Below are 72,089 nucleotides of genomic sequence, written 5' to 3'. Positions count from 1 at the left end.
AATAGAAATTCAATTTGACCCATGTTTAGCTGCCCTGTGTATTTGCTAAAGCACTGAGAAAACCAAATTATGGTGATACATAAATATCCGTGTTTATTGCAGTGGTATTCCCAATGGCTAAATTATGGAACTGTTCCATCAACAAGTGAATGGACAAAGAAAATGTGGCATATATATGCACAGTGGAATACCACTCAATCATAAATCAGGATGGGTTTGAGTCCTTTTAAAAGAAAAGTGGTAGATTTTGACACCATAATGTTAAGCAAGATAAATCAGACATAAAGGATCAAATATTTCATGGTTTTTTATATGCAAAACTGGAAATCTGATTAATTTAAAGAGGAAATGAGGATTGAAATGGTAAGAAGCAGAAAGATGTATCCTTTTTGGAGATTATAATAGATTTCAGGGAAGTTTCAGTATGTATATAACAAGGAGTAAAAATGAAGTTGCTATATACAGATATACGACTTTCCTATGACAAATGAAACACTATCAAAGGTATATAATGACAAAAATTGTTAAAAATAAGTGAAGTTGGGGCTGGGGATTTAGCTCAGCAGCATAAGCACCTGCCTTGCAAGCAGGCAGTCGTGGGTTCGATCCCCAGTACCGATAAAAAGGAAAAAGACAAAAAAACAAAAATAAGTGAAGTTTCCAATATATATATTTACAGGTGAATTGTTTATAAAATTAAAGAATAGATATGTACTGTGACTGGAATTGTCAAAAACAATATGAAAACAAAAAAAAAATTTTTAAATGAAATGAAAATGAGCATGTTGGGCCAAGGATGTATCTCAGGGCCACAGTGCCTTCCTGGCAAGCATGAGGTCAGAGTTTGATTCCTGGTACTGAATGAACAAATAAATAAAACAAAATTAATCTGTTGTAAATACAAGAAAATAAACAAAAAATTCATCCTAAGTAGGCTATTAAAATGTTGATAGTTTTTGCAAAAAAAATTTTATTTTCAAGAGATTAAGATAAAAGAGGACATAACAAAGCAGATCAGAATAGAAAAATTTAAGCAACATAGTATTTCTTTTTTTTATTTAAGAGGAAAAAGAGAAAAACACAAAACAAAACAAAGCGGTGTAAGGGTACACATAATACAGAAATACAAAAAAAAAAAAAAAAAAAAACCATAACAGTAAGAAATCACCTGTTAGTAGATTACATATTATCATCTTGAAAATAGTTGCTCAAATCACAGTATCAAAGAATACAAGGTGGACATTCAAACAGGGAGACTGCAAACAGCTGTGTTCAATGATCCAAAAACATTGATATAGTCAGCTATTTAACACCCCTAAACACACTTGCTGTTATATCCGTTAGAGCTCTTTTTCTTTTTCTTTTTTTCTTTTTTTTCCCTCTCTTTTTTACAACAAAATTTACACATTTTGGATTTTATTACTCCTTAGTGCTTATTACTTTTTTTTGGGGGGGGGGAGAGAATACAGTCAAATATGGCAAAACAAAGCTGTCAGTCAAAACCAAGGATAGACATAGCACATGGTGTAGAACAGAGTACAAGGTTATCAACAATGTTATCAACGTTGTCTCTTGTTTCCTTAAAAAGAATTATCTATCTCATTAGATATTATAAAGTTGGACAAAACAGTAGAGAACAAGACCAATAAAACTTAGGCATTGTAAACATTACAGGACTTCCAAAGAAGACAATAGTCAAACCAGAATGGGTATCTTAGTGAATCTTATTGCCTTCAAAGTAGTTGCCTATGTCTTCAAACTTGATACTATCATATAGAATGGAACAGAGTCTAATCAGTCAAAACAAGATCGTGGGAGTATTACAGGACTTCAAAACAAGTTAATAGGAAATCAAAAAGAGTTACTATTTATATAAATAATTTTATATACTATTTATATACTAATTTTTTAAATTTTTCTTTAATTAAGACAAACATAAGAAATGACTAAATAATTTTTTTAAAGAATAAGGGGGAGATTGAGATAAAACAGGACATAACAATATAACAATAGAGGTCAAAGCATGACTGTTTCAGCAACCTAGTACTTCACCACCATATAACCCGACTTAATAGTAGTTACCATAGTGTCTGTCTTTTTCCTTGAAATATTTGGATAAAACTTCATATACTCTAGCTTCAAATATTTCCATATCAAGAAGCCCAGAATAAAGCCTTTCTAATTAATGAGTGAAAACTTTATAAGGCTTCAAGGCCACATAATGGGGAATCATGATTACCACATATTTTTATATATTTGAATCATTACTTACATTAGGGAAACTTCGGTATTCACACATGCGAGATTGATTTATTTCACTTATGAGTATGGTCTCAAGCTGTGCCCATTTATTGATAAATATCTCAATGTGATCCTTCTTTATAGCTGAATAATACTCCATTGTATAGAAATACCACTTTTTTATCCATTCCTCAGTTGATGGACACTTGGGTTGTTTCCAAGATCTGGCGATTACAAATTGTGCTGCTATAAACATAGGTGCACATATATCCCTGTGGTATGATGCTTTCAGTTCTTCTGGGAATATGCCTAGAAGTGGAATAGCTGGAATAAATGGGATTTCCAATCCCAACTTTTTGAGAAATCTCCAGACAGATCTCCACAAAGGCAGTACCAGTCTACACTCCCACCAGCAGTGCAGGAGAGTTCCTTTTTCCCCACAGCCTCTCCAGCATTTGTTGTTGGTTTTCTTGATCCTGGCCATTCTTTCAGGAGTGAGATGGTATCTCAGTGTGGTTTTAATTTGCATTTCTCTAATGACCAATGATGATGAGCATTTTTTCATGTATTTATTTGCCATTTGCATTTCTTCATCTGAGAATTGCGTATTCATCTCAGATGCCCATTTTTGGATTGGATCTTTGAATTTTGGAGGTCTGAGTTTCTTTAATTCTTTATATGTTTTAGACAAGAGGCCCTTGTCTGAGAGAGAGTTCACTAAAATCTTTTCCCAGTTTGTGGGTTTTCTTTTCACTAAGCTGGAGATTTCTTTTGACATGCAGAAACTTTTTAATAAGAAGTGGTCCCAGTTATTGATTCTGGGAAGTATTTCCCGTGTGGCTTGAGTCCTGTTCATGAATTCTTTACCTACTCCTATGTCTCCAAGGTTTCTACCTAATTTGTCTTTCAATAGATTTAGTGTTTCTGTTTTAATATTCAGATCTTTGACCCATTTAGATTTTAATTTAGTACATGGTGATAGACATGGGTCTAGCTTTAGTTTTCGGCAAATGGAGAGCCAGTTTTTCCAGCACCATGCAACATAGTATTTCACCACAAGAGAACCTGATATAATAGTAGCTAACATAATGTCTCTCTCCTTGAAATAGTTGAGCATACCTTCATCCACAATAGTATCAAACATAACAAAATAATATAAAACCATTAAAGAGAATGAACGTATTATGGGGCATTCAGAACCAAATAAGAGAAAATGAACAATGTTTACTATGATATCTCATTGTCCATAAAAATTTTGTTTATACTACCACACATGATAAAATCCAATAAGTTACTACATGATAGAATCAATGAAAACAGAGGAACAAAAATATGGAAGGACTTCAAATCAAGATGATATTGAATCCACACTGGTTATTATAATGTCTTGTTTTCTTCAAAATAGCTGTTCATACCATCACAGATGAATGTTGCAAGTTTTCAATGTACCCAAAACCCTGCAAGGAGAAAAACTGTACATGCAATACTTGATAACTCAGCACCCACTGATTTTAATATACTAGGTTATCAGAAATGATTTCTTCATATTACTTCTTGAGTGTAATTACAACAAAATTTTTGTCCATCTTCATTCATGTGGAGACATGTGAGTGCTGGTGTGTTAATTTGTTAATATAGATGTATATAGTACCACATTCCATTATGTCACCTAATATTATATGTGGCTGACAATGATGAAATTAAGAAAACAAAACTCAAGTAAAAAGCAATACCCATTAAAACCCTAGGCACTAAATCAATTATAATAAGTTTTTGTAAATGGCTAGCATGGAAGCTCACCCACCATCCAGAGGCCACTTTCACAGGCAACTGCTTCCTCAACCCTGCTTACAAAGTTGTTAAGAATACCATAAACACTCTATCAATACATTTTGACCATTAAAAAATGAAGCCACAGTAGTCTCCACATCAGGAAAATTCCTGCAAAACAGAGAAATAGAAAATACTTTTGTTAGCTTCAGAATTGCTTACTATTTTTCTTGAGTTCCTAAGCCATGGCATACATTTATGACTATATGTCAGAAGAAAAATACTGGGGAGATTACATTAGTATCTTGTTTATCTGAGCAACTCTGCCACCCCAATAAAACATAATCAATATCAATAAAGTACAACAGCCAGGTGCCATAGTTACTTTCATCACTGGTGGGAAAAAATACCTAACTTCATCAAGTTAAAAGAGGCCAGGTTTATTGTAGCTCACAATTTGTAGATGTTTCAGTTCATAGTTAATTGGCTCTAAGACAGGGTGGCACGGCAGAGGGGCATTGCAGAGGACAAACCATTCTTGGCACAGAAGGCAGAAGGCAAGAGACAGCAAAAGTATCCAGCAGCAAGCAACTACAGGAGCACACTACTTGTCCTTTTTATTTCAACCAGGCTACACACCCATAGACTAGGTACAACTCACACCAGTAATCCTAGCACCACACCCTGAATTTCACCATCCCACAATTTATATCCAGTTACCTCTGAAAGTCTCATGACTGCATACCATTTGGGAGAACATCTAGACAAATCACAGCATCAGGAAAATAATAAATATTACCTTTAAAAGCACCCAATCTTAAAATAAGTGTCATGGAGAAAATGTACTATAGGAATAGGTACTGCACAAGGAAACTCATGTAGGCTTTGTAACATAATCTGTACCCCAGGATTATGATTCCTCCAGTTTTGATCTTGTTGCTCAGAATTGATTTGGTGATTGTCCACTTCTTTGGGTTCCACTGACATTTTAACATTTTTTTTCCATTTCTGTGAAAATGTTGCTGGTATTTTGATTGGCATTCTGTTAAATCTATTTATTATTTTTTTAAATTTTATTTAAAAAGAAAGAAACAAAAAATACATGGAGAAAAAAGGGTACAAATAATACAGAATTACAGAAAAACAAATGGTAAGAAGTCACCAGTAGATAAGTTACATATTGTTATCTTAGAAATAGTTGTTCAGGTTACAAAACCAAAGTATGTAAAGTGACACTCAAATAGTGACACTGCCAACAGTTCTGCTCAATGATCTAACAAAAAACTAGCAATATGGTTATCAATCTTACACACTTGTTTTTTATTGTAAAGAGGGCAAGATTAAATGTATCAAAATGGTTCAAAAAGAAGCAATTTAAAGAAATACAGATTTCAAAGCAAGTCCACTGGAGATCTTCACTGTTTATCTAATTGTCTCTAGTTTCTTACCAAATAATTGTCCCCATCTTCATACACATTAAATACATACTGCACATTCTAGAACTAATCAAATAATTACAGGATGATGAAGGCTTTTTAGGTCTTCAAGATTTAATATCGGGGAAGACAATAATAACTACCATAGTGTCTCTCATTCTCTTCGTAGTAGCTGTCCTTATCTTTCCATATGCTGAAATTGAACCCAAGATACTAGACTAATATCACTCTGAACAGTGAATAATAGTGTTACTAGATTTTATGTCATAATGCTACAGAATTAGCATTGGGTTTCTTAGTGTCTCTTCTTCTTCAGAGTATCTGTTCATTACATCTTGCATTATATAATCTGTTCCCGCAAGTAGTTTAACAAATCTTACCATGTATAAATTTCTAAATGCATATCTATCCTCTCTGTATTATAGGGAAAAACAAGACAGCAAAACAAATTCCTAAAAAAACATGCAATGAAAAAGACACATAAGACCACAATATTAGGTGATCTACTGTAGTTATTATTCCTTCTCTTGATATTTTCAACAGACTTGTCCATATCATTGGGCTTAATATAGTTAAGCATAGTATTACATACTATTTTTATAAAAACACAAATTTGAAAACATTGTAGGACTTGAGAGCTGTTAATAATCAAAACTGGTATGGATATCTTTTATATCTGGTCATCTTCAGAGTAGTTGCCTCTACTTTTAGGGTTGATACTATCAAGCATACTATTTTCAAATGAAATCAGCCAAGGCAAAACTGCAGTCTAATGAATTGGATTCAAATAAGAGCAGTCATACTAAGATGATGTAAGTAATACAGGGTTTCAGTTTAAGTTAATAGGAAATTAAAGATAGTTACCATGGTATAATCTGCTATTTTTGGGTCAGATGTCTGTGCTCTCAAATCTGATATGAGTGGATAGACTGGAACAAATTAAATTCAAACTAAACATAGCAATAAGACTACTGTGACTTTTAAATCCTGATACACTACTAACAATGACCTTTGCTTTTTTTATATAGTGTATCAAAGCTATCTATACTAAAGATTATAGCTTACCGTCTGTGCCTCATGTCTGCTACTCCACTTTACTGCTATAATTTGTCCACCTTACTCCCTCAATCCACTGTCGGCCCTGTTCATTGTCGGCTCTCTGTCACTGTTGCTGTAATCCTGGTATCCCTTCCTCTTTCTCTCTGGAATGTCCTTCAGCACTCTCTGTAAGGTTGGGTTGTGGCCATGAATTCCTACAGTTCCTCCTTGTCTTGGAAACATTTTATTTATCCATTAATTTTGAGAGAGAGTTTTTCTGGGTATATCAGTCTTGGTTGCAAATTGTTTTCTTTCAGGGCTTGGAATATTTCTCCTCAGGAGCCTTCTCAATTTGAGAGTTTGTGTTGATAAGTCTGTTGTTATTTTGATAATTTTCCCATTGTAGGTTATCTACTTCTTTTCCCTGGCTGCTTTTAGTATTCTGTTCTTTTGGTGGATTTCTAGAATCTTGATGATTATATGTCTGGGTGTAGATCTCTTTTGGTTGTAGGTAACTGGAGATCTGTATGCCTCATTTATCTGGATATCGTTTTTTTTCCTATACTTGGGAAGTTTTCCTTTACTATATCTGTGAATAATCTTTGTATTTCATTTTTGGTTGCTCCTGCTTCCTTGCTCACATGTTTTATTCTTAAGTTATGTATTCTTTTGTCATCTTCTATCCTTTGAATTGTTTCTTTCTGGTTCCTCAATATTTTTAAGAGGTCTTTTCTTTCATGATCATGTATCATAAATCTCTCTTCAAGTTTCAAAAGGCTAACTCTAGTTCCTGTCAAGGCATTTTGCCAGTGTCAATGGAGTTTTCAGTTTCCTGATAATCTCTTTTGATCTGTTTTCTAGGTTTATGTTTAAATTCTTCAGAAGTTTCTCTTTCTTTTCTGATTTCCTCCATTCTTCCATCTGTGTTCTCTTGGGTGGGGCTTATCATTTCTTTAATTAATCTCTTTATATCTTGCCTCACTTTTATCAGAAGTACAGTTTTAAATTCATCTATGAGGTCATGAAGGCATTTCTTTAATTCAGTTGATGCTGTGTCTAGTATTGGATGGTTACTGTGCTGGTTCTCCTCTGCGTTTACTTATCTTGGGCTTATTTTCTCACATTTGGCTGTTGGAGATTTTTTATTTCTATCTCTTTTCATATTTCTGGTTTCTTTCAGACTGGATTGTTCTGGGGGTCTCTGGCCCTCTCCATATTGCTTAGGGCCTTTCTGACATGTGCTGACTTGAGTTTTTGCTGCCCTCCTCAATTTGCTGTTATCTGAGGTAAACAGGGATAGAGGGATGGTGCAGGCTAGCCTCCAGCCTGTGTTCCAGTCTTTTCAAAAGTTAGGCTGTACTTTGTGTACATCACAGAGTCGTGACTATTTTGTATCTGCTTATTGTGTCCCAACCAGAGGCATGGTTCAGCCCCAGCAGATCCTGCCAGCTCTCTCTGTGCCAGAAGTAGCTAACTAATGTCACCATGGCACAGGGCTCTGCCTAGATCCCAGCTGACCTCTACAAGACCTGTCTGCACCAGGAGCAACTGTCTGATGTCCCTGTGGAACTGGGTCTGCCCAATTCCAAGATGTCCTCCCCCAGTCCTGTCTGTATTGCTGATGCCATCATGGTACTGGGCCCTGCCAATTTCTTTCTTTTTTTTTTAATTTAAAGAGAAAGAAGAAAGGACATAAAAAACAAAGCAGTAAAAGGGTACAAGTAATACAGAATTTCAAGAAAAAAATACAATAAGAAATCACTAGTTAATAGGCTACACGTTTTCATCTTAGAAACAGTTGTTCAAATTATATAATTAAAGCATATAAAGTAGACATTCATACAGTGAGACTGCAGACAGTTCCATTCAATGATCCAACAAAAGCTCAGTAATATGGTTTTCCATCCTACCCACTCAAACATACCTGAGGTCATATCCCTCAGTCCACCTTCCTTTCCTCTCTTTTTTACAATAACAGTTACACATTTTGGGTTTTATTACTCCCACAGTTCTTATTATTTTTTTTGAAGAGAATAAAACCAAATGTGACTAAGAAAAACAGAGTCAGTTAGAACAGAAAAGTGAGCATAGTACATGATGCAAAAATAGAATAGCAGGTGGTCGAAAGTGGTTACCATTGTGCCTCTTGCTATTTTTAAATTGAGTTGCCTATATCATCAGGTATAATAGAATTGATCAAAAAAGTACAGAACAAGACCAATAAAACCTACACTGCAGACCTTACAGGACTTCAAAAATATAATAGTCAAGCCATAATGGGCATTGCAGTATATATTGTTGCCTTCGAAGTGGTTGCCTATACCCTCAAACTTGATATTATCAAACAAAATAGAATATAGAATAACCAGATAGAACAAGATGGGGAGAGCAATACTGGGGTTCAAATCAGGTTAACAGGAAAAAATGTTACTATAATATGTCCCACTATTTTTTAATGTAGTTTTCCCTTAATTAAAAAAATGAGAGAAAATAGGTTAATTTTTTAAAAGTGGGGAGATTGAGATAATATAGGAGATTGTAACAGAATAACACAGGTCAGAACCGAACAATTTAAGCATCATTGTGTTTCACCACCAGATAATATAACATCATAGCAGTCTCCATAGTGCCTCTTTCCTTGAATTATTTGAGTGTAACTTCGTATGCTATAGCATCAAGCATATCAAGACAGTGTGAAGCCATTCAAAAGAATGAAAGAATTACGGGGTATTTAGAACCAGCTAATACAAAATGAATAATGGCTTCTATATTATCTCTTTGCCTATAAAAATTTTTGTTTATACTATCGCATATAGTAAAATATAGTAAATACAACATGTCAAAGCCAGTTGAAACAGTTGTACCACAGCTTGATGGGACTTCAAAACATGATATTAAATCAGCACTAGCTTTTATGTTGTGTTGTTTTCTTCAAAATAGCTATTCATAGTACCACGTATACTAAAGTCGAACAATGCAGGTTAAAACCCTTGCAATTAATGGGTGAAAACATTATATGGCTTCAAACCAATATGATTGGGAATCATGATTACAACATACTTTTATGTATTCTTATCATTTCTTACAAAAGGGAAACTATTTGGTATTTATACATGTGAGTTTGATTCATTTCACTTATGAGTATTGTCTCAAGAGGCATCCACTTATTTATAAATGTCTCAATGTGATCATTCTTTATAGCTGATTAGTACTCCGTTGTATAAAAATACCACAACATTTTATCCATTCTTCAGTTGATGAACACTTAGGTTGTTTCCAGAATCTGGCTATTACAAATTGTGCTGCTATAAACATGGGTGCACATACATCATGATGCTTTCAGTTCTTCTGGGAATATGCCTAGAAGTGGAATAGCTGGAATAAATGGGATTTCCAATCCCAACTTTTTGAGAAATCTCCAGACAGATCTCCACAAAGGCTGTACCAGTCTACACTCCCACCAACAGTGCAGGAGAGTTCCTTTTCCCCCACAGCCTCTCCAGCATTTGTTGTTGGTTTTCTTGATCCTGGCCACACTTTCAGGAGTGAGATGGTATCTCATTGTGGTTTTAATTTGCATTTCTCTAATGACCAATGATGATGAGCATTTTTTTCATGTATTTATTTGCCATTTGCATTTTTTCATCTGAGAATTGCGTATTCATCTCAGATGCCCATTTTTGGATTGGATCTTTGAATTTTGGAGGTCTGAGTTTTTAAAATTCTTTATATGTTTTAGACAAGAGTCCCTTGTCTGAGAGAGTTCACTAAAATCTTTTCCCAGTTTGTGGGTTTTATTTTCACTATGCTGGAGATTTCTTTTGACATGCAGAAACTTTTTAATAAGAAGTGCTCCCAGTTATTGATTCTGGGAAGTATTTCCTGTGCGGTTTTTGTCCTGTTCATGAATTCTTTACCTACTCCTATGTCTCCAAGGTTTCTACCCAATTTGTCTTCCAATAGATTTAGTGTTTCTGTTTTAATATTCAGATCTTTGAGCCATTTAGATTTTAATTTAGTACATGGTGATAGACATGGGTCTAGCTTTAGTTTTCGGCAAATGGAGAGCCAGTTTTTCCAGCACCATTTATTAAAGAGACTGTCGTTCTTCCAGTGAACCTGCTTGGCTCCTTTATCAAAGATAAGGTGGTTGAGTGTGTTTGTAGTTGTGGTTGTATCTTCTAATCTATTCCATTGATCTTCGGTTCTGTTTTGATTCCAATACCATGTTGATTTTACTACTGTTGCTTTGTAGTATAACTTCAAGTCAGGGATTGTGATGCCTCCTGCTTTGTCTTTGCTGCTTAGAATTGCCTTTGCTATTCTAGGTCTCTTCTGGTTCCAGATGAAATTTAGGAGTGATTTCTCTAGATCTATAAGGTATGTTGATGGTATTTCTATTGGGATTGCATTGAATCTGTATAACAGTTTTGGGAGAATGGCCATCTTCACAATGTTTGTTCTTCCTATCCATGAGCAAGGGATGTCTTTCCATTATCTGAGATCATCTTCAATTTCTTTTTTCAGTGTATTATAGTTTTCACTGTATAAGTCTTTCACTTCTTTCATAAGAGTAATTCCTAAATATTTCATTTTTTTGCTTGCTAATGTGAATAGTCCAGTTTCTCTTATTTCCCTCTCTGTGATTTTTCTGTTAGTGTATAGGAATGCTATTGATTTCTGAGTATTGATTTTGTATCCAGCCACATTACTGAATTTATTTATTGTATCTAAGAGTCTTTCAATGGATTTTAGGGGATCTTCTATGTAGAGTATCATGTCATCTGCAAACAATGATAATTTAACTTCTTCTTTTCCTATCTTTATCCCTTTTATTTCTCTTTTTTGCCTAATTGCTCTTGCTAGTACTTCCAGTACTATATTAAATAGGAGTGGTGATAAAGGACATCCTTGTCTTGTGCCCGATTTTAAAGTAAAGGCTTTCAATTTTTGGCCATTTAGTATGATGCTGGCTGTTGGTTTGTCATAAATGCCCTTTATTATATTGAGGTAAAGACCATTTATTCCAATTTTCTATAAAGTTCTTATCATGAATAAATGTTGGACCTTATCGAATGCTTTTTCTGCATCTATAGAAATGATCATGTGATTCTTATTTTTGGCTTTATTGATATGGTGGATTACATTTATTGATTTGCGTATGTTGAACCATCTTTGCATTCCTGGGATGAATCCCACTTGGTCATGGTGTATGATCTTCTTGATGATTTGCTGGATCCTATTTGCCAATATTTTATTAAGGATTTTTGCATCTGTGTTCATTAGGGAGATCGGTCTACAGTTCTCTTTTTTAGTTGGGTCTTTCTCAGGTTTTGGTACTAGAGTAATATTTGCTTCCAGGAATGACTTAGGAAGGATTGCTTCCCTTTCAATTTCATTGAATAGTTTGAGGAGTGTCGGCATTAGGTCTTCTTTGTACTTCTTGTAGAATTCTGCAGTGAATCTGTCTGGGCCTGGGCTCTTCTTGGTGGGTAAGGACTTAATTACGTTTTCAATTTCATTAGCAGAGATTGGGTTATTCAACAGTTTTACATCCTCTTGATCTAGCTTTGGTACTTCATATGCTTCTAAGAATCTGTCTATTTCTTCTGTGTTATCAAACTTTTGAGAGTAGAGGTTTTCGAAATAGGTGTTGATGATCTTCTGTATTTCTATTGGGTCTGTAGTGATTTCTCCTTTTTCATTTCTTATTGCATGAATTTGAGCTTTGTCTTCCCCTTTTTAAATAAGGTTGGCTAGGGGCTTATCGATTTTATTTATTCTTTCAGAGAACCAACTCTTTGATTCGTTGATTCTTTGGATTGTTTTCTTAGTCTCTATTGCATTGATTTCTGCTCTGATTTTTATAATTTCTCTCTTCTTTTGGCTTTGGGCTTGACTTGCTCTTCTTTTTCCAGCTGTTTGAGGTATAGCATCAAGTTATTTATTTGTATTCATTCTGTTTTCCTGATGTGGGAACTCAGTGCAATAAATTTTCCTCTCAGGACGGCTTTCATTGCATCCCACAGATTCCGGTAAGTTGTATCTGCATTTTCATTTTCTTTTAGGTATTGTTTAATTTGTTCTTTAATTTCTTCTATGACCCACTGATTACTCAAGAGTGTGTTATTCAGTTTCCATGTGTTTGCGGGATTTTTGCCTTATCTTTTATCATTAATTTCTAATTTCAGAGCGCTATGATCTGATAACTTGCAAGGGATGATTTCAAGTCTTTTGCATTTGTTTAAATATGTTCTGTGAAGTAATATATGGTCTATTTTAGAAAATGATCCATGTACTGCTGATAAGAATGTGTATTCTGATGTTGTTGGGTGGAACATTCTGTATATGTCTATCAAACCCATTTGTTCACAGGTGTGATTCAGTTCTGTTATTTCTTTGCTCCTTTTCTGTCTGGTTGATCTGTCCCTTGGTGTCAGTGGTGTATTAAGGTCTCCTGTTACAATTGTGTTACTGATAATTTGAGTTTTCATTTCTGTTAATAATTGTTTTATATAACTGGGTGCTCTGGAGTTTGGTGTGTATATATTTAAGATAGTTATCTCTTCCTCTTGGAGTTTTTCCCTTACGAGTATGTAATGACCTTCTTTGTGCTTTATGGTCATTGTTGGTTTAAAGTTCACGTTGTCTGCAAACAGAATGGCTACTCCTGCCTTTTTTTGGATTCCTGCTGCATGAAGAATTGTTTTCCATCCTTTGAGTTTCAGTCTGTGAGTATCCTTCTGGGTTAGATGGGTTTCCTGTAAACAGCATATGGTTGGATTTTGTTTCTTGATCCATTCTGCTAGTCTGTTTCTTTTGATTGGTGCATTGAGACCATTTACATTAATGGTTATTACTGTTAAATGCTGGTTAATTGTAGGAATGTTATCTCTCTGCTGTTGCATTTTTATCTTTCTGTTCTGTTTAATCATTTGCTTTGCTTAGTGGTTTTTTTCTTTGTGTATCTAAACTGTCTTTCAATATTTTTTGCAGGGTTGGTTTGGTGTTCATGAAGTTCTTCAGCTGTTCTTTGTCATGGAAGTATCGTATTTTACCATCTATTTTGATTTATAGTTTTGCAGGTTATATCAGTCTAGGTTGGAAATCATTTTGCTTTAGGATCTGGAATACTTCACTCCATGCTCTTCTTGATTTTATTGTTTGTGCTGAGAAGTCTGCTGTGTTTCTGATAGGTTTTCCTTTATAAGTGATCTGTCTTTTCTCTCTGACAGCTTTCAATAATGTATTCTTGTGTTGGATTTCTGGGATGGTGATTATTATATGTCTGGGTGTAGTTTTATTTTGGTTATGACTATTTGGAGTTCTATATGCTTCACTGCTCCTGATGTCAGTTTCTGATCTGATGCTTGGGAAATTTTCAGCTATTACTTCCCTAAATATCCTCCTGACATCCTTCATGTCGTCTCCCTCTCTTTCATTAATCCCTATCATTCTTATGTTATTCTTGTTTGCATCGTCTTGCAGTTGTTGAATTGTTGTTTCCTGATTCCTTGTTATTTTCAAAAGATCTTTTCTTTTCCTGTTCACTGTCTGCAATCCTGTCTTCAAGGTCTGAAATTCTATCTTCACTTTCATTAAGGCGGTTTTTACAACTTTCAGTGGAGTTTTTTATTTCCTGTATATCTCTGTGCATCTGCATTATGTATTCTGTTTGTTTCTTATATTGCTCGTCTAGGGATTCTATCTTTTGTTTAGTTCCTCCAATATTTTTATCTGTGTTTTCTTTAGATATGTTTAGAATCTCTTTTATTTCTTTTATCATTTCTTCTTTTATCTGGGAGATTATTTCGAGTTTGAATTTCTTTAAAGCTTCCTGGAGTTGCTTGTCAATTTCAATAGCTATTGTGTCCGATATATGAGGTGGATGGGATATATTTTCTTCTATATACATTGCTCCTAGGGTTTCTTGAGATGGGCTGGAGGTTTGAGGTTGTAATTTGGTCTTTAGTTTTGTCATTTTCCTATATTTCTGTGTTTCAAGTGTTATTTGAACGCTTCCTCAGGATCTGTTCAAAATCCCCTTCTATGTTTGCAGCTACTGAGACTCTGGCACCACGCTACCCCAAGCCATTGGGCCTACAGAACCAGTGGCCCTCCTCTGCCTGCTCAGAACTTGGCAGCTCCAGACAAGCTGGGCCTCAGGGATACTGTGAGCCCACCTGCCCCTTGGAAGCTCCACAGCTCTTCAATCGCAGCCGGGTTAGGGTACTCACCACAGGCCGCAGTGCCTCAGGAACCTGTGATCCCTCCCTGCTTGCAGAGATATCCACAGTCCTCCAGACACACGGAGAGGCCGATGCAGGCACCCCAGATCCGTCCAGCTCCTCCTCTGTACACTGATAGATAGGCGTGGCAGCAAAACAGGCTGGGCTCCGGGGACAGTGTGGGCCCGCCCACCCGTTGGGAGCTCAGCAGTTCTCCAAGTGCAACTGGGATGGGGAGGCGGATGTAGAGGCCTCAAACCCACCTCTCCCCTTCACTGCACCTGGGATCCTGGAGGGACTCCAACAGTCTGGGCCGAGATATCCACAGTCCTCTAGACACACAGAGAGGCTGATGAAGGCACCCCAGATCTCAGTGTGGTTTCTTGTTTCACTGGTAGACAAATGTGGAGACACAGTCCCAATCCCCATTGATCTATCAAGCAAACCAGAGTATCTTTTTGACATGGTAGTGGATAATCTCAGCAATCCTGCACTTTCTGACTGAGACAAGGCTAACTGCAACTTCTGCTTGTTTGAGCCCAACTCTGAGCCCCTAGATGGAGCCAGCAACACTTTGAGTTCTAATCTCAGCCAGCTATTCTCCAAAAATGGCTCCAGATCAATTGAACTCTACTTAGGAAGTACTCAGCACTCCACTGTCAGTGCCATCCATGGCAGGTCTTCACATCCACTGCTCCTCTTTGCTGCCTTGTCTCTCAATGGTGGCCTCTGGGGTCAACAGCTATCATGCCATGTCCAGAAGTATGAGCACCTCATCTTGTGCAGTAAGTCCCATCTCTGGTAGAGGGTGCTGCCAGCTATTTCCTTCTTTTTCATTGAAGTTTGTCTCTTCACTGTCTCCATGAGTGTAAGTCACAGTTGAGATTCAGGGAACCCATATCCCTCCTTCTTGATTTCCTCATGTTGCTATATTCTAGCACCTAAACAGCAACTCTGAAAGAGACTCTTTCTCTGCTGCTTTCTGCTCTGCCATCTTGATCTTCCTTTCCATGACCTGATCTTGGCTCTCTTTGTTTTTAACTCTTATCTTCCTCCTTGTCCAAATAGCTCACATGATGGATCCCATCAGCCTGTTTCCAGGCAAAGAATTCTCACATATTATACCAATGTCTAGAGATACAACTATCCCTCAATCATATACCACAATTTTAAAAGAATTTTCATCCACTTTCTAAATCCCTTTACAAACTGAACTATGTGGGTAGCTATAGTAAGACTGGATTTTGTGGGACAAGGAATGAAAAAGAAAGAGAAAAGGAAGAAACACAGAGGGGGAAGGGTAATTAGGAATTCAACAATATGGTGAAAAGACTACTGTGATATAAGAGCCATCTGGCTTTTCTTCCAAACCCACTGAAACTGGTTTGGCAGAGAGTCTTCAAAACCAAGGCAATTGCTGACTACACTTAGAAAAGCAGTGCTACAAACAAAGAAATCATATCCCTATCTTGAGTATTTCCTTATTTTTTCCCTTCTTAATGGATTGAAATTTGTGCCAATAATATATCCTGTGTTTTGTGTCTTATAGTAATGTTTTGACTTAAAAATGTATTTTTCTCCTGGTGCTATCATTATTGACCATGGATTTTTTTGGTCACAACTTGAATAGACTATCATTTTTCATACTTTCCAGTCCCACACTTTTTGCCTTTGGATTTTAGGTGAGTCTCTGGCAGACAGCATATAATTGGATCAAGATTTGAGTTCTCCCAACTCCCATTGAGTTCTTCTATGTGTCAGAAGCAGAGGCAAAGATGACCTCTGTTTTAAGGGTAGAGTTAGAATTACAGCTCCAGTAACTACTGATAAGGAAGGGCTTATAGCTGTCATATTGCAGTATACTTTTCATGTATTTTGCACAATTACATCATTGCATGTGTTGCTGTCTTGTTAGCTTTATGTAGATGGTGTTGTTAAATATTTGAATTCCTTTCTCATCCCTTGCATATGTTTCATGTATACTTTCGTTTTGGGTATACTTGAGATTGCACTTAAAATCCTACAGATAATATCTGTCTATATTAGCTTGTGCTGGCTAAATTTATTGTACAAATTTTTGTCTCCATGCAGGTCCAACCACATCCCTTTCAGTTATGGAGAACACAAAATTTCATGATTGAGCACATTGTGCCTGAAATAGCAACTAATATTTGATGCTTTTTAATACACGAGTGTCTTGCATCAGGCAGAAAACCAAAACTGTCCTGGCTGTTCTAACTGCTCATGTACTAACTTTCATGAGAATTCTTTGTCTTCACACAGCTATGAGTTCCTGTCTAATGCCCTTTTCTTTCAGCATTAAGGTACCCCTTTATGTAAGGGAGATCTAGAGGTAGAAAAATTCACCTACATTTGTAAGTGGGAATGTCTTAAATTTCCAGTCACTTTAATTTTAATACAATTTTTAAATTAAGTTTATTTGTATAATTTATATACACATATTAAAACATTCATTATAAGAAATCTCTGCTTATGCATATCTTGGTAGCACTTTATTTCCCATTCCTCTCTGTTCCTTTCCACTCTTCTTCCTTTCCTTACTTACTAGAATTTGTTCCCATTTTATCTTGGTTTTCTCACTTTAATTCTTTTACCTTCCTTCATCCCTCCTGTTAAATCCTTTCCTTTTGCACAATTGATTCATATTTCACAATGTCTGTTAGACATTTTGGTTCATCCTTACAATTTCAGTTTCTCACTCCAGAGAGAAACATGTAGCCTCCAGAGCCATTTATATATCTATAAGTGACTCAGGTTCATCATATTTTTGATTGACTAGTATCGTTTTGTATTAAAAACACATCTTTATATCCATTCATTTGTCAATGGACATGTGGGTTGTTTCCGAGAATTAGTTACTAGAAACTGTACAACTATCAACATGGTTGTTCATATGCTGAGGAAGCAGTTGTGACTCCATTTTATTTTTGGTGTCCAGTTTAGCTTATATAGTTGGACTTTAGGCAATGTCACTCCAGAAAAACCCCTCACATCTAGTTAACCATAAATTACTTAAAATATAACCTGGCAGTTAGATAAGGAACAGTTTTAGTACACATTGGTTACCATTACTCATATGCTGTGTGATAAATTGGCTAAATGTAGAGGAAAGTGGTGTGGAAGGGTTCCCAGACATTCCAACAAAGAGATATGGTGCAATGTGTTTATTATGTTAACAAAGGAACTTGTGACCACATAAGACAGTATGAAAATTCAGGCAAACAAAGACTCATTTTCGAAAGTTCAGCCCCTTCTAGTTGCTCTGTCATCCTCTACCTTCAACAGTCTAGTATGTTTCTGGACCTCTTAGCCTCCTGTGAGCATTTCTCACTATCTATCAATGACATTTTCTGGAGGCCCCAGTGAGACATCTCATGGGGTAGTCCTCAGTTGGTGGCCCTGTGCCTCATTGGTTAACAGTCTGCCTTCAGGTAACAGAGTCCTGGTTCACTTAAGATGGCCTCTTGCAGATTACTATGAGATAGGACACCATAGCTATGATATATAAACAACCAAGCCCTGACTCCCAAGCAAGGTAAGCCTTTGGAAAACTTGATTTTGTTTTGCATTGGGACTCAACCATGGACTTGGTTTTTGAATTAGCATTTGTTTGGATCTGTGGGAACCTAGACAATTGCCATTTTGTATTAAGTCTCAGTGTCCTTGAGCATTTTGTCAGAGCTTTGTCGCTGAATTCATTCCAAATTTCTTGTCAAGACAGTGATCGTTTCCCAGGATTATCTGTCTTTTTGTGTGTCTGTGCTATCTCCCTGAATAATCTTGTACTCGAGTTTCCAAGTCACTGTTGAGTCCACCATCCTGCTGGAAAAGATGGTGTCTGCCTTGGTCCATTTCCTGAGACTTGCAGTTCTGTGCCTAGAAAGTCTGAGAGATCCAGCTTGACTGCAACAACACACTACAGAAATCACCATCTTGTTGAACTTTGCTGGAACTGGACTTTTGTTTGTATTTCTGGTTGAATGGACAAGGGAGGACTTGCCAAGATAAATCATTGCTTTGTGGTTTTGTTTGAAATCTGGTGACAATGGGCTCTCTGGTAGCAAGCCAACTGTTCTGGAATGCATGCTGAAACTATTGCTAAGTTTAAAAGGGATTATGGCATTAAAATGAAAAAGGGGAAGCTTCACACCCTGTGTGAATTAGAGTGCCCCACTTACAATGCTGGATGGCTGGTGGAGGGGTCACTCAATCACCAAATAGTTAGCAGCCCATGCAGTGCTGTCACCAGCACCCCAGGACATCCAGATCAACTTCTGTGTGTTGATTCCTGGCTTTGTGTGGTTTGACTGCCATCTCTATGGCTCAAAATGTGTGTTTGAGGATTTCCTGAGTGAGTATTTATGATTCATGGGCAACCTTGTGACGTAAAACCCCTATGTTACTCCTAGCATCTGAGAAAGATGACCTCCTAGTCCCTTTGTGGGAAGCCCTGTAATTGGCTGCCACCTGAACATTTTCAGGCTGCTCCACCTTAAATGCCCTCTAGAAGTTAGGTTTGGTAATTAAGCAGCATCTTGCATAACTTGTTTAGCCTGTACCATTATTCAGGGATTATGCTTATTGAGCCCCAATGCAGTAAATTTGAACTGACCTATAAAACCTTGGTCTTGCCACTGTTGCAAAGTTACCTGCTGATGTCTCAGCACCCAAATCCCTCCTCCCCAATATTCTATATATTTGCTACTCCTTCCGTGAATAAACGAGACTTGATTGGAATTCCTCAACTTGTCTCCCCTCTTCGTGTCTCTTGTTCCCTTCTTCATCCCCACTCCCCCTCTAGGGTCTCTGTGGACTTATCCGTGGGCAGGGTCATCCCCTCAGTTCCTCCTCCACTCTATCGTGCACCTCTTGGTCATTCCCACCAGCAAGCAATCCTCTCTGGAGCTGAAGATAGACTCATTTCCCAAGGGGATGGGCCTTCTCCCCAGAGGCCAATACTATTGCATGGTGAAACACTGCATGGTACCACAGCCCATGGGAGGAGGTCTTTACTCGACTAGGGCATGTCTTCCTCAGCTCCTGTCCCTGTTTTGCCTTGCTGGCAGGTAACTGTCTAGGCAGGGAGCTATGATCCACTCTATTTTCGTCTATGTTCCATTTAGTACTAGTGACATATGTAACTAGAAGTCTCAAACCCCTCCACCCTTTTCAGAGCAACCTCCAGCTCTGATTAATCTTTTGGAATCAGTGTTCAAGACACATTATCCCTAGAAGGACAATTGTCCGCAGTACATACTCACCATTTTCCTCAGAGGACAGAGATTGGATGTCAAAAGCTGCTGAGGATCATGGAAGATCAGAAGCCAGGAGAACTGAGAAAGAACAGAGAAGGTATATCTAGCATTACTGTAAAATATTCTATAACTAATATTTAGATGTATACAAAATACATACATAAGATATAGGTATGTAGATGTATAGTTATGAGTCATATCAATAAAGGAAGATTAAGTATAAAAATATAAATATTTAACCACACTGATAGAAAGCCTTCACTACAGTGCAATATCTAGTTATCCCTTTAATGAACACACATTCAATTCATTGTTATTTTTAATTTGGGAGTATTTATTATAGTATATGGCCAGACAAACATAGAAATGCAATAGCCACATGAGAGAAAGGATTTCTTTTGTGAATACTGAAGAGTGAGGGGAAGTATGCTCAACTAGTTATCAAAATATACTATAGTTATATGGAAGTCTTCACATTAAGAAGTAGTAAAATGATTGAAAAATCAATCAAGTATTCATAACAAAACAGTGGAAACAGCCACTGTAAACACAATTCCAAATGTGGTCTGCTGGAAGATGAAGGTGGCTGTGTTGGGATGGCCAATGAAGAGAAAGGAGCAGAGGAAAGAGAAGGTGCAGGAGATGAGCAGAATATAACTGAGAGTGTGGTTGTTGGCTTTGACTATGGGAGTGTTTCGGTACTTCACATAGAGCCCAAAATTCAGGTATTCTTCACGTTATGATCTACTTGTTAAGTAACTGTTCAGTCTTACAACACAGGTGCACTGCTTGAACTTATGACTCATCTTTTATTTGCTTGTACATTCATGTATATCTTATTTGTAGCCTCATGTCTTTTATGTACAGTAAACTTTGTTTATACAGTAGTGAGGTTTCTACTGATTATATTGTATGGTACTATGCTGTAGTCTTCTATTCTATTCTATGTTACAGTACTATAGGTAACCATTATGCTAATATAAGCAAAGTCATCAAATTAGATTTCCTGTGGCCATGTCTTTGTTCTGAATATTGCAATGTACATACTATATATACTCCTCATAGAGTGGGCAAGCATTTAATGACCTAGTCACAAAAGTGATACTAGGTCATTGAAGAGGCATGCCTGTAAATTAAATTTAAGCACAAATGACAGGATCATCTGCAAATTTAATGAGAGGAACAAAAATCCATATGAAATTATAATTGAAATATGACTGATTTTAATGTTCATGAATATTACTTAGAAAAAGAAGTGAGAGTCAGTTGTTCAGTGAAATAAATTCCACATTGCAGTCTAACAACTGACAGTCAAAATTGTGAAGCATTCCCTCAGATATTCCATGTATTTTAAGCAAAATCTTAAGAAGATTCTTTCTTATCGTATGTGTTTTCTTTCTGATTGTACATAGGGAATTCCTATCTGGTCTTAACAAAATAATGTAGCATTTAGGGGCAAAGATGCAGCTTAGCAGCCGTGCACTGGAGGCCAAGATGGAGAAGACCTCCATGGCCACCATGACCTTCCCCTTGATGCTGTATTATACAGGGAGGAAGGTGATCCAGACACTGAAGAACACCAGCATGCTGAATGTCAGGAACTTGGCTTCATTGAAGGTGTCAGGCAGGTTACTGGCCAGGAAAGCCACAGAGAACTCACTATGGCCAGGGAGCCCAAGTATCCCAGGACACAGTAGAAGGCAATGGTTGAGCCCTTATTGCAAATGATGATGATGTGTCCCTATTCAGAGTGTGTGTCTGTGTCAATAAAGGGTGGATTTGGTCCCACTGAGATTCCACAGAGTGTGATCTGGGTTAAGGAACAGACAAGGATGATGTAGTTTGGTGCCCTTGATGTCAACTGCTGCCTCATCCCTTTTCCTGGAGCAATGACATGAAAGAACAAAACCACAGTAATAGTTTTGAGCAAAACAGTGGAAACAGCCACTGTAAACACAATTCCAAATGTGGTCTGCTGGAAGATGAAGGTGGCTGTGTTGGGATGGCCAATGAAGAGAAAGGAGCAGAGGAAAGAGAAGGTGCAGGAGATGAGCAGAATATAACTGAGAGTGTGGTTGTTGGCTTTGACTATGGGAGTGTTTCGGTACTTCACATAGAGCTCAAGGACAAAAGCTGTGAGAATAGCAAGACTCAGGGCTGTGAAAGTCAGAGCTTTCCCCAAAGAATCTTCATAGGCCAGAAAAGTGACAGATTTTTGGAGACAGGAGTTTCTCTGAGTGTTGGCATACTGATGATCTGGACACTTCATGCATTGTTGCATATCTAGTAAAAGGAAATAGTATTGTCCTCCTTTAATTTCATTATTTCATTCATAGTCACAGACCCCACCCCAGAAACTGAATTGATAGAACCAAATTGCTGTGATCTCTCTCTCTTTCTCTCTCTGTCTCTGTCTCTGTCTCTCTCTCTGTTCTATCTCCATTTCTGTCTGTCTGTTTGTCTTTCTTTTCCAACATTGGGGAAGCGAACTCATGGACTTTCACTGAGATATAAGCTAAAGCTGTATAATTCTTTATTTTGAGACAGGGTTTCTTTAGTTCACTATATTGATCAGGCTGAACTTTTACTTAAAGTTTTCCTATTCATCATTTCAGGGTGCAGAATTGCAATCATGCATCATCAACCATGTGTTTTTCTTTTATTCTAGACACACATAAAGGTGAATTATGTGGAACATAACTCTTAACACTACTTACTTCTTGTGATTTATTGAACCACATTATTTTTTTATTTTTCTACTTAATATGGTATATTTATGAAAGCATATTATTCTTTTCACAAAACAATAAAGATGTACCTATCAAATAAAACCTGAATAAAGCAGGCTCTGGGTATTCATTCAATAAACAATCAGGTATGGGGAAATAAACATAACTTGTTAAGTTCTGGGAGAAAATTTATGAAGCATTTAATTCAAGGTAGATTAAGAGCCTCCAGTTATAAATATTGTAGTTTTCCTCACAAAATATAGTGAAATGTTTATTACAATTGAACTCAGTTAGTAGATCAAATTGGAAAAGACTAACCTTTCCATTATTCAGCCTTTCTATCTAGGATTGGGCTTTCTGGGACAATTTATTTAATGTTTCCTTTCCAAAATTGTTTTTCAGAACAGAACAATTTAAGCAACACAGTATTTCACAACAGGACAAACTGATATTACAGTAACAACCATAATGTCTCTTTCTTCAAATAGTTAAGCATACCTTCATCCACAGTAGTATCAAACATAACAAAATAGTATAAAACCATTAAAGAGTATGAACGTGTTATGGCTCATTCAGAGCCAAATAAGAGAAAATGAACAATGTTTACTATGATATCTCATTGTCCATAAAAATTTTGTTTATACTACCGCACATGATAAAATCCAATAAGATACTACATGATAGAACCAATGGAAACAGAAGAACAAAAGTATGGTAGGACTTCAAATCAAGATAATATTAAATCAGCACTTACTATTACAATGTCCTGTTTTCTTCAATATAGCTGTTCATATTATCACAGATAATATAATCAAAGAAACCAGGATAAAATCATTCCAACTAATGAATGGAAAAATTATAAGGCTTCAAAGCAATGTAATGGGAAATCATGATTACCATAGACTTTTATGTATACTTACCATTTCTTACACTAAGTAGACTATACAGTATTTATATATGTGAGTTTGATTTATTTTGCTTATGGGTATGGTCTCAAGTTTTATTCATTTATTATAAGTATCTCAATGTGATCATTCTTTATAGTATTCCATTGCATAAAAACACCGCAACTTATTTATCCATTCCTCAGTTATTGGAAATATAGGTTATTTCCAAGATCCGGCTATTACAAATTGTGCTGAATTAAACATGGATGCACATATATCACTGTGGTATGATGCTTTCAGTTCTTCTTGGAATATACCTAGAAGCAGAATAGCTGGATCAAATGGGACTTCCAATTCCAGCCTTTTGAGAAATATTGAGATTGACTTCCAGAATGGTTGTGCCAGTCTACACTCCCACCACAAGTGCAGGAGAGTTCATTTTTCCCCACAACCTCTCAGCATTTGTTGTTGGGAGTTATTGTGTTCCTCACCCTTCGTTTTGGAGTGAGATGGAATCTCAGTGTGGCTTTGATTTGCATTTCTCTAATGAGTAATGAGATGTTCACTTGTTAAAATATTTATTTGCCATTTGTATTTCTTCATCTGAGAACTGTGAATTCATCTCTGATGCCCATTTTTGGATAGGGTCTTTGAATTTCAGGAGTCTGATTTTTTAAAATTCTTTATATGTTTTAAACAGAAGTCCTTTGTCCGTGAGACTGCTCACTAAGATTTTTTCCCAGTTTGTGGGTTTTCTTTTCAGTATGCTGGAGATTTCTATTCACATGCAAAATCTTTTTAATAAGATGTGATCCCAGTTATTGATTCTGGGAAGTATTTCCTGTGCAATTTGATTCCTGCTCATGAATTCTCTGCCTACCCCTATATCTTCCAGATTTTTACCCAATTTGTCTTCCAATGGAGTTTTGGGGGTCTTCTATGTAGAGTATCATGTCATTTGCAAATAATGATAATTTAACTTCCTGTTTTCCTATCTTTAGTACTTTTATTTCTCTCTCTTGTCTAATGGCTCTGGCTAATATTTCTAGTCCTATATTGAATAGGGGTGGTGAAAAGGAACATTCTTGTCTTGTGCCTAATTTTAAGGTAAAGGCCTTCAGTTTTTGGCCATGTAATATGATGCTGGTTGTTGGTTTGTTATAGATTGCCTTTATCATATTGAGGTAAAGACCATTTATTCCAAATTTCTGTAAAGTTCTTAACATGAATGAAAGTTGCAACTTATGAAAAGCTTTTTCTACATCTATAGAAATGATCATGTTTCTTATTTTTGGCTTTGTTGATATGGTGGATTACCTTTATTGATTTATGTATGTTGAACCATTACTGCATGCCTGTGATGAATCATACTTGGTCATGGTGTATAATCTTCTTGATGATTTGCTGCATCCTGTTTGCTAATATTTTATTGAGGATTTTTGTATCTGTGTTCATTAAGGACATGTGCCTGTAGCTCTCTTTTTTAGTTGGTCTTTCTCAGGTTTGGGTACTAGAGCAATATTTGCTTCCAGAAATGACTTAGGAAGAATTGTCTCCCTTTCAATTTCATTGAAGATTTTGAGGAGTATTAGTGTTGTCTTCTTTGTATTTCTTGTAGAATTCCACAGTGAATCCCTCTGGGCCTGGGCTCTTCTTTGTAGGTAAGGAGTTAATTACATTTTCAATTTCATTAATAGAAATTGGGTTACTCAGCAGTTTTATATCTTCTTGACCCATCTTTTGTACTTCATATGTTTCAAGGAATCTATCCATTTCTTCTGTGTTATCAATCCTATGAAAGTAGAGGATTTTGAAACAGGCGTTTATGATCTTCTATATTTCCACAGAGTCTGTAGTGATTTCACCTTCTTCATTCCTTATTGCATGAATTGGAGCTTTTTCCTTCCTTTTATTCATCAGGTTAGATAGGGGCTTATCAATTTTATTTATTATTTCAAAGAACCAACTCTTTGATTCAATAATTCTTTGGACTGTTTTCTTAGTCTCTATTGAATTAATCGCTGCTCTGATTTTTATAATTTCCTCCCTTCTTTTGGTTTTGTGCTTGACTTGCTCTTCTTTCTCAATGTTTGAGGTGTAGCATCAGGTTATTTATTTGTATTCGTTTTGTTTTCCCTATGTGGGAAGTCTGTGCAATAAATTTTCCTCTACAGACTGCTTTCATTAAATTCCAAAGAGTCCCCTTATTTGTATTTATATATTCCTTTGCTTGTAGGTATTGTTTAATTTCTTCTTTAATTTGCCCTGTGACTCACTGATTGCTCAAGAGTGTATTATTCAATTTCCATATGTTTCTGGGGTTTTGCAGTTTGTTTTATCATTAATTTCCAGTGTCATGGCACTATGATCTGATAACATGCATGGGATAATTTCAGTTCTTTTGCATTTATTTAAATATGTGCTGTGGACAAGTATATGTTATATTTTAGAGGATGTCCCATGTACTCCTGAGAAGAATGTGTATTCTGGTGTTGTTGGATGGAACACTCCGTATATGTCTATCATTTGTTCACAGGTATGATTCAGTTCTGTTCTCTCTTTGATGATTTTCTCTCTGGTTCATCTGTCTCTTGGTGTCAATGGTGTGTTAAGGTCTCCTTTTGTAATTGTTTTATTGCTAATTTGATTTTTCATTTCTGTTAATACTTGCCTTGTATAACTGGGTTCTCTGGAATTTGGTGCACATACATTTAAGATTGTTATCACTTCCTCCTGAAATTAACCAAATTGTAGTGACTTTTGTCTTTTAGGATCATTCTAGGTTTGAAGTGCACATTGTCTGCAAACAGAATAGCTACTCCCACTTTCTTTTGCTTCCTGTTGCATGAAGTATTGTTTTCTTCCTTTGACTTTCAGTCTATTAATTTCTTTTTGGGTTAAATGGGTTTCTTTTAGACAGCATAGGGTTGGATGTTGTTTCTGGATCCATTCTGTCTATCTGTTTCTTTAAGGTGGTGAATTCAGACCATTTACATTAATGGTTATGACTATTGTATATTAGTTTTTGTTGACATGCTGTCTTTTTGCTGTTGCATGTTATCTTTCCATTCTGTTTAATTGACTGCCTTGCTTAGTGTTTTTTATATGTGTATCTAAACCGTCTTTCAGTATTCTTTGCAGTGTTGGCTTAGTGGTCATGAAATTTTTCAGCTGTTCTTTGTAGTGGAAGTATTTTATTTCTCCATCCATTATGAAAGATAGTTTTGCAGAGTACAATATTCTAGGTTGGAAATCATTTATCTTTAGGATCTGAAATACTTCACTCCATGCTCTTCTTGACTTCATTGTGTGTGTTGAGAATTCTGCTGTGATGCTGATAGGTTTTCCTTTATAGGTGATCTGTCTTTTCTCTTTAACAGCTTTTAATATTCTGTCCTTATGTTGGACTTCTCAATGTTGATTATTATATATCTGGATGTAGTTTTATTTTGGTTTTGGCTTTTTTGAGGTCTATATGCTTCACGAATCCTAATGTCATTTTCCATTCTCATGTTTGGGAAATTTTCAGTTATTACTTCTGTAAACAGCCTCTTGATGTCATTTGCATTGTCCCCTTCTTTTTCATTTATCCCTTTCAATGTTATGCTGTTTTTTCTTTGCATCATCTTGCAGCAGTTGAATTATTATTTCTTGCTTCCTTGTTATTTTTAAAAGACTTTTCCTTTCCTGTTCACTAGCTGAAATCTTGTCTTCAAGGTCTGAAATTCTATCTTCACTTTTGTTGACATGGTTTTGACAACTTTTGATGAAATTTTTGGTTTTCTATATATATATATATATTTTTGAATCTGTTTCATGTATTCTGTTTGTTTCTTATATTGTTCATCCAGGGATTCTATCTTCTTATTTTTTCCTCTAATGTTTTTAACTGTGTCTTCTTTAGATGTGTTCAGTATCTCTTTCATTACTTTTATCATTTCTTCTCTTACCTGGGAAATTATTGTTGTTTGAATTCCTTTAACGCTTCCTGGAGTTTCTTCTTTATTTCAGTTGCTATTATTTCAGGTTTGTGACATGTATTTTTCTCCGTGTACATGGCTCCAAGGATTTCTTGGGATGGGCTTGAGGTTTGAGATTGCCTTTTGGTCTTTTGTTTGGTAATTTTCCTATATTTCCCTGTTACAAGTGTTCCAATCTTCTGGTGGGCATTTTGGAAGTCGTCTCCTGTGCCTTTGGCTCCTGGGACTGAATGGAGTTTGCTGAGCATGGTCCATTCAGTTTGACAGGACCTCCCATGACACTTCCAGTGTTTCAGGAAACTTGGTGGGAACCTAACTACTGTGGCTGATGGTCCAAAGCTCTCCCTGGCCAGGGAACAATGTGCTGGAATTCACTTCACATGCTCTCAACTAAGCTGATTGAAGAAGGTTGCTGGGAATAATCGAGTTGGGCAGCAAAACCTCCCAAGCCTAGTCTAGTGTGGCTGGGAGCTGGGTGGGTCATTGAGCACTGGGAGCGATTATCTTAAACCCTCCAGGGGCTCGAGATGATGAGGTCTCTGTTACATTTCATTGAACTGATCTAGCTCTAAATTCACAGATAGAGCCAGTGCTAAATTGTAGGAAATTAAGAATTATTAAATAGTAGAAGCCAAAGGAAGTAGTTACAAACTATTTGCTGCCCTAATGCTTCACTCAGAATAAATATCACATGAGAAGAATATCCACAGGTTCGTTTTTTCTCCTTTTTTTACTTCATGGTGGAGGTCCTGAATCCTTTCTGCCATTGCCAGGCCAGAGGGTGAGTAGAGTTGGTGGAGATGGCTGGGCAAGTATGCAGTCCCAGCCATGGGTTCCATCTGGGGTGTGTGGAGCCTCGGGCACCCAATGCCACTGTGTCTCAGTGCTAAGCCGAGTGCCTCAGTTGTGCCAGGGGCTCTGGGTTGTGCCAGTCATGTGGCCCAGAGACATTGAGCAACCTTGCCCATGGGCTCAACAAGCAGGAAGCAACACATTAACTCTGAACTTTCCAGCTCCAGTCCCAGCAAATACACACTCATGCACACACTCATGCACAAAGAGAGCCTCTCACAGGCCAGCCAAGAGGTGCTAGTGGCTCATTGGCCACTAGCCATTTTTTCCCTCCCTCCAAAATGTTTTGCATAATTAGTTTAATAGCATTTTCAAGATTTTCACTACATATTTAACATTTTGAAATTCTGCAAATGCAAATTTTCAAAATTTCATCTACTACAGTTTTATGACTGATTTGCAGAGTTTTTAATAGCAGATTTGTATTTCATTGCTCATACATAAATCCATTTTTCAGTTTATTACTTTACATGGTATTTGCCTTTACAAACTAATATCATGGGAAAATTAAAATATTTGTATTTCTGTCTTCTCAACACAATGTTTTTGACCTTACTGCACTAGATACCATCTCCAGTGTAATAAATAGTGATACAGAAAGTTCTTATGTCCTTCTTTCTTCCAAAATAAACCATAAAATGTAAAGAGTGCTGTAAGATAGATTAAAAACTATTTTTGGCATGCAGAAACCTTTCTCCTGTCTTGATTTTTAAAAAATGTTATTTTAAAGAGGGTAACATTGTATATAACAAAATAGAATAATATAGATCATAAACAAGCAATGTAAGAGACACAGATTTCAAAGCAAGACAGCCAGAGAACTTCACTGTCTATCATACTGTCTCTTGTTTTCTTCCAAACAGTTTTCCATGTCTTCACATACAGTGAATTCATACAAAACAAATGGTATAAAACAGATCAGAACAGCATCAAGATGCCGTTTTAGGTCAAGATCAAGAAAACTACCAACAACAAGTGCTGAATAGGGTGTGGGGGAAAAGAAACTCTCTGCACTGTTGGTTAGAGTGTAGAATGGTGCAACAACTATGGAGGTCAGTCTGGAGATTCCTCAAAAAGATGGCATTAGAAGTCCCATTTGACCCAGCTATTCTACTTCTAGGCACATACTCAGAAGAACAGAAAACATCATACCACCGTGATATATGTGCTCATGTTTATAGCAGCACAAGTTGTAATCACCAGATATTGGAAACAACCTAAGTGTCTGTCAACTGAGCAATGGATAAAAAAGTTGTGGTATTTTTATACAACGGAGTACTACTCACCTATAAAGAATGATCACATTGAGATATTTACTAATAAATTGGCACAGCTTGAGACTATACTCATAAGCAAAATAAATCAAAGTCACAGGTATAAATACTGTCTAATCTCCCTAGTGTAAGAAACGTAAGAATACATAAAGACATGATTCTGCATTACATTGCTTTGAATCCTTTTAATGATTGCATTCATTATTTGGAATGGGTTTATCCTGGTATGTTTGGTTGTTTTTTTATCTGTGTTAGTATGAACAGCTATTTTGAAGGAAATAAGTAATCATAATAGCCAGTACTGATATAATATCATCTTTCTCTGAAGCCCTACCATGTTTTTGCTGTTGGCTCTATCATGTTGTATCTTATTTATTTGTATTATATGTGATAGTATAAACAAGTTTTCTAGGGAAAATGAAATAACATAGTAGCCATAGTTTTCCGTTACTTGGTTCAGAATGCCCTGTAATACTTGCATTCCTTTGAATGGTTTTATTCCATTTGGTTATATTTGATACTAGTTTATATGAAGTTATGCTGAACTCTCTCAAAGAAAGAGACATTGTGGTTGTTACTGTTAATTATGGGTTGTCTTCTGGTGAACTACTGTATTGCTTACATTGTTCTGTTCTGAGCTGCTTTGCTATGTCCTGTTTTGTCTTAATATTTTTAAAATAAGAAAAAGAAATTAAACAAAACAAAACAGACTAACATCATCTGAAGAAAGTCTAATTGTATTGCTGGATTTCAGATTATGATCGTATGAAATCAGCACTGGGTAACTTAGTGTCTATTTTTCTTCAAAGTAGTTGTCCATTTCATCACGCATTATATAATCAGTCCTCTTACACTGTTTAGAAGTTCTAAGCATGTATGAGTGTCTACATGTATACTTATCCTTTTTGTATTTCAGAGAAAAACAAAACACCCAGGGGGGAAAAAAACAAATTTATAGAGAAACATGAAGTAAAAAGACATACAAACCGTAATACAAGTTGATCTATAGTGGTTACTATAATATCTCTTGTTATCTTCCATTGAATTATCTATATAATCACGCACAATATAATTGAACATAGCAGTACATAATATTAATAAAAACCAAACAATGGAGACATCATAAGACTTCAAATGCAGAATGGGTATCTGACCGGAGCCGCGGGAGACAGGAGACCAAACTCGAGCAGGATCAGCTCTCAAACTTTATTACGTACAGCAAACCGGACCTAACAAGGTCCGCCACCCTCAACGTTGGTTCCTCTTCCGCCGTTGGGGGCAGGAACAACCTCTTATAAGGGGAAGCAGTATCCAATCACAGAGAAGCGCGCCTAACAATCTGATAGGCTAGCGTCACGGGTAACTGGGCAGATATGACAGTTTGGCGGGCTTGTTCAGGCCGGGAAGAACCCGGAAGCAGGAAATGGGCGCCATTCATAGGCGGCTTCCCACATCTCCCCCTTTTTTATTTATTAAAATAGGATGGTCTGTGGGTCCCTCCAAGGTGTCTATGACCTTGTTGCTGTTAGACACCTAGGAGTGGGTCTACCTTGTAGGCCGAGGCATGAGAGAATGTAGAGGTCTATACCCTGCTGTGCATCACCCTGTTTTGTGCATATCCTTGCGCCAGGACCATGCTCAAGGTGAGTGGTTCATTTTTTCGCAGGGCCAGGCTTTTGTGAACCGAACCTGGATGCATATAGACATTCATTCCTGCCTTCCCCCCAACCTTTGAGGCGGATGGCACTGCAGTACCCTTGGTCTCGCATCTCAATGCCAATAATTTGGCTCCAGAAGGGACCCCTGGCCTTATAGGCCATGTATATCTGAGTGGAGCCTGTCTTAGGTTGACCGGGAGGGCTTTTCCCGTCTTACCCGTCATTGGCTTGCCCACTCAGCTCTTATAACTGATGTTCTGCAATGTGAAGGAGATATGCGGCGGCCTGCTGGCCTGATGGGCCACCTGCTGCCATTTGCATGGCTGCCATGGCTGTGATCTTAACCTGCTGCTGAGTTTGTATGAGGCGATCTAACAAGTATTTAATAACCACAAGCCCCACTAGGAAGGTCACGGCAATCAGGATCCAAGTAGTCAGGTTGGGCCAGGAGAACCAGGAGGTGACGCGTTCCCACAAACTGGCTATAACACTGCCTAAAGTTGATAAATCGAACCTGACTGGACCTAGTTGGATACCGTCCATCCTGACCGACTATGAGGGACAAATTGTGAAACTTAGGTAGGTAGGTGTCTTGCAGCCAAGCTGTCATATTTTTAACAGTGTTGGTCAAATTTGTGCGAACAGGGGTGATTAATAGGAACCCACAGAATAGAAAAGCTCCAAACCAGACATTTTAGTTTGTAGATGGTCTCGGGCGCTGAGCGTCGGTCCCAGAAGGGTCGAGTTGACTTGTGTCCGCGGGCTTATATCAGGAACTGGTGGGGAGTTTACTGCTCGCGTCAATCTTTCCGGGACCCACAGCGGCTCGCAGCCTGGTTCCTGTGGGAAGACACAAACCGCACCTCGGGTCCAGCTAATCACTGGATCCGGACCCATCCATTGTCCTGTAAGGACATCTTTCCATCTCACCAGCCCTTTGTCGGCCGGGGACGGGTTATTGTGCTCCATGGCAGGGGAATGATTATTGTGATTAAGATTTCCTTTGGGCGTTAGGCCGTGGCCACCCAATTCACGGCACAGGCGTGTCCACTCTTCTAAGGACCTATTTTTGTTAGTTCTTAGGACATCACGGCACTCCTTAGTGCACTGTTCAAAAATCAATTGTTTTATGAGAGGGTGAGCCGCCTCAGCATCTGGAAAAATCCTGTTAGCGGCCTCAAGCATGCGGGCCACAAAGTCTGAAAATGGCTCTCCCTGCCCTTGTATAATTTTTGTAAGGTGACCCGTATGTTCTCCCTTTCCAGCCAGCCGTCTCCAGGCCTGGAGGCCACAGCGGCTAATTTGTTCATAAACCTGGCGGGGGTATTGAGTTTGATCTTCCTCAAAGGCTCCTCGCCCTAATAGCATATCCCTGTTCCACTCTCTCTGGTTATTTTCCCTGTTGGCTGCCGCCTGCTCTACACAGAATTCCTCATTCCAGGACTTCCAATCTAAATATTGTCCGGGGGAGAGGCAGGCGCGTGCCAGCTGGGTCCAATCTCCAGGAGTTAAAAGCAGACCTGCCAATGCCTCTAAAAGCGCCATGGTAAATGGTGCATTGGGCCCATAAGCTGAAACTGCATCCTTGATAGCTTTAAGTTGTTTAATTTCTAAGGGCTCATAATATCCTCCTCCTCCCCTGCCTCCTACTTGTACCGGGAATGCATGGAGACCGGAACACTCAAAAGGAAGCCGCAACCATACCCTCTGGTGGAAGGAACGTCCTCCTCCCTCCCCAGATGGGGGCGCAGAAGGCAACCCAGGAAGTAGCTCTCCCTCTAACTAGGGCGGTGCCATAGGTTGTGGTGGCAGCCCAGGGAGCAACTCCTCTTCCGGCCACGGCGGTGCAGTGGGGCCTGGCGCCCTGAAGGGGGTGATCGTGGGTCGCGAACTTGCCAAAGGGCGGAAGGGCTTAAGGTCTTCCCGTAAGGCGGAGTAGCTTGGGCAGGGTGGTGTTTGGTTCCCCTTTTTATCTTCCCGAGCCCTAAGTTCCTCTTTTAACGGTGTAGGAGGGTCATGCTTAGCAAAGACGACCTCCTCTTCTGAGCCTTCCAAATCCGAATCAGAATTAGAGCCCTGAGGGTCCTCCGGAGACCCACAATCGGCAGTGGCTCCGGGCTCCTCTGAGCATTCCGATCGAGCTCTATCAAAAGCCTGTCGGGCTGTATTAACGAAGCGAAAGCAAAACAGATGCAAAGGGAAAAGAAAAGAAAAAAAAAAAAAAACCCAGCGTCCACTCGTGTGGCGCTCAAAATCTGTTAGGTGCGTCCACCCAACCCAGGTGACCCAGTACTCACCTGTCCCGGGAACCGCTGTATCTCACGTAGCTGATCAGGGTGAAGAGAAGAGGTGCTCGGGGCCTTCCGTTGTTATTGGACTAGGTCCTCTGTCTTACCGCAGGCGACAGCAATCGCACCTCCCGGCCGAAGAGGCACGTCGCTGAGTCTTTTACCTTTTTCCCTGTACGGGCCACCAGATGACCGGAGCCGCGGGAGACAGGAGACCAAACTCGAGCAGGATCAGCTCTCAAACTTTATTACGTACAGCGAACCGGACCTAACAAGGTCTGCCACCCTCAACGTTGGTTCCTCTTCCGCCGTTGGGGGCAGGAACAACCTCTTATAAGGGGAAGCAGTATCCAATCACAGAGAAGCGCGCCTAACAATCTGATAGGCTAGCGTCACGGGTAACTGGGCAGATATGACAATTTGGCGGGCTTGTTCAGGCCGGGAAGAACCCGGAAGCAGGAAATGGGCGCCATTCATAGGCGGCTTCCCACAGGTATCCTAGTGAATCTTTTCATCTTCAGAGTATTTGCCTATGCTCTCAGACTTGCTACTATCAAATATAACAGATTAGAATAAAGTCAGTCAAGACAAAACACTGATCTAACAAACCAGATTCAAAAATGATCAGTCATAATAAGACAGTGTAAATTATACAGGACTTTGGATTCAGTGAATAGGAAAGTAAGGAGGATTACTATATTATATCCTGCTATTTTTGGAATAGCTGTCTGTGCCCTCAAATCTAATACAAGTAAACAGACTGGAACAGAGTATAATCAAACTAAACAAAGTGATGAGAATAATGTGCATTTAAAATCCTGATACACTATTGACAATGTCCTCTGGCTTCCTTTTTTATACAATTCCTCCCCTTTCCCATTCACAGGGTGCATTGTACATTATGGGTCCCAAATGACGCCTTTAGTCTTTAGATTGGGGGACAACCTGCAATTTACTTAAATGGTTCTGAACCTTTTTACCCCTGAGCTTGATCTTAAGTTGTATTTCTTTACCTACAAAAACCTCCAGGTTTCCTTTCCTTATAGCTGAGTAATTCTCCAGTGCACAAATGTGTCATGTTTTTCCAACCTGTCTATAGCTGCTGTTTGAGAAGCCCCTATTTATTTCTGGTTCTCTGTCATATAAATCATTATGTTTTATATTTGAGTTTCAGTCAATAAACTTCTTTCAGGTGATTATATTTCCTATACAGAGCATCTCAATGGACCCTATCTTCTGATGTACTATGCCGTGTTTCTTTTTGTTAGTGTATAAAAGTCATCTATTTTACAGATAATAGCTGACCTTTTCTCTTGATTTTTAAGAATTACTTTTTTTGTTTATTAGGAAATTATGGAAAAATGTTCCATTTCTTTAAAATTTTCTTCATTAATTAATATTAGTTACTTTTCCCAGAATTTAGTGTATTTAATTATATTTCACAATTTGAACATGGTATACCTTCCCTAAAATATTTGAACTACAATATGTGTATGTGTTCAAGAGCAGAACTGTCTTGTCAACATATTTCTTTTAAAGGAATTTTCATCATTTATAAAAAACAATATGGCTCCTCTCTTGAAATGAATTGTTTTCTCAAATTTTGTTTTCTGTAAAAGTGTGTGAGAAAGTCAATATTAGTATAGTTTTGGATGTTATGACTTTCACCAGTGATATGCATAATGAACATAATTTGCGGAAAAATTTTGAACTATTGACTCCAAAATTTTACTAGATGTAGTATTATGAACATATATTTACTTTTATTTATGACCCTTTTGCCAACTTTTCCTGCAATTATATAAGCTTTAAGTACAGTGATATGAAATTATTTGTAATGTAATTCCATATGAAAAATTTGTGGTGGTTTATCAGAAATTCAAGTATTACCAAAGTGCATTTTATGTGTTCAACAATCTTCCATATTGAACTTCTGTAAATTTTCTATATGGTGTTTCTGTTTTCTTTTTCATCTCATATATATGTTGATGTCATAGAATGACCTTTGGCTTAGTTCATTAGAAGTTATAAAATGAGTGAATATGCTATTTGAGGACTTTTGTTAATCCTAACAAGAATTCGTGCTACCACTTCTTGTTGTGACTTATACCGATGGTACTGCTTCTGTAGAAATGCCCATGGGGGCCTGCCTATGCCCTCAATTCTGGAAACAGGGTGGCCAGAGGTGAGCGTCTCTGCATCATCCTGAGCCCTGGGAGTTTAAGATCATTGCTCCCACCAGCCAAGGAACTTCCTAGCTTCTTACCACACTCGACCAGCTCTGGAAGGTTTTGGCCTGCATGCCCCAACCTGTGACCTTCTCTCAATCCTGGGAACTGGGCAGCTGGAGATGAATGTCCATGCACCATCTTGAGCCCTGGGAATTTGGAACCATTGATCCCACCAGTCAAGGAACTTCTCAGCTTCTTGCCACACTTGACTAGATCCACAGTTCTTGGGCCTGCCTCTGCCAACTTCCCAGCTTCCTGCTGTGCTCAGCTGGCTCTGCAGATCTTGGGCCTGTCTGCAACCTCAATTCTGGAAACTGGGCAGCTGGAGATGAGGGTCTCTGCACCATCCTGAGAGCTGGGAGTTTAAGATCATTGCTTTAAGTGGCCAAGGAATTTCCCAGCTTCCTGCCACACTTGACCATCTCTGCAGGTCTTGGGCCAGCCTGCCCCACCCTGAGTGATTTTCTCTCAATCAAGGGAACTGGGCCACCAGAGTCACAGGAGCTGAGGATATAGAAGATAATTTACAACATGCCCAGGGGAACCCTTGGAACAACACTTGAAATATGGAAATAAAGGAAAATGACAAAATGAAACACCAAAATACAATCTCAAACCTCGACCCCATCCCAAGAAAACTTAGGAGCTTTTGTACATAGAATAAAATATATGCCATACACCTGAAATACATGAAATAATAGCAACGGAAATAAAGAAGCAACTCCGGGAAGCTTTAAAGGAATTCAAACCAAAAATAATCTCCCAGGTAAAAGAAGGAGTGATAAAAACAATGAAAGAGACACTGAACACATCTAAAAAAGACACAGTTAAAAAATAGAGGAACAACAAACAATGATAGAATCCCTGGAAGAACAACTTAATAAACAAACAGAATACATGAAGCAGATGCAGAGAGATATACAGGAAATCAAAAAATTCCATTGGAAGTTATCAAAACCACCTCAAAAATGAAGATAGAATTTCAGACATCAAAGAGAAGATTTCAGCTAGTGAGCAGGAAAGGAAAGATCTTTGAAAAATATCAAGGAATCAGGAAATAATAATTCAACATCTGTAGGATTATGCAAAGAAAAATAAAGTAAGTTTGATACTGAATAATAAAAAGAAGGATACTTAGAGAAGTAATAGTTGAAAATTTCCCAAAGATGAGAGTTGGAACTGATCAGAATCAGTCAAGCATATAGAACTCCAAAAAGCCTAACCAAAATAAAACGACACCCAGACATATAATAATCACCATCCCAGAAATCCAACATAAGAATAGAATATTAAAGCTGTTAGAGAGAAAAGACAGATCACCTATAAAGGAAATCCTATCAGCATCACAGCAGACTTCTCATCATACACAATGAAGTCAAGAAGAGCATTCAGTGAAGTATTTCAGATCTTAAAGGAAAATGATTTCCAACCTAGAATGTTGTACCCTGAAAAACGATCCTTCATAATGGATGGAGAAATAAGATAATTCCATGACAAAGAACAGCTGAAGAACTTCATGATCACCATGCCAACCCTGCAAAGAATACTGAAAGACAGTTTAGATGCACTTAGGAAAAAGCCACTAAGCAAATCAGACAAACAGAATGGAAAGATAAAGATGCAGTAGCAGAAGAAAAATATGTCACCAACAAGTCAATATATAACAGTTATAACCATTAATGTAAAAGGTCTCATTTCACCAAGTAAATGAAACAGACTGGCAGAATGGATCAAGAAACACCATCCAATCATATGCTGTTCAAAAGAAACCCATCTAACGCAAAAGGATACTCAAAGACTGAAATTCAAAGGAAGGAAAACAATACTTCATGGAACAGAAACTGAAAAAAATGGGGTTAGCTATTCTGTTTGCAGACAATGTGAACTTCAAACCAAGAATGATCAGAAGAGATAGGGGGAAACTTCAAAAGGAAGAGATAACCATCTTAAATATATGTGCACCAAATTCCAGAGAACACAGATACTATGCAAGTATTAACAGAAATGAAAAATCAAATTAGCAATAACACAATTATAATTGGAGACTTTAACACAACATTGACACCAAGGGACAGAACAACCAGACAGAAAATCATCAAAGAAACAACAGAACTGAATCACACATGTGAATAAATGGACTTGATAGACATATACAGAGTGTTCCATCCAACAACATCAGAATATACATTCTTCTCTGCAGTACATGTAACGTTCTCTAAAACAGATGATATACTAGGCCACAGAACATATTTAAATAAATGCAAAAGATTTGAAATTATCCCATGCATGTTATCAGATCATAGTGTCATGAAACTAGAAATTAATGGTAAAAGAAACTGGAAAAATCCCACAAATACATGGAAATTAAACAACAGACTCTTGAGCAATCAGTGGGTCACAAGAGAAATTTAGGAAAAAATTAAACATTACCTACAATGAAAATACAAATACAACTGACCAGAATCTGTGGTATGCAATGAAAGTGGTCCTCAGAGGAGTATTTATTGAACCAAGTTCACACATTAGGAAAATAGAACAAATAAATATAAACCACCTGATGTTATACCTCTAAAAAGAGCAAGTCAAGCACAAAGCCAAAAGAAGGGAGGAAATTATAAAAATCAGAGCAGAAAATAATGCAATAGAGACGAAGAAAACAATCCAAAGAATCAGTGAATCAAAGAGTTGGTTCTTTGAAAGAATAAATAAAATTAATAAGCCCCTAGCAAACTTTATTGAAAAATGGGGAATAAAAAACACAAACTCATGGAATAAGGAATGAAAAATGTAAAATCACAGTAGACTTTAATAATACAAAAGATCATCAACACCTATTTTGAAAACCTCCACCCTCATAAGTTTGATAACACAGAAGAAATAGACAGATTCCTAGAAACATATGAAGTGCCAAAGCTGGGTCAAGAAGATTTAAAACTGCTGTATAACCAAATTTCTATTAATGAAATTGAAGATAGAATTAATTTCTTACCTACAAAGAAGAGCCCAGGCCTAGATGGATTCACTGTGGCATTCTACAAGAAATACAAGGAAGACTTAATGCCAACACCCCTCAAACTCTGAAGGGAAGCAATCATTCCTAAGTAATTCTTGGAAGCAAATATTGCTCTAGTATCAAAACCTGAGAAAACCCAACAAAAAAGAGAACTATAGGCCAATCTCCCTAACGATCACAGATGCAAAAATCTTCAATAAAATACTGGCAAAGAGGATGCAGCAAATCACCAAGAAGATTATATAACATGGCCAAGTATGATTCATCCCAGGCATGCAGGAATGGTTCAACATTCATAAATCAATACATGTAATCCACCATATCAATAAAGCCAAAAGTAAGAATCACATAATCATTTCTATAGATGCATAAAAAGCTTTTGACAAAGTGCAACATTCATTCATGATAAAAATCTTACAGAAAATTGAAATAGATGGGTCTTTTCCTCAATATGATAAAGGCCATCTATGACAAACAAACAGCCAGCATCATACTAAGTGGCCAAAAACTGAAAGCCTTTACATTAAAATCAGGCACAAGACAAGAATGTTCCTTATCACCACTCCTATTTAATATACTACTGGAAATACTAGCCAGAGCAATTAGACAAGAGAGAGAAATAAAAGTGGTGAAGGTATGAAAAGGGGAAGTTAAATGATCATTATTTGCAGATGGCATGATACTATACATAGAAGACCTCTAAAACTCCACTGAAAGACTCCAAGATATAATAAATAAATTCAACAATGTAGCTGGATACAAAATCAATACTCAAAAATCAATAGTATTCCTATACACTAACAAGAAAATCACTGACAGAGAAATAACAGAAACCACATCCTTCACACAAGCATCCAAAAAAGAGAAATACTTAGTAATTTTTCTCATGAAAGAAGTGAATGACCTATATAGGGAAAATTATAATACATTGAAAAAGGAAATTGAAGATGATCTCAGAAAATGAAAAGACATCACTTGCTCATAGATGGGAAGAATAAATATTGTGATAATGTCCATTCTCCCAAAACTGTTCTACAGATTCAGTGCAATCCCAATGAAAATACCATAGACATACTTCACTGATCTAAAGAAATCACTCCAAAATTCAACAGGAATCAGAAGTGACCTAGAATAGCAAAGACAGTTCTAAGCAGCAAAGGTAAGTTTGGAGGCAACACAATCCCTGACTTGAAGTTATAATACAAAGCAACTGTAGTAAAATCAACATGATACTGAAGTAAAAACAGAGCAGAAAATCAATGGAATATATTTGAAGATAGAACCACAAATACAAACACACTCAACTACCTCATCTTTGATAAAGGAGCCAAACATGTTCACTGGAAGAACGGCAGTCTCTTTAATAAATGGTGTTGGATAAACTGCCTCTCCATATACCAAAAGCTAAAGCTAGACTAATTTCTATCATCATGTACTAAATTAAAATCTAAATGGATCAAAGATCTGAATATTAAAACAGAAACACTAAAATTATTGGAAGACAAATTGGTAAAAACTCTCAAGACATATGGGTAGGTAGAGAATTTATGAACCCGAATCAAACCACATGGGGAATACTTTGCAGAATCAATAACTGGGATCACATCTTATTAAAAACTTTCTGCATGTGAAAAGTATAGTGAATAGATTAGAACAGAATAGAAGATTAGAAAGCACATCTCAATCATAGTGAAAAGAAAACCTACAAACTGGGAAAAATCTAAGTGAAATGTCCCTCAGACAAAGGTCTTCCATCTAAAACATATAAGGAGTTTTAAAAAATCCAACACCCAAAATTCCAAGATCCAATCCAAAAATGGGCATCTGAGATGACTGAACAGTTCTCAGATGAATTAATACAAATGGCAAATAAATGCATGAAAAAATGTTCATCATTACTCCTTAGAGAAATGGAAATTAAAACCATATTGAGATTATATTTCACTCTTCAAAGAATGGCCACGATCTTGTAAAGTACCAACAACAAATGCTGAAGAGGTTGTGTGGAAAAAGGAACTCTCCTGCACTGTTGGTGGGAGTGTAGAATTGTGCAACCATTGTGGTAGTCAGTCTGGAGATTTTTCAAAAAGCTCAGATTGGAAGTCCCATTTGTTCCAGCTATTCCACTTCTAGGCATATTCCCAGAAGAACTGAGAGCATCATACCATAGTGATATAGGTGCACCCATGTTTATAGCAGCACAATTTGTAATAGCCAGATCTTGGGAACAACCTAAGTGTCCATCAACTGAGGAATGGATAAAAAGTTGTGGTATTTTTATACAATGGAGTACTACTCAGCTATAATGAATGATCAAATTGAGATACTTATAAATAAATGGAGGCAGCTTGACACCTTACTAATAAGTGAAATAAATAAAATTCACATGTATAAATACCGAATAGTTTCCATAGTGTAAGAAATAGTAAGAATACATAGAATTATGTGGTCACCATGATTCTTCATTAAATTGTTTTGAATCCTTATACTTTTTTCATTCATTGGAAAATTCATTGGAATGGTTTTATTTTGGGTTGTTTTATTTTATTGCCTGTGATGGTATGAAAAGCTATTTTTAAGAAAACAAGACATTATAATAGCTAGTGCTCATTTAATATCTTTAAGTCCTACTAAGCTTTTGTTATTCTGTCTCCATCAGTTTTATCATGTTGTATCTTATTGAATTTTATTATATATGATAGTATAAACAAAAATTTTTATGGACAAGGAGATAATATAGAAACCATTGCTCATTTTCTGTTAGTTGGTTCTGAATACCCTGTAATACTTTCATTTTCTTGAGTGGTCTTATACTGTCTTGTTATGTTTGATAGTATAATGTATGAAAATATACTCAAATATTTCAAGGAAAGAGACATTATGTTAGGTACTGTTTTGTTGGGTTGTCTTGTAGTAAAACCCTATGTTGCTTAAATTGTTCTGTTCTGACCTGATTTGTTATGTCCTCTTTTATCTTAATCTTTATTAAAATAAAAAAAGAAATGTGTATGGCACTCTCCCAAAGTGTAGCTATTGTCAAGCATAGTTTGTGTGAATATCACCCTTAATAATTCTGTGGCACAGAGTACACCTCATGCCATCAGCTATGTCCCTCATGCATGCATGCCTTCTGGGAGAATGTGGATGAAATTTCAGGAATTGAGATTGTGCTGTGCTATCAGTGCACTGTACATCAAAGACATCCCTTTGTCTCCAATCAAACAGTCTCTCTGGGTACCTGTTTTATGTATTACACAGTGGAAAATTGAAGTATGCCAGACTGTTGTTTTTTGAATGTAAACTTAATGTAGTTTCTAAGAACATAAAGGATTGGCATTTATTCATTTATCGTGTTAAACTCCATAATGGAAATGATAATTGCAAATTGTAAGGTGATGGAAAGAGCTTTGTTAATAAAAGTAAATGCCTTTAATGGAAGCCCAAAAATGAATGAAAGTGCCTGACTGTGGTGACACATGACTCTTATGCAAGGTGAAGATGAGACTAAAACATTACATTCACATTTTTGAGGTCATCATACAGGAAAATTGGTAAGGTTCTGTTTTAGAAAAACAAAATGGAGGCAACTGGGTAGGTAGGCTATTAGCTGAGTGCCTTCTGGTTCATACCCACTAATATGAAAGAAATGTGAGCAAGAAAATAAAAGAAAAAGAACTTAGAGTTCAGTGGAAAGTAGAAAATGTGATGATAAAGGCAGTGATAGTTCTCAGTATGACTAATTGCTCAGTGAAGGAAGGATTTTATCAGTGTGTCATATAGAAATCTTTTCCTCTTGTACATTGTATAGAGTTAGAGAACTTGAGTATAAACCATGTGCTCACCTGTCTGATTGGCAATCTCATCCTCTTGGCAAGGCAGGCAGTCAAAACAACAGGCAGATTTCCCCTCCTGAGGGGTTTTTCTAAATCCAGGTTTGCAACTCTTGCTGCAAACAGATTGTGGAATCTAAGGGAAAAAATTTTGGAAATTTTCGATGCTTCTTTCTTCAGAGAGATGAATCTAATTTGTATACAGATTTAATGACTATAATATAATTTAATGTCACTTTTGTTTAATGATATTAAATATGGAATTATTTATAAATATTAAATAAGTACATTTCTTTCCCATTTATGAGAAAACTGGTAAGGAAATTTTTTCAAATTAGAGTTTGATTTTTTCCAAACTCTCCATGTAACAAAATTGGATCTGAACATCATTTCCTCTTCATTTGCTTGGGAAGCTTTCTTCAATTATTTTTATAAATATCCTTTGTATTTCATTTGTGTTTGCACCTGCTTCTTCACTCACATTATTTATTCTCAAGTTACAGATCATCTTGTCATCTTCTAGCCTTTGTATTATTACTTCCTGGTTCCTTGTTATTTTTAAGAGGTATTTCCTTTCATGATTGCAAGTTGCAAGCCAGTTTTAAAGTTTTTATAATCTATCTTTTGCTTTCTTTCAAGCAGTTTTGCCAGCTTTCAATGGAGTTTTTATTTTCCTGGAAATCTATTCAAATCTGTTTCATATATTCTTAATTTTTAAATATTCTTCATTGTAGGTTTCCCTCCTTTTCTCATGTTCCTCTCTTCTTCTGTCTGTGTTTTCTTGAGAGGGGCTTAGCATTTCCTTTATTATTTTTCTATATCTTTGTTTACTAGTATTAGTATTTCCATTTTAAGTTCTTTCATAGTTTCACATAGTTATTTCTTTGTGTTGGTTACTGTTGCTTTACAGACTGCAGTTTTGTGACTCCTTATCTCTTCTGTCTTTAGCTTTCCTGTGCCAGTACTGTTTGGGTTGGAGGCCAGAGACTGCCTTTTATTTCCTCCTGTTGTCATGTTCCTGGTTTCTTCCATAAAAGTGAGTAGTGGTGTCCCTGGAACTTCTTGTATTGGGTATAATTACTCTGAAGTGTGCTGGCTAGGGATTGCTGCTTTCCCCAATCTGGTGGTGACTAGTGGAGTATTAGCAGAGTCAGGGCAGGCTGGCCCCTCACTCCCAAGCTGGTTAACCAGAGGGAGTCTTTGTCACTTTAGTGTGTACCACGTGATCAGGGCCGGTTATGGATAGCTTCAGGAATCCCTCAGTCTTGGCTATTAGATGATACACAGGGGCAGGACTCAGTCCAAGCAATTCTCACCAGTCTGCTCTGTGCTAGGAGTGGTTGAATGAAGCTGGGTGCAATTCTGGTTCTGGGCTTATCCTGCCAGACTCTAAAATGGTGCCCAGCCAATTGCCCACTCCTGTGGGAGGATTGTGTCCTGCAATTTCACCATGGCCTGTGAAATTCTCTGGTCTGATGCTCCCCTCCACAACCATGTCCTCCCACCAAGGTCCTCAGGCTTGCCATCCCCCAACTTCACTGTGATGGTACATGTTCAGATTCCAGTGGTGTTCAGTACACAGTGGGACCACCTCTAGTGAGAGCGTGTCTGACTACAGTCTTCTGTCCAGGTTTTTCTTTTCTTTTTAAATTTTATTTTAAAAAGAATAAAACAAAAGATAACATAAAAAAGCAAATCAGAACAGAAAAATGCAAGCAACACAGCATTTCCCAACAAGACAACCAGTCATCCACTTGTGGCTACCATAATGTCTCTTTTATTTAAAATAGTTGAGCATACCTTCACACACAATAATATCAAACATAACAAAATAGTACAAAACCATTCAAAAGGATGAAAATATTGTAGGACATTCAAAATGAAATAACAGAAAATGAACAATGGTTAGTATATCTCATTTTCCTTAAAAATTTTGTATATACTATTATACATATTAAAATCCAATAAGGCACAACAGGATGGAACCAGTGGAAGCAGAAGAACAAAAGTATGGTAGGACTTCAAAGCAAAGATGATATTAAATCAGCAATGGCTGCCATAATGTCTTGTTTTCTTCAAAGTAGCTGTTCATACCATCACATATAATAAAATCAAACAAAACAGAATAACACCATTCCAACCAATGAATGAAAACATTGTAAGACTTCAAAGCAATATAATGGGAAACAATGATTACCATAAAATCTTATGTACTCTTACCATTTCTTACAATAGGGAGACTATACAAAAACGTAGTGAGATGCCATAAAGTAGGTGGCAATGCCTAAACTGAATGCATGTTGTCAGGCACAAGGTCCTCTTCCATCCTTATCAAGGGGAGTACTAACCTTCTCTCCTTTCATACAACACTTCTATTTTTTTCTTTCTTTTTTCCACTTTAGTATCTTCCTGGGTCAAGAGGATCCATCTCCTTCCATCTGATCTTCTCCAGGATGCTGTATTTCAGCACCAAGCTGCTTCACTCAGGCAGGCTCTTTACTTTGATGCTTTTTGACCTGCCATCTTCCCAGTTTTTCCAATGATCCATTTCTATCCTTATGAACCTAAATTTCTCTAGTATTTAGGCTTTTATGAGGACATAAATGTGTGTAGGAATTTTTTTCTCACAATAAATCAGAGGAGCAAAGTTGGAAATTACTTCTATAGTTCCAGCCATGCAAAACTTTGAGGACAGGAACATACAGGCAACATTTACACTATGGAATTAAGCAGAATATTTTGGATAGAGAGATTGTCCTGTGTAGTATTTTAGTTGGTAAATATATATCATTTTACCTTTGTCAAATCCTAAGTAATGTTCAGCACAAAGAATGAACCTCAATGTGAATATAGGTTTACATAATATATACATATTAATATCAACATATAAATTGTGACATTAACAATAGGTGATTTGTTAAAGATAAGAGAAAATTTATTAATTTTTATACAACTAAAAGCTTAAAAACTATATGAACTTGAAGAAAAATATATTTTTCAGTTTGGGAGATGCTAAGCCCATGTCTTCATTAGTATTGAAAAAGTAGCCAATCCAAATAAAGATGGACTGTAAGTATAAAATCGTCAAAGTTTCCAAGATATTTAAACACAGAAAATACATTATGCCTCAATTAGAGTTTCATTAATAATTATGTAGTAGTGACCCTAGAATTGTACCATGAGTCAGCACCATTCACAGACTGTGGAGGACAAAAAAGAAGTTAAAAAAAAAGAAACAAACATTCCCTGGGAACCCATGCCATGTGTGGTTCGCCACCACTAGGGTTGCAGAGAGACCCCAGCATTTCACATGAGTCAGTGCCATTTACGGATTGTGGGCAAAAGTACAAGAAGTCACCAAGAAGCAAACCCTCTCTGAAAAGCAGTGCCATGCACAGGCTATCACTACTGGAGGGACAGCCAGAGCCCAGCCCCTTCTGTTACATGAGCAGGGAAATAAGAAGAGCCAAACTCCTGCCACATGTAAGCAACTGGCTGATGCAAAGAAACACAGGTGGCAATGATAGCTATTGAGGTAAAATACAATTTGATGCTTGTGGTGTATGGTATTTCACAGACTTTTCAGGTCTAGGGCTGGTGGCCTGTTCATCTTCTCAGAGGGTTGTGGTATGTACTACAGCGTTTAGGTGGGATCTCCTTCTGAAGGTGGTGGTTATTGTTAACTCCATATTATTTGGATTTGAAATCCTGTATCATTTTCATTGTTTTGTTTGGTTGGGTTATATTCTGTTTTGTTTCGTCTGATTTTGTTTTACCTGGTGGAAAGGGCAGCTTTTCAAAGATAGCAAGATATATTACTGTCACCATTTTGGATTTGCTATTTTCTTGTTTGGAAGTTTTTATTGCATTCATTGTTTTGTTTTTATTGATTCTGTTCATTTTGTTTGATTTCTATTAAGTATGAAGGTATTTACAGTTATTCTGAAGACAATGAGAGACATTAGGGTAACTACTGTTGATTTCAAATTGTTTTGTCACTGATCACTGGTTTGTTTTGATTGATCTTGTTTTGTTTTATTTTGCTTGATTTTATTTTCTTTAAAATAAAATGAAATTATATGGTATTATAATATATTTAATACTTCAGTTTTAGTAATAAAATTTAAGAAGCATCATACACCAATAATAACAAGAGCAAAAAATTTCTTCATTCTTATAGTTTAGTATCTATGTAAATTGTATAAGAATTTTGTATGAAGAAATGGAGGATATAAATGCTTTCAAGCCTGAAATGAGAAATCAAAACAGTTTTCAAATTATGGCTTTTCTTTTTCTCATTAAATCATGAAGCTATATCCTTTGATGATTATGAAGTTTTGAGACCACAAGGTTAGAAAGTTGATTAGCAAGGGAACAAATCCAAGCCCTCTCTGTGGGTTGGTGCCATGTGTAGGCCACTGGGGAGAGAATCAGGTGCCAGTCACTTCTGGCACATGGGATAGGGAATAGGAGGAGCTAAGGTCTCCCCTCCCAGTAGTGCCCAGCTGTTCTAGAGAAACATAGGCTGAGAAGATAGCTATTGAGGCAAAATACAACATAATGGTTGCAGTACTTAGTGCTTCACTGACTTTGGAGGCCTTAAGCTGGAAGTCTGTTCATGTATTCAGAGGATAATGATATGTAGAAAACTGAGCAAGGGTCAAAGTCAATGGAAAGAGGCAAAAGTTACAGTGATCTGTAGTTTATTTTTGTTAGATATAAGCATAATAATCATAGAAAGAAAAGATTAAGAATGTTGACATACAATGGGTCAGTGTTGAAATGAAGAAACAATACAGGGGAAATAGAAAGTCAAGGAGTTAAAGGAGTGAAATATTACATATGTGGTAGGAGAAATGCATATTAGAAGTGCCACAGCTTAAAAGATAACATTTTGGGCTCAGAGTGAGGGGAGTACCAAGATTAGGACAGAATCTTTGATGAACATGGCTGAATTGGAATGGAAATGAAAGTTACTAGAGATGGGAATAGGTGAGAGACCTAAGTCCTTGGTCCACAAATCCTCTGAGAAATATTTCAGAATGTTTTAAGAGATTTATTTTTGTTGTTGCAAGAAATGTACTGAGAATGTTCTTAGCATTTAGATTTCAGAATACAGAAATGATAACTTTTACTCAACTCAGAAGACCCTAGGACAACTGACAAGTCAGTAGTGTGCCCATTAAAAACATTGGAATAATGGTTCTGGAAATATAGCATCTTTTCCATTATAGACATGAAATTCAGATAATGCTGTATTTCTAGTAAATTTTTGTTGAACAGTAAAAGGATTGAGACATTAATATGTAAAATAATAGGATGAGGATAATCTATGATTAATTAAGGATTTAGGAGGGAGCAGAGAAGATGGTGGATAGATAACAGCAGCTACAGAGGCTCTCTGAGATAGCCAGCTTAGATCCAAAAATGGTGCAATGTGGGGAGTTCTAAGCAGGGGGAGATATACCCTGCCAACCCAGGAATGAATAAAGCTGAGAGAAAAGAATTGGGAATGCAATCCTGTGCTACGATTGGAACAGCTAAGGTCTCAGTGCCGCTGCTGGAACCCGCACTGCCACTGGGACTGGCAGCTTGAATTCCTTGCTGCTGCAGCATCTGAATCGGCACAGCAGGGATAGAGATGCAAACGCTCCAAGAGTGGGAATCGGTGGACCAAATTGAGATCAGAGATGGTGGGGAGCCCTGCATTGACCTGCGGTGAGTGAGAGGAATAAAGACCCTTTCATAGACTGTAGGAGGCTCCAACAGAGGATATTCTGGGACTGGGCAGACTGTCTGGAACAGGGTGCTGCAGTGACTTCAGTCAAATATTCCCCTCTCAAGCGGGATTGGTAGGGAGTGCTTGACCGGGTGATGCCATGGACTAAGGCCCAATAGGCTAGCCCAAACCAGGTCCCTGCACCTGTCAGTGCACCCTAATGCAGTGAAGCCTTAAGCAGGTTGACTGATCTGGAAGGGTGGACCCAGGATAGGCTGCCCTGGTCTGTGTCTCCCTAGTACACTACAGTGGGCAGGAACACTAGCTGGTGCAATTCAAATAAACTGTAACCAACAAAGAAAGAAACTGGGCCTCCTATATATGCTGTATGGAAGGAAAAAAAAAGTATGAGAAGAGGGAGCAAGAAGAAAGGGTCCTCAGTCCCCAGTCCTGAGAACACTGGTCCAGGAAAGGTAAATGCAAAGGAAAATGAGGAGAGAAAGCATGCAATATCAGGCATGGCACCAATAGACATAAAGTGGTATCTTCAGGACCTCATAGATGAGTTAAAAAATGAAGTATTTATCCAAGTAAAGCAAGATATAAGTAGAATAGTTAAAGAAATGCTAAGCACCTTCCAAGAAAAAACAGATGGTGGATTGGAAGAACAGAAAAAAGGGGGAAAATTGTTTGATGGAGAAAATAGAGCCAACGTAGAATACATGAAGCAGGTTCAAAGAGATTACCAGGAAACTAAAAACTCTATTGAAAGCTCGCATAACAGCTTGAAAGAAACTAAGGATAGATTATTTGAACTGGATGGCAGATTTTTAAGGTGGGAGCATTAAAGGAAAAACTTCTTAAAAGTAACAAGGACATAAGCAGTAACAATACAAAAGCTAGAAGATGACAAAATAATCCACAACTTAAGAATAAAACATGTGAGAGAAGAAGCAGGGGTAAAAACAAAGGAAATGCAAAGGCTATTCACAGAAATAATGAGGGAAAATTTCCCAAACATAGTAAAAGGGAAAGATGCTCAGATGTATGAGACATACAGAACTCTAGCCACCTACAATCAAAACAGAACTACACCCAGGCATATAATAATCAAGATTCCAGAAAACCAATATAAGAACAGAACATTAAAAGCTGTCAGAGACAAGAAACAGATCACAAGGGAACACTCATCAGAATTACGGCAGACTTCTTGGCACAAACCATTCAATCTTAAAGAGCATGGGGCAAAATATTCCAAGTCTTGAAAGACAATAACCTCCCACCAAGATTGATATATGCTGCACAATTTTCCCTAAATTAATGGAGAAACAGGTGCTTCCAAGATAAAGAGGAACTGGGGGAATTCACAACCACCAATCCAACTCTACAGAAAATACTGCAGGACATTCTAAAGAGAGAGAAATGTACCAGGATACTAAAAACAATGGCAGAGAGGCCACAATGCGTGAAGCAGAAAGCAAAATGAAAAAGATAAACAGACAACTAATGACAGAAAAAAAAGCATAACAGAAACGAGGCAAAGAAGGTTGGATATAATTTCTAATATAGATGGCCTAAATACACTAACTAAAGGGAAAAAAAGAGAGAATCGCAGGCAGAGTGAATCAAGAGGTAGGGTCCACCAAGAGACTCTTTATAGGAAATATAATTAACCTGAAGAAGGTCTTAGAGACCAAAATCAAAAATGAGAAAATGAAACTTGAAGTGATAGGGAACCAGAAAGTAATAGGGGAAACTGGGCCAGTATTTATGAATAAGTTGAACAGACAGGTTTTAATAAATGAAGAAATACAACTAGAAATCCAACCCAGGAGTGAGAAAGTACAGAAATACTTAGGTAAATAGCAGGTTGCCCCCCAGTATAAAACCGTGAGTGATGTGGAGACCCAAAAATACACAGTTCATTCTGGGGGAGTAAATGGGAGGAATTGTCTATAAAAAAACAGCAGAAGATATAGCTAATAGTGTATCAAGAATAAAAACCCTTATTACTCACACCACTCTCCTTGGTTGGAACTTCTTCTCTCCTAGTTTGTATATAAGCACTGGATCTGAGGGCACAGACAGCTGACCCCACTGTGCTATGAGGACGTAACACAGTCATCATTTTAAATTTCCTATTAACTCAATCAGGATCCCTGTATGACTTATACTGTTGTATCATGACTGATCTTAGTTAAATCTGACTTTCTTGAATTCTTCTTATTATTGACAGATTTTAATCAAAAATGTTAGGTTGCTAGTATCAAGTGGAGGAGTATAGACAACTATACTGAAAATAACAATGTTTCACCATGATATCCATTCTGATTTGATTACTACCCATTTTGTAGCTCTACGCTATCTACAAAGTTGTATTTCTGTTAATTATGTTATGTACGGATATATTCAATTTATCTGATGATATAGCCAATTCGATTATTGATAACAAGAAACAGCATAGTAACTATGGTAGAACTCCTTATACAGCAGTTTTGTATGTCTTTTTAGTTTTATGTGTCTATAGGAATATGTTTAGTTCTGTCTTGCCTTGTTCTGTTTCTCCCTCTAATATAGAAAGGATAGAAACACATGTTAAGATTCATGCTTGCATAAAACCTATAAACAGTTTATGAGAACTGATCTTATGACACATGATGAAATGAACAAATACTTTGAAGGAAAGAAAGGGGCACTGCAGTATCCAGTGCTGATTCTGGAGTGTTATGATGTCAAATCTAGCAATATTATTAATCTTTGTTCAGAAGAATTTTAATCTAGTAAGTTTTGTTAGCTCTCAACATAAATCAAGATATGGATAAATATGTACATGTCTAAGTATATAGGATTGATACTCATATTACTTAATTTTTGTTGGATAGTTGAACAGAATGGTTTGCAGTCTCCCTGATTGAATTCCCATTTATATATTCCACTTTTGTATCTTGAACAATTATTTGTGGGGGGACAATATGTATACATCAACTAGTGATTTATTACTGTTTATTTCTTTTCTTTGAAAGTATGTACTATTTCTGCCCATTTTCTATTCTGTTTTATCTTTCTATAAATTAAAAAAAAAGGTTTAGGACAAATGTTGTCCCTGAAAAGATGTTTTTTCTAGGTGATAATTCACATGGGTTATAGTCATTTAAAATGTGTTAGTGTTTTAAATTTAGTTCTGAGTTTTATTTAGCTTATTATGTCAAAATGTTTAACTGAGCACAGTGCTTACTAAGAGTTAATTCTGATACAAGGCTTGTGTGACCAACACTTTTAGCCATCTTATTTTTGACAAGTTGGATGAAAATTAACACTAGAGAAAAAATAGCTTCTTCACAAGTGGTGGTAAAAAATTTCATTACCCACCTGCAAAAGAATGACTCTAGATTATAGTCTCTTGCCTGTACTTTATTTTAATCTAATAAAAATGCATCAGCCATGTGGGGCCCAGGAGAAGAAACAAGAAGCCAGTTCAGCATTCCCGGGAGCCAGAGGCAGCCATGCAGAGCCTGGGAGGATAAACAAAAAGCCCATTGTCTATCCCATAAGCTGGCAGCAGCCACATATGGCCTGAAAATTAGAAACAAGAATCCAGTTCTTTCCATGAGACAGTGGCAGCCATGCAGGGCCTGGTAGGAGAAATTAGAAGCCATTTTGTCCTTCCCATGAGCCAGTTGGTGCATAGGTTGGGAGACAAAGTATACTCCCCAATTCATAAGCAACTGGCTGATTCAGAGTAATACAGACTAAAATGAGAGCAACAGAGGTAGAAAAAGAATGTAATGCTTGTATTGTTTGATTAACTTTGCATCCCTGAAGTCAGTAGTCTGAGCATCTATTTATAAGATAATAATATGCCATATAGCAACTATGGAGTATTTCCTTCTGTCTTGTATATGAAATCCAATATTGTTCTTGCTGTTTTGTTTTGTTAAATTTTACTGTTTTGTTTTATTCAACTTTCTCTTTTGAATGGTTTTATTCTTTTCTATTTTGTTTGATTTTATTATGTTTGATGCTATGGACAAGAATTCTGAAGAAGACAAGAGCATTATAATAGCCATTGTTGATTTTCTATGATGCTACTTTGAAGTCCTGTATCACTTTCAATGTTTTGTTCTGATTAACTTTATTCTCTTTTATTTTGTTTGTTTGTTTCTCTTTAAAATAAAAAAAAAATAGAAATGTATTAAAGACCAATATATAACAACAGAAAAACTGAATCATCTGTGTGTTAAGTCTTGAACATATATGTCCTTGAATTTTGGATCTGAATCTCAATTACAAACAACATAATACCAGGAACAAAAAAATGGGGCTACAACAAAAAATCTTCTGCACAGTAGAAGAAAGAACCAACAGAAAGTAGAAACAATCCAAAAAGTGTGAAAATTTGCCATTTACACCTTGCAAAGGGATCCAATACCTAGAATATATAAAAAATATTTGAAAAGTAGACAAAAACCAAAGAACCAATAAAAACGAACAATTTAAATGAGGAAATACTTCTCAAATAAGTAGTACAAATGGGCTGCATGTGCAGAAAAGTGGTTCAGAACCTTTGGCAATTAGAGAAATGCACATCAAAAGGTCAATGAGATTTCATGTGACCTCACAAGAAATCATAGTGAGGATATAAGGAAAAATGAACAAATCATACTATGGATTGTAATTTAAATCAGTGTAACAATTAGGGAAAATAGCACCGAGATTCTGCAAATAACCTACAAAGAGAAAATCAATTTGACCCATATTTAGCTCTCTTGTGTATTTGATAAGCAGTGAAAATCACCATTTTACAGTGATGCATAAATATCTGTGTTTATTACAGTGGTATTTTCAATGGCTTAATTATAGACCTGCTCCATCAACAGGTGAATGGACAAAGAAAATGTAGCATATATATCACAGTGGAATACCACTCAACCATAAATAAGGATGAGTTTGAGTTCTTTAAAAGAAAAGTGTGAATTTTTACAACAAAATATTAAGCAAAATAAATCAGACACAAAGGATCAAATGTTGCATGGTATTTTTCACATTCAAAACTGAAAATCTGATTAATTTAAAGAAGAAAAAGATTGAAATGGTAAGAAGCAGAGATGTAGCCTTTTCAGATATTGTAATAGATCGCAGGAAAGTTTCAGTAAGGGTAGAACATGGAGTAAAAATGAAGTTGCTATATATAGATATATCAATTCCCTATGACTAATAGAAACACTATGAAAAGTATCTAATTATAAAAATTTTTAAAAATAAGTGAAATTTCCAATATATATTTACAGATGAATTGTTTCTAAAAGTAAAGTATAGATATGTACTGTGACTGGAATTTTTAAAAACAACATGAAAACAGAAAAAAATTTAATGAAATGGAAATGAGCTTGCTGGGCCAAGGATATAGCTCAGTGGCCCAGTGCTTGCCTGGTAAGCATGAGGTCTGAGTTTGATTCCTGGAACCAAATGAATGAATAAATAAATAAATAAACAAAACATGAATCCTTGGTAAATACAAGAAAATAAACAAAATTCATTCTATGTAGGCTATGGGAATGTTGCTAGTTTTTAACATACCCAAAACTCTGCAAGAAGAAAAATAGTATTTTCTTGTAGTACATACAATACTTGATAATTCAGCACCCACTGAATTTAAATATACTAGGTTATCATAAATGATTTCTTCATATGACTTCCTGAGTGTAATTACAACAAAATTTTTGTCCATCTTCATTCATGTGGAGACATGTGAATGCTGGCGTGTTAATTTGTTAATATAGATGTACATTAACACATCACATTGTTTCACCTAATATTATGTTTAGTGTCTGACAATGATGAAATTAAGAAAAAAATTTTGAATAAAAATCAATATCAATTAAAGCACTAGCACAAAATCAATTACAATTAGTTTCTGTAAAGGGCTCATGTGGAAGGTTACCCACCATCCAGAGGCCACTTTCACAGACAACTGCTTCCTCAACCTTGCTTACAAAGTTAATGTTACAAATACCATAAAACACTCTATCAATACATTTTAACCATTGAAAAATGAAGCCACAGTAAGTCTCCATATCAGGAAAATTCTTTCAAAACTGTAAAATAGAAAATACTTTTTTTTAGCTTCAGAATTGCTTATGATTTTTCTTGAGTTCCTAAGCCATGGCATATATTTTATGATATGTTAGAAGAAAACAAACTTGGGAGATTACATTAGTATCTTGTTCATCTGTGCAACTCTTCCACCCCAATAAAATATAGCCAATGTCAATAAAGTACAACATCCAGATGCCTTAGTTACTTTTACCATTGGTGAGAAAAAATACCTAACCCCCACAAGTTATTGTAGTTAATTTACCAAGTAAAGGTTTATTGTAGCTCACAATTTGTAGATGTTTCAGTTCATAGTTGGTTGGCTCTAAGACAGAGTGGCATGGCAGAGGGGCATTGACATGGAAGGCAGAAGGAAAAAGCAGCAAAAGCAGACAACAACAAGCAAATACAGGAGCAAACTTCTTGCCCCCTATATTTCATCCAGGCTACACAGGTAGCCTGTGTAGGTAGAACTTAGAATAGGTAGAACTCACACCATTATTCCTAGCACCACATTCTGAATTGCACCATCCCACAGTTTATTACCAGTTACTTCTCATAACTGCATGAGTCTTGGGAAGGACATCTAGACAAACCATAATATCAGGAAAACAATAAATATTACCTTTAAAAGCTTCCCTGTATTAAAATCAGTAGTGTAAAGCACCATGGGGAAATGCTCTACAGTGTTGGGGGTTGCTCGAGCCGCTCCCCTAAGGTGGTGCCTGTTTCCTGCTTCTGGGGCCCTGTTGCCGTGCAAACAACCCTGCCAAAATGAGTGTCTACCTAGCTACCGGTGACTGTGGCCTATCAGCATGCGACTTCTGCTTCATATTGATTGGTTACTCAGATCCTATATAAGTGTGTGTTTCTGCCCCCAACGGGCAGAAGAGGAAGAAACTTGAGGGTGGCAGATCTTGTCAGATCCAGCTTCGCTGTACACAATAAATATTGAGAGCTGATCCAAACACAGTTACATCTTTTGTTGCCCACGGCACCGTATAACTGGTGGCCCGTACGGGGACTAATTTATTCGACCGCTGCGCTCTCTCCGGCCAAGGGACACGGCGGGCGTGACCTCCATCGCGATCTGCGAGTAACGGAAGATCTGGTCTAATAACAGCGGAGGACCGGGAGCGCCTCTTCTCAACACCCTGGTCAGCTACGCATGATACAGCGGATAAATACCTAGGTCAGGTGAGTACTGGGTCACCTGGGTCGGGTGGATGCGCCCGATAAGCTCTGAGGCATCTCACACATAGACGCTGCTGTTATAGTCTCTAGCTCGCTTGCCTTCCTTACTTTCGCTTTCGACGCCATGGTCAACGCTGCCCGTAAACCCCTCGCTGCTTCATTGAGAATTCTGTTAAAATCCCGAGGCATCCAGATTAGCCGGGATACCGTGTCTCGCTTCCTGGATCACCTCAATGACTTGGCACCTTAGTTCTGGCCTACGGGTTCCCTGACTCTTCCTTCCTGGAAAAAATTGGGCAAGGATTTGTTACGTGCAAAGGAAGGGGGTAATTTGGACCCAATGGTCATGCCCCTATGGGAGCTAGTTAGGACCTGCTTGGCGGATGAGGATGCCCCTGGGCTACACTCAGCCAGACAGACTTTTGCCAGGGCCCATTCCGAATGTTCTGAGGAGCTAGATCCACCACTTAAACCTGCCCCAAAGCTCTCTGATAGCTCTGAGGACTCGGGGTCGGATTTGGATGACCCAGATGATGTCGCGGCCCTTGACACTAAGGACATTGTTAAAGATACTAAACATGGGCCGAGAAAATCGATGCCTTCCTGTCCCGGGTACACTGACTTACGACAGGAGTTGAGATTCCTTCAGCCCTATGAGGCCTTACAGCCTGCGATTGCCCCCTTGGGGGCACCGTGGCCCACTGCACCGCCGTGGCAGGGGGAGGAGTTACTTCCCGGACTGCCACCCCCACCTGTGACCGGTGGGGGGCGCTCTTTTCATCAGAGAGTCTGGTCACGCCTACCCTTTGACTGTTCCGGTCTTCATGCCTTCCCTGTTCAAATAGGGGGCAGAGGAGGAGGGGGATATTACGAACCTTTAGAGATAAAGCAATTAAAGGCTATCAAGGATGCAACCTCAGCTTATGGACCTAATGCCCCCTTTACCATGGCCCTCCTGGAAGCCCTGGCTGGCTTGTTGCTGACACCCGGGGATTGGACACAACTTGCACACGCTTGTCTCTCCCCTGGTCAGTACCTAGATTGGAAATCATGGAATGAGGAATTCTGCACAGAACAGGCAGCAACTAACAGGGATAATGAACATAGGGAATGGAATAGAGATATGTTACTAGGACGGGTAGCCTTTGAGGAAGATCAGACACAGTTTCCTCGCCCTGTATATGAACAGATTAGCCGTTGTGGTGTTCAGGCCTGGAGACGATTGGCGGGAAAGGGTGAACACACGGGTCACCTTACTAAGATTGTCCAAGGTCAGGGAGAACCATTTTCAGACTTCGTGGCTCGCATGCTTGAGGCAGCAAATAGGATTTTTCCAGACACGGAGGCTGCTCACCCTCTTATAAAGCAGTTAATTTTTGAACAATGCACCAAGGAGTGCCGTGATGTTTTAAGATCCAATAAAAACAAGACCTTGGAGGATTGGACACGATTATGTCGGGAGCTCAGTGGACCAGTAACTAACCACGGGCTTGCCAACGCCATGATAGCCGCGCTCCAGAATGGTAATTATGGGGGTAAACAACTTGGAAAAGGCAATAAAGGTAAAAATCAGGGCGCATGCTTCAATTGCAGCCAATCAGGACACATAAAGAGGAACTGCCCTAATAAACAGTCGAGGGGGGATAACAACCTTAGTTCAGGGTTGTGCCCAAGATGCCACAAGGGCAATCACTCCGCAGCAGAATGTCATTCGATTTTTGATAAAGACAGAAGGAGACTCTCTGGACATCCTGAAGGCCAATCAAAAAACGGCCAGAGGGGACCTCACCAGCAGGCGGGGTCCCCACAAACTCAAACTTTTCTCCAGTTTCAGCCACAACAACAGCAGGCCCACCAAACCCTTTCAGGCGGGCAACTCCAGGCTCCGCAGGGTTGGACCTCAGTGCCACCTCCGAACTCCTATTGACCCTGGAGATGGGAGTTCAGTTGATTAAGACTTCCTTCCCAGGCCCCCTTCCACCAGACACAGTTGGGCTCTTGTTGGGAAGGTCCTCAGTTGCCCTTTGGGGCCTCACAGTTATTCCAGGGGTCATTGATTCAGACTATACGGGCACAATAAAAATTATGGTTCAAGCTCTGCAGGGCACTATTCTGATCAACAAAGGGGATAAGATAGCTCAGTTGCTAATTTTGCCAAGTCTTCATAAGCACTTCCCCGCGGAAAGACAGACTCGCGGAGATCGAGGTTTCGGCTCCTCTGGCGATGTCTTCGAAGGCCTACACATGACCTTACAGGAACGGCCTATGTTGACTCTAAATGTCAACGAGAAACCTATTAAGGGCCTATTAGATACTGGAGCTGATCGCTCCATTATTTCTCAAAAGGATTGGCCTGGCTCCTGGCCCACAAATGTGGCGGAGCAAAGCCTGCAAGGGCTGGGGTTTGTTCACGCCCCGAAAGTCAGCACCTCACTATTGAATTGGCGAGATGAGGAAGGTCATACTGGCCAATTCCAACCCTTCATACTCTAATTGCCTGTGTCCCTCTGGGGAAGAGATGTCTTGACAGACATGGGCATTACATTAACCACTTTATATTCCCCAAAGGCCCAGTCCATGCTATTGAAGCAAGGCTACATCCCAGGAAAAGGCTTGGGCATCAATCTACAAGGCAGAGCAACACTGCTTCGAGGTGCTCCCAAACAAGATAGAGAGGGCCTGGGTTTTTCCTAGGGGCCACTGAAAGCCTTCTCACACCTGCTCCCATAAAGATTACCTGGAAAACAGACAGCCCCGTATGGGTGCAACAGTGGCCCCTACCAAGGGAGAAGGCAGAAGCAGCTTCAGAATTGATACAGGTGCAACTCCAAGCAGGGCATATTAAACCTTCTACTTCCCCATGGAACACTCCTGTTTTTGTCATTAAGAAAAAATCAGGGAAATGGCAACTTCTTCATGATCTGCAAGCAGTAAATGCTCAGATGCAACCCTTGGGCGCGGTCCAGAGAGGTATTCCCGCTCTCTCAGCATTGCCACAAAATTGGCTGGTCTATGTGATAGACCTTAGGGATTGCTTTTTCTCCATTCCCCTACACCCAGAGGACTCCCCACGCTTTGCGTTTACCCTACCTACGGTTAATCAAGAAAAACCTGACCTAAGGTATGAGTGGGTAGTGCTACCACAGGGCATGACAAATAGTCCTACCATGTGCCAATTGTTCGTAGATGCTGTCCTTGAGCCCTTGAGGCGAGCCTTCCCAAAGAATAAATGCCTGCATTACGTGGATGACATTCTTATTTCTGGGGAGGATCTCTCTAATCTGCAAAGTATGCTGCATCAGTTAGTTTCTACTCTCAGAAAAGCAAATATACATATTGCCCCAGACAAAATCCAACAATCCGAGGTGGCTCTTTACTTGGGGGCCCGAGTCACCACCACTCAGATTTCACCACAGAAACTTGCTATTCGAAGAGATACTATTCGTACCCTGCATGATATGCAGAGGTTGATAGGTGACATAAAGTGGATCAGGCCATATCTTTCCTTGCCTAACAGTCAGCTTAAACCCCTATTTGACATGCTTAAGGGAGATCCTGAACTTACTTCTCCAAGAATACTTACTCCTGAGGCTGAAAGAGCATTACAGACAGTTGAGCAGGCGCTAGCTAATGCTGCATTGAGATGTATTGTTCTTGAAAAGCCCTTTGTTGTATGTGTTCTCAGGACAGAGAGACAGCCAACGGCTGTCGTATGGCAGCAAGGTCCCTTGTTATGGATCCACCCGAAGATGTCACCCGCTAAAGCCATAGAACATTATCCTGAAGCTGTAGCATCCCTATCCACAGAGGCGATTCTACGCACCATTCAGCATTTTGGAGCGCCTCCCACTGCTTTGCATGTGCCTTACACCAGAGATCAAATTGAGGTTTTGACAGCCTGTTTAGATTCCTGGGCCATCCTCCGGTGTACCTTCCAAGGAATTATTGATAATCAATTATCCAAAGATCCCCTGGTACAGTTTATAACTGTTCATCCCGTGATTTTCCCAAAAGTCACATCTCCCAAGCCCATCGATGGAGCTACTATTATATTTACTGATGGATCCAAATCAGGTGTGGGCGCCTATGTGGTGATGGGCCAGTCACCAGTGGCTGTCCAGTTTACGCCGGAACAGCCTCAGGTGGTGGAGCTTCAAATTATACATGTAGTCCTACGACGTTTTCCCGGTGATGTCAATCTCATCTCAGACTCTAAATATGTTGTCAATGCTCTACAGATTTTGGAAACAGCAGGCCCTATTAAACCGTCTTCCACTGTCGCCTCCCTATTTATAAAAATTCAGAGGCTAATATTAAGCAGGACTTCTAAGGTTTTTATATCACATATCAGGGCACACACTCAATTGCCGGGACCCCTCTCTGAAGGGAACGCCCTTGCTGACATGGCTACGCACCCGACATAGATTTTCGCCTTTCCCAGTGCGATTGAGTCAGCTCAACGCTTCCATTCTCAATTCCATGTTAACGCTCGTACTTTGGCAGCACGCTTTAACATCTTGAGAGCTCAGGCGCGAGACATCGTTCGCCATTGTTCAGCCTGTGTAATCTCTCACCCTATACACTCAGTTGGTGTCAACCCACGAGGCCTGCGCCCCAATCATATTTGGCAGATGGATGTCACCCACATCCCAGACTTTGGAACCTTAAAATATGTCCATGCATTGGTTGATACCTGTTCACAGATCATGTTTACCTCAGCGGAGACTGGAGAAAAGGTAACTCAAGTTATTAGTCATTGTCTCGCAGCTTGGGCTGCTTGGGGCAAACCAGCTATATTAAAGACAGATAATGGCCCTGCTTACACTAGTAAAACATTTCAAACATTTTGTCAGCAGATGGAAGTCCTTCTTAAACATGGCATACCTTATAATCCTCAGGGACAAGGTATAATCGAGAGATCTCATAGAACACTCAAAGACATTCTACAAAAACAAAAGGAGGGATTAGGCCATGGCCTACCACCCAGAGGGAGGTTATCCCTTGCACTATTTACCATAAATTTTTTGAACCTCAATAATGATAATCATTCTCCTGCTGTGGAGCATTGCAATCTATCTCCTTCTGATAAAGGCCTAGTGAGATGGAAGGATGTCCTAACAGGACAATGGATGGGCCCGGATCCAGTAGTCAGCTGGACCCGAGGTGCGGTATGTGTCTTCCCACAGGAACCAGCCGCGAACCCCTGTGGATCCCCGAGCGGTTGGTACGAACAGTGAACCCTCAGCCAGCATACCGGGAAATCCAAGATGACTCATCAAAAGATGGAGGAAAAGCATCGCTGGGAGGACAAACACCCAAGGATCTGGATAAGTAATCTTGTCCTCTGTCTGTTGTATGTGCTCCATTCTGCCGTGGTGCACCCAGAGCCGACCACATATCTGTGGGGACTCTGGAGGCATCCCCCTACTCTAGCCCCTTTTTCTGCACTGTCTCCTAGTGCTCCCACGGTATTTGTGCCTAATGACTCTTCTATATCGCTCTCCTATAAGCGAACTTCCCCAAGCCTTTTCCCATTTAATGCTTCCTTTCCACTGAAAGAAGATACCCTTGTTTTCTCCTATGCTAACTTCACCTGCAATGAGTTCTATGCATTATATAATGATTCTCGCCCGTTCATTAACTTCCTCAATTGGACACGCAGAGAATGTCTTGATTCTGTAAGCCAGCAAGGTAATGTAACACGCTGCCTCAAGATGGAGGTAAGATGGCCCTCTATAGATCTTAAAGATTGCAATCGGTCCCCTCATCCGTTGGAACATCCATGGATGGACCCTTGTGTTCCCTCTCATCATCCTGCCTTATTGAGAGGTGATATTATGCAAAATCTTTTCTGGCACCATTGCTTGCCCACAGCCACACCATAATTCCTTCATGAATTATACTGGACATTGTGATATAGAGCATTTCAAGGGCCACAGGTATTTACAGGACATCAGATATGCAACCCGTTAAAGGCTTGTCTCGACCTGAGGCCATTTCTCACCCTTAATGGAACGCTCCATAGTACATCCACAAGCAATAGTGAAAGCAATAGCACTACCCCCCTTCATAATTATGTTTGTGTGGACCCACCCTTCCTATTTCTCCTTGCCACCACACATAACTTCCAACTTTGTAATGAAACCGACTCTCTCTGCAGTTTATCTAACTGCTGGAATGGACACCCGTCCTTCGCTGTCTTGGTATATCGCCCAAGCTTTCTTTGGGTACTAGTAGAGACAAATTCTTGGGTGGGTCCGGTAGTCCAACAGATTTCAGCTTCTCAGTTACCCTCCAGACAGACTAGAAGTGTTAAAGATTGGTTTATTAATGCTCTTGGAGTTGCTGCTTCTGTTTTTGTCCCAGCCATAGGCCAAACGGTGTTGCAAGCATGGACCATGAATCAGATAGCCTTGACCATGGAAGCAGTCAACAATCTTGCCAATGAGACCGCCTACGCCTTGAGGAGACAAGAGCTCCTCATTGAACTTAACAGCCAGACCATCTTAGAGATCCAAAAGGAGATTGACGAAATCGGACAAGAGATTGACAACTTTTGGAATGTAGCCACGCAGCTATGCGATCAAAGATGGCTGGCTGCCCGCCCGCCTCTGCGTGACCCCCACTCGCACTAATTTAACTGGCACTACCAAAAAGGTGACTCACTGGCTCCAAAACACCTACCTTCCTACTTTTAAAAACATCTCCACAGAGGTGTTCGGTGCCATTGATCGCATGGACAATATCCACCTAAAGCCAGTAACCTATGACCTTGATAGTCTGGGGACAGTCCTGAAATCCTTGTGGGATTGTGTAACGTCATGGTTCTCGTGGCCTAACCTCACCACTTGGGTCCTCATAGCTGTAGCCATACTAGTAGGCTTAGTGGTCATTAAGTGTTTGCTTGATCAATTAATGCAGACTCAACAACAAGTTAGGCTTACGGCGCTGGCCGCTATGCAACTTACAGAACAGGGCCCAACAGGGGGACCGGCTGCGGCCCATTTGTTGCGCCTGGCAGAACATCAGATTTAAATTGGCTGTTTGCACCCATGGGTCCTCCTCCTCCTCCTCTTCCTCCTCGGATGTGTTGGGGAGTACGAATAACAGGGGCAATGAGATGCGAGACCAAGGGTACTGCAGTATCATCCACCCTGGTTGAGCTGAACAGGGGGTGATAGGAATGCATGTCTATATGCATCCAGGTTCCGCTCAGTAATGCCTGGCCCTGTGAAAAATGAGCACCCCATCTCAAGCATGGTCTTAGCGCAAAGATATGCATAGAATGAGATGGTGCACAGCGGGGTATAGACCTCTGCACTCTCTCTTGTCCTGGCCTGTCTTGGGCCTTCCCCTTTTCTTTTGGCACTGGCCACAGTATACAGGCGGAGGGGAAAAGACCCATGTGATTTGTGTATCAAATTTAAATAAAAAGGGGGAGATGTTGGGGGTTGCTCGAGCCGCTCCCCTAAGGTGGCGCCCGTTTCCTGCTTCCGGGTCCCTGTTGCCGCGCAAACAACCCTGCCAAAATGAGTGTCTACCTAGCTACTGGTGACTGTGGCCTATCAGCATGCGACTTCTGCTTCATATTGATTGGTTACTCAGATCCTATATAAGTGTGTGTTTCTGCCCCCAACGGGCAGAAGAGGAAGAAACTTGAGGGTGGCGGATCTTGTCAGATCCAGCTTCGCTGTACACAATAAATATTGAGAGCTGATCCAAACACAGTCACGTCTTTTGTTGCCCGCGGCGCCGTATACTACAGGAACAGATACTGTACAAAGAAACTCTTATAAGCTTTGTAACATAGTTTGCACCACAGAATGATGATCCCTCCAACCTTGATCTTGTTGCTCAGAATTGATTTGGTGATTATCAGCCTCTTGGGGTTTCACTGACATTTTAACATTGTTTTTCCAGTTCTGTGAAAATGTTGTTGGTATCTTGATTGGTATTCTGTTAAACCTCTTTATAATTTTTAGTAACATGGTCTTTCTGAAACATTGGTTTTGGCTATACTGCAACAAGAGATGTCTACTATGTAGTGTCCTCTTCAATTCCTTTGTTCAGATTACTATCACTTTTGTTATGGAGGTCTTTAATCCCTTGGTTAAGTTTTCTTGGAGAAATAAAATTGTACTATAGCAAATAAAAACCTTAAAAACAGTGAAGGCTGCACAGAGTTTAGTACTCATCAAAAGTTCTATCAATGTTCATCTGCAATTTAAAGAGGAGGGGGGAAACCAAGCAACCCGCTCGCTTCCCTTGTAAGCAGCCATGGCTTGGGCAAGTGGTGGCCTCTCCAGTGGGAGAACCAGCCAGCTTTTCCCAAGAACCATGCCATATTGGATCATAGGGCGCTGGAAAACCAAGCAACCCACGTGCCTCCCTAATAAGCAGTTATCAGCCTACTGGCATGCGCAAACATCTCATCCTCCCTGACCCTTCATTAGCAAATGAGAACCAATACACACATATATGTTGTTTCTTTCAGATTCTGACACTAATGAGACAATATGACATTTATACATGTGGGTCTTATTTAACTTATGAGTTTGGTCTTAAGTTGCATCCATTTTCCTATAAAAGTCTCCAATTTATTCTTCTTTAATCCTAAATAGTACTCCATTTTATAAAGACACCAAGTCTTTTATTGAAGGAAATAAAATAAAAGAGAACAAGACAGAACAAAGCCAATCAAGAATGAAATTGTTACAGAACTACAGAGCAGGATAGTGGGATAACAGTAATAGAAGCCATAGTATATCTTGTTATTTCACAACAGTTGTCCATTCAATCTGGGACGGCAAAATCAAACCAAATACAGAACATTATAATACCTATCAAAAGAGTATAGAATAGCTCAAAACAATTATTTCAAACAAAGAAAAACAGTGAAAGCAATATTTCCTTCAAAAAGAATATTGAAGGAAATTCCCCATATTTGCTATATTGTGTATGCCCATCCTCCCAAGAGATGCTCAGACCTCTGGTCCCTAGTTGCTAATAGGGGGATGGGATGTTTGATTCTTAGCCTGTTTGCTGGTAGGCTAATGGGAGATGCTGACTTGTTTTCTTCCTGGCTCACCTGTCTGCTCAGTTGCACCTTGGCCGCTTACCATGAAGCAAGGTGTGTTGCTTTTTTGCTCAGCTCTCTAAATTACACCATGGCTACATCTCAAGAGACACTGACTGCTTCTCCTCCTGGCCTGCCTGATGCCCTTATCACATCTTTTTTTATCCATTCCTCAGTTAGTGGGCATTTAGGTTGTTTCTAAGCTCTGGTTATATGTATTGTGCTGCTATAAACATGGGTGCACATATAACACTGTGGTATGATGTTTTTAATTCTTATGGTAAGATACTCAGAATGGGAATAGCTGGATTGAATGGGACTTCTAGTTCTAGATTTTTGAGGAAACTCCACTAGTAATCCTTTTTGTGAGGTAGAGCTGGCAAATATTTTCTTCCAAGTTGAGGTTTGTCTCTTCACTCTGTTGCTGATTTGTTGCCATGCAAAACTTCAATAGGGTGAGGTCTCAGTGGCTGATTCTTTTGATAGTTTCTGTGGAGTCATGATTTTGTTCATAAAGTTTTTACCTAAACCAAAGTCTTCAAAGTTTTTTTCCTTTTTTCTTTTATTTTGAAGAGAATAAAACCAAATGATGCAAAACACAATAGAATCAATAAAATTAAAAGGATGAGATGGTACATGACAAAAACAAAATACAAGGAGATCAATAATGACTAGCATAGTGCCTCTTGTTATCTTCAAAAGAATTGCCTACATCATCAGGCATAATAAAATTGAACAGAATAGTACAGAACAAAACCAATAAAAACTAAATCTTGGGGATATTATAGTACTTCAAAAGAATATAATAGTCAAACCTCAATGGGTATCACATTGTATCTTACTGTCTTCAAAGTAGTTGTCTATACCTTCAGACTTGATAATATCAAACAAAACAGAATAGAATAAAACCACTCAAAATGAAACAGTGAAAGCAATACATGTATTCAAATCAAGTTAATAGGAAATCAGAAATGGTTACCATAGTATATCCTGCCATCTGTGGAATAACTGTCCATACCATCAAATTTAATGCAAGTAGACAAACTGGACAGAATAAAACCAAACTAAACAGAACAATGAAAACAATATGGGTTTCAAATCATGATAATATATTAACAATGGTCACTGCCTTCACCTTTTAGACAATTCCTCCCCTTTCACTTTGACAGGATGTATTGTACATTTTGTATCCCTCTAACTCCTTTGTTTTAGATTAGTGAGGCAACCTACTGTTCATCTAAGTGATTGTCAACCTTTTTACTCTTGAGCATGACCTCAAGTTGTATCCATTGACTCACAAGTGCCTCAAAGATTTCTTTCTTTATCGCTGAGTAGTTTTCCATTGTTCAAAAGTGTCATGGCTTTCTAACCAATTTGCAGATAATGCTACCCTTACATTTTTCTGGTTCTCAGTCTCATACGGCATTGTTTCTCATCTTTGACTTTCAGTCTATAAACCTCTTTTCGGGTTAAATGTGTTTCTTATATAAAACTTACTGATAAACCCTATCTACTGATCACTCTTCCTGTGTTTCTTTTTGTTGGTGTATGAAGGCTATCCATTTTACTGATTATGGCCAATATTTTCTGCCTCATCTCTGCCATTGGTTTTCTACTTTTCTCCTTCATTCCAGTGTCTGCTTTGTTCAGTTAGCCCACTCTGCCACTGTTCCTGAAACAATGGTCTTTTTTTTTCTCTCTCTCTCTAGAATGTCCTCCAGTATTTTTTGTAGGATTTGATTGGTGGTCATGAACTCCCCCAGTTCCTCTTTGTTGTGGAAATATCTTGTTTCTCCACTAATTTGAGAGAAAGTTTTTCAGGGTACATCAATCTGGGTTGGAGATTATTTTCTTTCAGGACTTAGAATACGTTGCTCCAAGCTCTTCTTGATTTGATGGTTTGTGTCGAGAAGTCAGTCACATTTCTGATGGGTTTTCCTTTATAGGTGATCTGTTTGTTTACTCTGCCCCCTTTTAATATTCTTTTTTGTGTTGAATTTCTGGGAACTTGACTATCATATGTCTGGGTGTAGATCTCTTTTGGTTATAGCTTTTTGGAGTTCTGTATGACTCATTTATCTGAATATCACTTCCTTTTCCTATGCTTCAGAAGGTTTCTTTAACTAGTTTTGTAAGTAGATTTTGTATTTCATTTGTGTTTTTCCCTTTGTGCTTGTGTATTTCAGTTTTGTGTGTTTCTTCATTCACATTTTTTATTCTTAAGTTATACATATTCTTGTTGTGTTTTAGCCTTTGTATTGTTACTTCCTGGCTCCTTGTTATTTTTAATAGACTTTTCCTTACATGATTGAGAGCTGCAAACCTGTCTTCCGGGTTTGATAATCTATCTATAGTTTCTTCAAGAAGTTTTGCCAGCTTTCAAGATAGTTTTTAATTTTATGCTTATCTTTTTGAATCTGTTTAATGTTTTCTAATGTTTTTAATATTCTTCATTGATGGCTTCCCTTATTTTTCTATCTTCCTCTATTCTTCCATCTGTGTCTTCTTTAGAGGAGCTTAGCAATTCTTTTATTATGTTTCTCATTTATTTCTTTTACCTGAGATAGTATTTCTGTTCAAAGTTATTTTATATCCCCTTGAAGTTATTTCTTTATTTCAGTTGCTCTCACTTCAGAAACTTCAGGTGTCTTACTCCTTATCTCGTCTGTGTATCTGTCTCCTGGACAAGCAGTGCTTGGATTGGAGGCCAGAGACTGCCTTTTGCTTCTTCCTCTTGTCATGTTTCTATTTTCTTCCAGACAACTGGATAATGTGGTCCCTGGCACTTTCTCTGTTGGTTATAATTTCTCTGAAGTGAGACTTTGCATTTTTTAGCCCATGCTGTGTAGGGATATCTGATGGTGACCATTGGGTGTGCTGGTGTAAGGCTTCTGGTGGCTGGTAGAGTGCAAGCAGGGGCTGGCTGGGCAAGCTGATACCTCCCTCCTGAGCTGGTTAAGCACAGGGAGCCCTCACCATGTATGGCATGCACAGCTGTGTGGAACTGGTTTAGGAGAGCCCCAGGGAAACCTCTGCAATGGCTGTTGGACCATTAACAGAGGTGGGACTCAGTCCAAGCAATTTCTGTCAGTCTGCTCCGAGCTAAGAGTGGATGAATGAAGCTGGCTGCAATTATAGCTCTAGGCTTATCCTGCCTAACTCCAAAATGGAACTCAACCAATTGCTCACACCAGCGGGAGGACTGAGTCCTCAAACACCACCAACCACTGCAGCTATCTGGTCCACTGCTCCCCTCTGCCTCTGGGTCTCCCTGAGAAGACCCTCGGGCTTGCCAGTCACCAGCATCACTGTGACCATGCATTCCCAGGCACCAGCAGCACTTCTTGCATGGTTCCAGCTCTGGGTGAAAGCACTGCCAGCTACTGCCTTCTTCTGTTTATGATCTTTTTCTTTTTTAAAAAAAATCCTCTCTGTTGGTTTCAATTCTCACTTTGTTTCCTCGGTTGAGGAGACCGACTTTTTTTCTTGTTGTCCCTTCTAGAATGCTATATGCCAGTATTTGATCTGTTTCTCTCAGAGAGGTTATTTTCTTTGCTGATTACTGTGCTGTCCTCTTCCCAGAATTATCTTCAAGAGTTTTACCTACTCTATCTTCCAGCAGTTTTAATATTAAAATTTTGGATCCATTTTGATTTTATCTTGGTACATAGTGAAAGATATGGGTCCAGTTTTAATCTTCTGAATTTTAGGATTGTTTTCTCTAATTCTGTGAGACATACTATTGAAATTTTGTTTGGAATTGCACTGAATTTGTTTAACAGTTTTGGAAGTATGACTAATTTTCATTATATTGGTTCTTCCTACCAAAGAGTACAGGATAACTCTCCATTTTCTACATCCTCTTCAGTTTCCGTTTTCAGAGTACATAGAGGTCTTTTACATCATTTGTTAATTGATTTCTAGATATTTCACTTTTTGGGATGCTATTGTAAAAGATATTGTTTCCCTGATTTCAGTCTCAGTGTGCTTGTTATTTGGGTACAGGAAGGCTATTGATTTTTCAGTGTTGACTCTGTAACCAGTTACATTACAGAGTTTTCTGATTAAATCTAATAGTCTTTTGGTGGAGTTTTGCTTTCTTCTAAGTAGAGTAACATATCGTCTACAAGGAATGATAGTTCAATTTCTTCCTTTCCAATCTTTATTCCTTTTATTTGTTTCTCTTATGTAATTGCTCCAGCTAACTTTTCCAGGACTATGTGGAATAAGAATGGAGACAGTTTACATCCTTGTATTGTTCCTGATTTTAGATAGTTTTCAGTTTTTGTCAATTTAGTATGATGTTGGCTGTTGGTATGTCATAGATGGCCTTCATCAGATTGAGATAAAGACAATTGATTCCAATTTTAAATGGGGTTTTAATCATGAATGGGTGCTGGAATTTGACAAAAGCCTTTTCTGCATCTACTGAGGTGATCATGACTTTTGTCCTTGACTCTGTTAATATGGTATATTCCATTTATGGACTTATGTATGTTGAACCATACCTACATCCTTGGGATGAATCCCACTTAAACTTCTTGACAGCTTGTTGGAGTCTGTTGGCCAGGATAATACTGAGAAATTTTGCATCAATGTTCATTAGGGAAATTGGCCTGTAATTCTCTTTCTTATTTGAATCCTTCCTAGTTTTGTTATCAGGGCAATGTTTTATTCCAGGAATAAATTTGGAAGTGCTGCTTCCCTTTCAAATTCCTGAAAGAATTTGAGAAATGGTGATATTAGTTCTTTGCTAAATTTCTTATAGAATTCAACAGTGATGCCATCAAGGCTTGGGCTTTTCTTTGTTTTTTAATCATAGATTTTTAATTATACTTTGATTTCATTTGTCTATATTGGTTTTTAAGATTTTTATGTCTTCTTGATTCAGCTTTGGTAATTCATATGTATTTGGAAATTTGTCCATTTCTTCTGTATTTTTCATCTTACTAGAATACAAGTTTTCAAAGTAGGAATAGATGATTTTCTGCAGAATCTGTTATGATTTCACCCTTTTAGTTGCTAATTGTATGGATTTGTGTCTTTATTTTTCGATGTTTGGCTCATCATTTGCCAATTTTATATAATCTTTCAAACAACCTACTCTTCAATTCATTGAGTCTTTTTTTTCTTTTAGTCTCCAATGCATTAATTTCTGCTCTGATCATTATAATTTCCCTTCTTGTACAGGCTTTTGGATTTGTCCGCTTTTCTTTATTTTGAAGCTTGAGATTCCTAATTAAGTTGTTTATATGTACTTTCTTTGTATTCCTGATATGGGAATTTATAGCTATAAATTTTCCTTTTAACCTTTTTTCATTATGTCCCACAATATTTTACACTCATTTCATTCAGCTGTAAAAACTATTCCTTCTTTAATTTCATTTTTGACTGAATTGAATTTTACTAGAGTGCTGTTTAATTTCCATGTGTTTAAGAATTTCTTGTGGTTTCCTTTGGCATGGATTTCCAATTTCATTGTACTGTGTTCTGATAGTATGGATGGGATAATTTCAATTCCTTTGCATTGACTTAAGCCTGCTCTATGAATCAGTGTATGATCTATTTTGCAGAATGTCCCATGTGCATCAGAGAAGATTGTGTATTCTGATGTTGTGGAATGGAACACTCTTTAAATGTCTACTAAGTCCATTTATTCAAAGTTGATTTAGTTCTAATGTATCATTACTGTTTTTGTCTAGCTGATCTGTGTTTTTGTGACAGTGGAGTATTGATGCCTTCCAATACAATTGTATTGGGACTTCTTTCATTTTCCATGTCTGTTAGTAATTGTTTAATATAGTTTGGTGCACTGGTATTTGTTGCTTATATATTTACGAATGTTATCACTTCCTCTTGGATTGTTCTCTTCACGAGGATGTAGTGACCTTCTTTATCTCTCATAATGCATCTTTGGCTTGAAATTCACTTTGTCTGCAAATAGAATAGCTTCCTCTGCTTTTTCCAGGGTTCTGGTCATATGCAGTATTTTTTCATCTCTTGACTTTCATTCTATGAATTTATTTTTGAATTAAATGTATTTCTTGTATGTAGAATATTGTTGGATGTTGCTTCTTGAATCATTCTGCCAGTCTGTATCATTTGACTGGTGAAATCAGACCATTTACATTGATAATTATAAATGACATGTATTGACTTGTAATAACTTGTCATGTTAGTTTCCTGTGGTTGGCTTTCCCTCTGTTTCCCCTATCCATCTAATTGTTTGTATTCCCTGGTGCATTCTTTCTGTTGAGGTTTAAGGAACTGTAGTCTTTAGTATTTCTTTTCTAGAATGTACTGAAGAACATTTTGGAGTGCTGTCTCACTAGTTATAAATTTTCTGAGATGTTCTTTGTCATGGTAGTATATTATTTCTCCATCAGGTATGAATCATAGTTTCATGAAGTACATCGATCTGGATAGACAATTGTTTGGAGTACTTCAGTTTGGAGTACTTCAGTCCAAGCTTCCCTTGACTTGAGACTGTGTTCTGAGAAGTCAGCTACAATTATGATGGGCTTTCTTTTTTAGGTGAATCGGTCCTTTTCTCTAACAGGTTTTAGAATTTTATTCTTGTGTTGAATTCCTGCAGTCTTGACTGTGATATGCCTGGCTGTAGATAATTTTTGATCATTGTGAATTGTAGTTCCATATACTCTACTTATCTGCATGTCAAATTCTTTTTTTCTACCAGGAAAATTTTCTGTCATGATGTCTGTGAACATTTTTAAAATGTCATTTGTGGTATTTCCTGCTTGTTTGTTGACTCCAATGAATCTTAAGTTACCTTTCATTGTGTCATCTAGCAGTTGCTGGATTGATTTCTCATGATCCTTTGCTAGTTTTGAGAAATCTTCCTTTTCCTTGTTGCTAACTGCAAGCCTGTCTTCAATATCTGAGATCCTGTCCTCACATTGACTGTTTTGAGTATTTTCAATGGAATTTTTATTCTCCTAGATATCTGCTTGAATCTTCTTCATAGCTTCCATTTTGTTACTATGCTGATGTTTCATAATTTTCTTAAGCTTGTCTATTTTTTTCTGTGTCTGCTCTAACATTGCTAAGCATGGTGTATTTTGGTAATCTCTTTATTTATCTGAGAGTTTATTTCTGTTTTAATTTTTTCAGAGTTTCATTCAATTGTTTATTGTGACCACTTCTGAGAAATCTAGTGCAGGACTTTCAGACTGTCTCACCTCATTGTTCCCTGGATTTACCTTTGGAAATCTTGATGTCTGGGACTGCATTTTGCTCAACTGCCTTCTTGTTTTTT

General features: G+C 38.1%; 1 non-coding gene and 1 pseudogene across 1 annotated transcript; both read right to left on the bottom strand.

Annotated features, from left to right (window-relative positions):
- Window positions 1-21,251: 21,251 nt before the first annotated feature.
- Window positions 21,252-55,863, bottom strand: LOC101787769 (vomeronasal type-2 receptor 116-like; annotated as a pseudogene).
- Window positions 44,976-45,101, bottom strand: LOC111753498 (U6atac minor spliceosomal RNA). Its single transcript, XR_002788286.1, has one exon. It is a non-coding gene; the product is annotated as a U6atac minor spliceosomal RNA (small nuclear RNA).
- Window positions 55,864-72,089: the final 16,226 nt, after the last annotated feature.

This window comes from Cavia porcellus, unplaced genomic scaffold, assembly GCF_034190915.1.
Source record: "Cavia porcellus strain 051 isolate PalLab524CR breed Dunkin Hartley unplaced genomic scaffold, mCavPor4.1 scaffold_5, whole genome shotgun sequence".
In the NCBI taxonomy this organism is placed as follows: domain Eukaryota; kingdom Metazoa; phylum Chordata; class Mammalia; order Rodentia; family Caviidae; genus Cavia; species Cavia porcellus.
Note: the sequence above shows the minus strand (reverse complement) of the source record. Positions and strands in the feature narration are given on the sequence as shown.